This window comes from Dermacentor andersoni, chromosome 7, assembly GCF_023375885.2.
Source record: "Dermacentor andersoni chromosome 7, qqDerAnde1_hic_scaffold, whole genome shotgun sequence".
Taxonomy (NCBI): Eukaryota; Metazoa; Arthropoda; class Arachnida; order Ixodida; family Ixodidae; genus Dermacentor; species Dermacentor andersoni.
This window is the reverse complement of record NC_092820.1, coordinates 125,913,594-125,974,541: the sequence shown is the minus strand read 5'-3', so window position 1 is coordinate 125,974,541 and position 60,948 is coordinate 125,913,594. Positions and strand designations below refer to the sequence as shown.

Here is a 60,948-nt window from a genome sequence, read left to right as displayed (position 1 = left end):
TTTTAAACCTATATGTTTTTGACCGCTATCCGGGCTATCTTTAAATGCTCATCTACCGTCGTTTCGCGTAGTCGTTCGTAGGCGGCCGATGAGACTGGAGCGTAGTGAATAATTAGCCGCCTACTTCCTGCATTGCAAAGTTGCGTCTTGATGACACTTATTAACCCTGCTCACTGCTCTAATGCTCTGTTCATCGCACACATCCAAGAATGGAGAACCATTAAATTAAATATATTCGTCTAAATACTCCATGTGTGCATTCACATCTGCTACTGATATCCCCGGTCCTGATTTCACGAACCCATTAATAATACGACTGATAAAATCAATCAATTCTTTATTCAGATCACGGTCATTACTACCGGTGCCTAGGTAATCTACTCTCAGGCACGTCTTTTCGCCTTCTAATGTGTCGTTAATTCATATAATTTCTTACATTTCCATTGCGTCTTTGGTCACCTCATACCTAATTTGCATGCCTATGTCATCACCTTTCCTTGGCCGAGTAATTCCGCTGCACTATTTTTTTTACAGTGCTGTCCATAACAGACGGCTGCTCGTAGAAGTGTTCCCGTCAAGGCGTGCATGCTAATAGTTTCGTCATTCAGCGATGTTTTAACATCCAGCCATATGACCTGCTTGCGACGAACGAGGATGTTTAAGTAAAAAAAGTTATGGACTCCAAGCTTATTTCTTCAGCAGATTCGTAGCCTTCCCTCTATCTAGATGTTATTGCTGCGAGCGTACTGTTTTGCAGAGCACGTGCCTTATGACTCTTGTGCTGAAGGGAAGTAGTGAGGCGGGAGCGGTACTGGAAGCGACATTTTCTTTTCCTGGTACTTCATTTTAGAATATATTTTATTTTCACGGCCCACGTCACTCGTCCTTGACATTACTTCAATACTTGCATATATTGCGCACTTTACAAGGTATATTTTAGGTCTCTATGCATCCTCGCTGCATGTGACACTTGTCAGTCACTGGATCATCGACTTCCCCACATCATTTCTTGGTGCTCTTTGAAAATTCCACTAGTACAGTATCGCCTATGCGCCACGCGGAGGGTCTGCGTGGATCGGGATGTGTGGTTCAGGATCATTTTTCTTATACGGGCAACGTTCCCGCCAGCGACGCCGGATTTTATGCGACACGGAACTTTTAATGCTATCGCGTTAAACGTTTGAGTGCGATTCTCCTCCTACTCCCATCACGGCAGGAATGGCGCCATGAAGTGCAATGCGCAAAGACTGTGGCCCTATCTCAACCGAACTCGCTCAGGAACACTTCTTTCGCCGACTTCAAGTGGAGGTGGAAACGCTTTCCAGCTTGTTCCTTTTATTAAAGCAAGGCGATACAGCTACCTGCCTAACAAGGCACCTGCCGCAATGTGGCAAGAACGAGGCAAGGAATTCTTCGCATTAAATGGGTGGCAAAAGGAATGGCCGGGGTCTTAATGCTTGTAGAAGATTTCCGTTACTAAAATTACTACAGGAAACTCCGCCACGGCGATCACTCAGCTCCCATTGGAATTATGGGTGTTGCATCAATTTCTCTCGTCTCCGTGGCTGTGGCATCAGAAGTTGTTGTGGCATTTAATATACTCTTTATACTTTTGATTCCATTAGCAAGTTTAACATTCTTCAGGAACTTTGAGGTGTCCGTGCGGCTGTGTTTCAACCTGATCATCTTCCCGCCAACTTGGGTCAACGGGTAGACCACAGTCTAATCGGAGCATCGGGCGACTGTGCTAAGAAAACCGGGTCAGAACCCAACCACCAGTTCAGCAAGGGTAACTGGGCGTGCGCAACTGGATACGTGCCGCTCTTCAGGGACGAGAAGGATCATTTGGAATTTAGACGGTGATGAGCGAAATCCTACCCGCGTCGAATGTATTCAGAAAATCTCGTCCAAATAATATGTTTACACGTGCACCACTCGCGGACGTTCGTGGCGGCTACGACAGATGGCGCGCAGTGCGCTTAGCGGAATGCGCGAGACAGGAGCCCGGGCGCGCACACGTCTCGTGCATGAATAGTGACGGTGGTGGCAATACACAGTGGGTGTCTACACTGCTTCAATGTTAATCGCATTAACGTTGACATTCATAGGCTCCCACATTAGTTCCCGCCGTAATTCCTTCTTATGCAGTAAAGCTTTTCTAAACGCATGAAAAGCAGTACGTTCTTTCTTTGTGCACATGCGTATCGGTGCAATTACAACGGGATGCAACTTCGCAAATGATGAATTCACCATTCCAGAAAGCCGTTTGAAGCAGTTTAGGCAAAACATGCACACTCGACTCTCACTAATTCATCCTTGCGAGACAGCAAAATTTAGTCAGGATATCTTAAGGCCAAAACAATGAACGGTGACAAAATTACTGTATTCAAATATCTTATCGCTCAATGCAATCTATTCTCTGTGTCTTTTTTTTTTTTCTCTGAAAGCGCTGCTCGACGGGCATGTATAAACGAGCGGCAACATGTGTCAATGCTGCTTGAGCGTGTAACTCAAAGCAAAAAAGTAAATTTGTAAATGTTCGTGAAAATGAAAGTAAATTAATGGTAAAGTAAAACAGCTTTCCGCCCGCGAAGCACTAGTGTTTCGTCCACAGGGATGTCCGATTTCGTTCGAATAAACCGAAAATCTGAATTAACCGAGGCTAAATTGCCATGAGTGCAACTGCCACGCACCATTTCCTTGTTGTGCGGGCCACCATACTTGCCGCTTTCGTAGACAATAGCGCCAGAGTTCTCTGCAGCTATTTCGGTAGAAAACTATGCTTTCTGGTGCTCATGGCTACGGCCTGTTAATATAATTGAACGTGCTCGATGTTTGCGAAGACACTGCAACGCATGCACTTTTACTACCATATGGATACGGAAAATTAAATACCAGTGTGACAACTTTGTTATGGTCACATATTTACGCAGTATCAAGAGATTGAAAAACGCGCATTTCGGAAAAATGTCTGCTTGCTTACATATCCGGTTTCTTTTTTTTTTGTATGTGTCTCTTTTCTTACGCAGGAACATCAACGGATCCATTGCATATGACAAGGCTAATGTGGTCAAAGCCCTAGAGGCTCTTTTCCAGAAGGGCCTGGTGCATTTTGGTATGCTAAACGTCTACAACTTACAGGACTACGATGCCCTGAAAAACGGCGACTTCAAATACTTGACTGTGAGTGGCGCTCATCGCTCTTTCTCCTTAGGTGGCACTGCAACACGAAACCAACACTTAAGGAAGCCCGGGAAAGTACCGACAAATGTTTTCTTCTGATCTGAAATTAAGTATTGATAATGTAAAGTGAAATGCCAGTTAACGAGAAAGAAACAGTTGCCCGACAGTGCGGAGCCGAAGCCACCTCATCCGCATCGCGCGTGTTGTGCCTCACCAACATGGCTACAGTGACGGCTGTTTCCACACCCACGTGATCGGATATTTATGTGTACCTACGAGATTTCACCGAGGGGCTGTTTTTCTTCATTTTTTATTCCATTATCGTTTCTCTTGACCTTATTATTCTTATCTTTCACTTAAAATAACTAATAATTTTCCTACGACTATCTTAGCTTCACACGGTTGGAACTCACAAAAATCGGGCCTCTTGTTTCCACCTCCTCCTTACCGTTGTATAGTGACTTTAAGAGTTAGCTTCCACATTTCTGTACCGCTGCAGGATATTTTACCGTTGTTATTATAATTATTACTACTGCTACGCGCCCCTCAAACGTCGGAACATCGCCCATCGCCTGCAAACGCCTCAAGGCGACGTATAATGCTATTCCGCGTTTCGCGTCTGCACTGGTGAAGCCGTCGATGAAGAAACACTTAGGCGCCTGAACGGGATGTGGCCAACGGGATGCCTGTTCAAGCCGTTCAGTGGGGGGCTACGCGACGGCATACTTCATGCTTCCGAGATAACTCCAAAAGGTCAAAGTGGCCTGTAATTTGGACATATTGCTCTAAAACTCTCGTGGACTTCGCACCAAGCAGGCGAAACTTGGCTCTGAAGTGAAATTTCCTCTTTAGAATTTTTTTCAAGACACTACAACGTATTCCGAAGTGACGAGATATACAGGAGATTTAAAAAAAACGTTATGGAATACTGACTGCTGTTGACATTTCATTGAGATGTGATTGCGCAACGACATAGAGCGTGTGCAGCAGTCGGTACGGCTTGAAGTCGGTCTCGCGCGCTGTGAAAAATTGTTAATCGGCACTTGCTATGTACCGTCGAATATTTCTCCTGTGCTGTGTTGAGGAGGCCATCTCTACGATTGAAAGTATTTTATCTTCCCATAGCAATCACAGAGTAATCCTTCTTGGGAAATTTAATACGCCTAAACTGATTGGAACACGCTTTGATATTCTCAGTGCAGTCATTACAGAGAGAACAAATACAGCGTGTTGTTGAACTTTCTGAACTTTTCAGTTTAGCAACATGATCGCCAAACTTAGTGACAACGTCTTAGACGTTTGCCTCTCGAATGCTGAAGTTATGGATGTCTCTCATTCTGAAACTTCCGTTGTTGGTCACAATAAGTTTCCGCCGTGGCTAGAGATAACTGCCTCATTGTCAGTATTGAGCCAGAGCTTCTCCAGTGGCATTAATGAATGCTCTCGCTTTGCTTTCAAGCTTGATGATTATGCTGATTTATATGATTTCTTTTCCACCACCGACCGATCACTGCTCACAGACAAAACCAATGTTGGTTACCAATCAGATCAACTTAGGAACCTTGTTTTGCGCAGTACGCACAAATGCATTCCCTAGTGCAGTCCTAAACGCTCTAAATATTTCCACTCGTTCTCGTATGAATTTAAAACTGCACTAACGTGTAATATATCGCGCGCACCGTAACTCCATGAATCCTGTCCTCAATTAGCGCAGAGAAGACGCCCGCCTTTTTCGAACTCTCTGCAAACACCTCCACAAGCAAGATACACGACTCATCTATTGCAATCTTTGAAAAAAAAACGCCTGTGACAGGCCGGCGGGATTTTGGAAGTACATCCGCAAGCGCTCTAATACATGTGCAATGTGTTTTCACCTGCTCGACTCTAGAGGAGTAGAAGTCCAAGCAGTCGTGGAATGTTTTGCTGCCCATTTCTCGTATTTATGTAAAGCTTCAGGTTTCAGCGCTGGTGTCAGTCTACAGCACACGACGGCTGCTGCCTCTAGTGCTATGCTATTTGATGGATAGCTACTCAGCATATGCTGGAAGCGCTTGAAGCCTTCCTTGTCCCCTGGGCCTGATGACATCCCCTCCGCAAACCAAACTATGTTTGTCCGAGTATTGACATCTATATTTAATAACTCTGCGAATACTTCCACTTTCCCCCATATGTGGAATACTGCTCGTGTTTTCCCTATATTTAGGCCTGGCTATAAAAGCGATGTCTCGAATTGCCAGAATTCTCACTGGCCACTGCACTATCACAAATCTCGCATTTTGTGACACAGATCTCCCCGCCGCTACTTCAAAGGGGCGTATGTTGACAACATTTATTGTGATTTCAGCAAGACTTTTGGTGTAGTCAGCTACTCGCTGCTTGAAGTGAGCTTATGCGCTTTTGCGTTGACTCAACTGTAAATCACATGCGCAGTTATCTTCGTAATAGATCATGTATTGTTAACATCCATGGCCAAACGTCTTTACATACACGTCTCTTTACAAACGTCTCTTTACATAGCAACTAGCGACGACCCTCAAGTATGACTCCTTTTCCTAATTTCTAATACTGACTTTCTTTTCGAAGTTCGCAATTCATCCTTCCTTCTATATACCGATGGTATTAACATTTTAAACGAAATTCATGCGGTTGATAAAGGTTGCATCCTGCAATGAGACCTTTTTCTTGTTTTTCTAAATATTGCAAAAATAACAACCTCACCTTGAATGCTGCTAAGACCAAACTGTCGCACGCAGAAGAGTATGCTTTTCTTTTTCCTCTTCTGTAGCATTGTGTAAAGTGTGTGAAATCAATTATCTCGGTTTACCTTTTGACACACCCTTGCCCTTTTTAGGTGACACTTAACGCGTTGCAATGCGAGGTATGCGCTCTCTTCGCTCTGTTTGCAGACTATCGAGAGAATTCAATTCTCCAACAGCTCTTCTTAAGTTGTACACAACAAGCTGTCGTCCTCAAGTCGAACACGCATCGGAGGTCTGGAATGGTATTTCCTGACCCAACATCGACATTATTGATCGGTTCCAGAAAAAGTTTCTAAGCCTATATTATCCTCGATTTGCTAACACGGATACTAAATATTGTTCTAGCGCTGTTGGGTTATTGTCATTGTGTTTATTTCGATGCCGACGTTATAGCGCTGACCTTCAGTTTCTTTTAAAGCTCCGTCACGGTATATTCACCTGCCCCGAGCTACGCAGCTGTACCATGTTTCGTGTTCCACGCAAGAAAACCAGAGAACACAGACGTTTCCAGCAAGAAAACCGAAGAACATAGACGTTTCGATGTTTCTGCCTGCCATCACATACACTGAACCGTCCATATAACACAGAGTCATTACACGGCTTATTTTCATGGTCATTGGTTTCTAAGCCTATATAATCCTCGAATTTATGAAAAATTTATATTTTTCATAAATCGCTGTAACCGTTCTTTTCCCAGCTTTGCGTCGCTGTGTCATAGTTTCATGTATTGTTCAAATGCCCTTTCCTTCCTTTTTCTTTCGTATTCACCTTGCGCCTTGCTATGCACACTTTGGATTTTCAAGATGTTTCTTTTTATTCATTTATATTTTATTACTTGTACTCCCCTGCCATATTTTGTATATCGTACGCATGCGCCAGCACTTAGACCTCATGGTTGTGGCTGGGCAGAGTAACTAAATGATTAAATAGGATATTATTATTATTATTATTATTATTATTATTATTATTATTATTATTATTATTATTATTATTATTATTATTATTATTATTATTATAAATAAAGGAACTATTCAGATACTTTCCAGTGTTAAGGCATATTGAAGTGGTCCTTTATGGGTACTGTCACAATGCTACTAAGATCGTGCAAGACCCAGCTTCAAAGCTGTATTACAACAACGGTCTGTTGGTCTCTGCTACCGTCGCTCGAGACTCTCACTAAATCTTAATTACCCTCTCACACTGCCTACAAAGTGCTGCGAGAGCGCCTCTGACATGAACGGCCCAAAATGCCATAGATGTAGCCGCACTCAACGTGGTCTTTTACAAAGATAATCCGCTATAGCCCCAACCGCCACGCCTTACTCAATCTTTCCTTTAAATCGGGCGTTGCATCGCGAATTATGGTTTAATTTCCACCGGCCGACCACGTGGTCTTTCCTCCGATGATTCAACCTTATCCATCTCGCTTGTCGTTTCTGTTACATGATCTCGTATTATTTGCGAATTGATAGACACAGTTTTCCTAATTGCTCCGCCTCCAAGAAATTACGGCCAAACGTGTTTGAGAAAACGTGCTCCACGCCAAGATTCTCACAAATTAGCTACGTAGCGCTGTAGTATATAGATCCGATATATAGATAGCTATGTCCAGTAAATATATCCAATAAGTATGCCTGTATATAATAGCTATACATACCACTATATGGCAAATTAGTGTTACCAACCCTTCACCTTGCGTACACTAGGGCTGCATTTTGCCTATGCATGATTAGTCGCGATGCGCACGCGCATTGAGTGCAGGCCAGACTGTGGTCACATGTGTTTCAGTGCTCTTACCGTCGTAAAAATCGGTGCAAGACTGTAGTGCTCTCTGTGTCCTGTGGCTTTCTACCCTTTTGCCTTTCTTCTTTCTTTCCCCACTAAGTACCGGAAACTGCTTTTAATATTGCTACGGTATGGTTCAACCTAACCCAACTTTCCGCATTAATCTCTCAAACGATTGGCGCGTGCTTCGAATTGCATGCGCACGTGCGGGTGAGAGCACGTGCACATTATACACGTGCGCGCGGTGTAGTTTTCATCTGGCTCCAGATGCTGGAACGGAAAGGCCAAATAATTTCCAACATTACTACCGCCTGTCGTGCGCCGTTTCTTTCTTCTGCGTGCGTATCGTCTCCTCACGATTAGTCCCTCGACAAACATCAGGCCTTGCTTTCGCCTGCGTGACGTCAGTGAGTCGGCGTCTCACAGTTTATTCGCATGAAGTGTGCCGCACCATTGCGTCTGGCCGTAGCTCGCGAGCGGTATATTTCACGGGCACTGAATTAAGTTTGTGACCTTGTGATTTGCTTAAATGTAAATATGGCCGTCTGCACGCTCCGTAGGATGTTATTGAAGATATTGTGCGCATCACAGCAATTTTTAGAACGTTTCTATATACGCTTCGCATATATTCTAAGATGCGCGTTAGATCTCCATATCACGTTTTCACTCAGACGTGCTCTGCCAATGCTCTGGGTGCACAAAGAAAAGAGATCAATTTTCACGGAATTTCATGGCCCAGGTTGTAACAGAGTTCCTGATGAAAAAGCAAGGGGACAAGCCAAAGTACTTCTGTGCCTTGGGAGCCGGGATCAACGACGGACCAGCGACTACCACTTACCTCGACTTGGTCAAAAAAGCTGTCACGTGAGTAGAGCGACGGAGCAGCGTCTCATTTACAAAACCTCCTATACACATGTTGCATGCGGTGTCTTCCATTTTAAATACACCTGAGTTAACTGAACGCTTTATCTCTTGATAACTCCGATTTCTCTATCTAAATACATGTAAACGCAGAAATTCCCTCAGTTTACTCCCGCTGAACTGATTTGACAAACTTTTCTTGTGTTTCAGAGATAATTTTACCGGCTGCAATAGGCAAAAATTTTGATTTGGGGCCCAGCCAGTGAGAATTTCTGAAAATGAGCGTATTGAAAACAAAACTCAATAATGAGGCTTAAAAATTCGTAATTACGCACCAAAACTGGACATTGCAGTTCCCTTAGCTAAAACAGTCAAAGCGAGCAAAGCCGACCTGCTTACACGGGCATTGAAAAAGTGCCATATTAGCATAGTATACTTGAAAGCGATGTATAATGCAAAATTCATCAATTTTGTGATGCGGCACTGTCAGCTTACCAAAATTGTGACAGTGTAAATTATTGCTTAATTCTTGAGTTTTTGGTTCTAAGCTTTAAATTAGGTATCTGCGCGTAGTTCTTTTTTCAAAATATTGATAGCCCATATAAGAACTCTCTTTAGTGAAGTCGCTGTGTGTGTGTGAGTGTATATATATATATTTATATATATATGTGTGTGTGTGTGTCCTTTAAAATGGTTTTGAATGCGTATAGATACCTTGCGGACTAATTGTTTCACGCGTTATGAATGCTGTTATAGGATGTACTACGTGTCACGGTTCCACATGTCCATGCCGTCCGCGAATCGTGAAACCTTGTAGGCACATGAGCAGACGCATCAAGCGGAAGTCTCGCTGCTCGCGTGATGGGGTGCTCGAACAGCCAATCAGCTCATCCAATTTCGCTCAAAACGTCAATCAGCGCACGCCTAACGGCTATGCTGTCGCCGAAAGCGATCGTCGCAGAATGCGTCCCTATTTGGGTTGCAAATTTGTTGCAATGGCTATGGATCGAGCGGCCGCGCTCAACGTGCAGGTGAATGATGCACATAGCAATTGCCTTAATGTACATAATGCTACATGACCCTTGTGTCACATTGGCACACTCATTCCGGGGAATTCACGAGGAATATACAAACACAGTGTCGAAGTGTGTTCGGGAACATGCTCAGTGGCGATTGTTTTCAGCTCGCCAAGACAACCGCCTGCTTGCACCTGGTGGCCCAAGCTAGTAGGCAACGTTAGTCACTGCGTGAAAGAGGTTAGTCTGACACCAACGAATAAACCGGAAAGCGTGTGTTGGTTTCCCAAAGAATGCTAGTCGCACCAAAACATGCAGCAGGCTGAAGGCTAAGTCAAGGTACGCGGGTGAGCTCAGGTGAGCCCACAGCGAACGTGAGGGCCAAGACCCGTGATTCGAGCTCGTACATTTTTTTTTCAGGCGGCCTTCGAGAAGAGCAACGGCTCTGCATGGCCTAGAACTTGTTTTGCCGCGGGTGAATACAGGCTTTTTTTTGTTTCAGGGATTTCCCTGGAATAACAATGATGGTCCTGAGGGTACACACTGAGCTGATAAAAACTGTCGAAGAGCGGTACACTGCCGGGCCCAACCCGGACAGCCTGACATTGGTCGAGTACAACACGCTCACGCTGGTGAGTTAAGAAAATCCTGAGTCCAGTTTCTAAAGGGTAAAGCTCGCGTGGGTGGCGTTTGACCTAGTTAGAGGCCAAACGCACCTCGGAACATTGTAGCAATTTTCTAAAGCACTGTATTTGTTTTGCCGCTTCCATTGTTTTTTTTTTCTTACATTTATACTACATGCGTTTCAGTATAGCGTTTTGTGATAATTTTTGAGCGTTCGCCTTTATTATGTTCTGCCTTTTATTACGTAATTACGCTGACGTGCTGATGTGTTGCCGACCAGCAGCAATTAGACTGTCTTATTGTAATTTCTAGCCGGAGGTCCCCGTTTTCATTTTTCTTACTCTAGGACCCTCGTCTGTACACACGCATTTTGTAATTCTTGTTTTGTGATTAAAGTCGAATTCAAAGTCAAAAATCAATCTATCCTACCTTTGATGTTGAGCAGGCGGAGCAGTTACCGCGCTACTGGCGACGGCATGCTTTCGTTCATGCGACCTCAAAGCACTAATCGCGGTAAAACAACCTCGTAAGAGAATGAACTTTTTTTTTTATTCGACTAACCGAAAAGCAGCCGATCATTCGCCAAGATGTCGTGTACGCTTCGCTATGAACGACGGAAGTAGGGGAAGCGCATCGACACAAATTTTCGCTGAGCGGTTGTCAATGCGGCCAAACCAGTGCGCGGGCGGACGTGTAAACGTGCAGGCAGGCAGGCAGGCAGGCAGGCAGGCAGACCGATAAACGTTGTCTGTCACTTTCAGCACCGAGAAATGAGTGATCTCTGCGTAGCCACTTTTTTTTATCACGCGCTCAGAAGGAAATAAATTCGTCAGATTGGACAGTGATGAGCGCATTGCTTCGTAGCAGAGCCATTCTGCCTTTCTATACGGTCGTTCGGGTTAGCCCGGACGCGTGCAGTGCTGTACTGCTGTCGCCCCCGTACGCGGTATATGTCATATTATACAGAGATAAAATAATATTATTTGGGGGATACGGCTGATGTGACCACAGATTGGGCAAACTGTGGAGTGCCATGGAAGTTTCCCATGAAGACGCCCATGGTGCGGTAAACGCTTTTATTTTTGACGCTAGCTCGTGTCGAGAGCCCGTCCTTGAGGGCACTATTTTTTCTCGAAATTTCTTTACTCCTTTGCATTTGAACCCGGTGTGACTAACATTCATATGTACGTCCCTTAGGTTTAACATGCTCAATAAAAGAACACCGACCACGAACTCATAAATAAAGGCATGACAGGAAAAAAAATGAAAGAAAGAATTAGAACTACTAATTGGGCTACTTGGATGTGGTTCGTGGTTGTGAACCAAACAAAGCGCTAACATAAGGGACGAAGAAAGAAGACGACAGGAATGTCGTTTCTCGCAACTGAAAACAGCGCTCGTGTCATTCTTTTCTTTCTTATTGCCTTGTGTTAGCGCTGTGTATTGTTTAATCCTTCCAGCGTGGGGTTCTTTTCAAAGGCGATACACACCCAGGGTCGGGTTTTTGTCTCTGATCTTATAAAACATACACAACGGTTTAATTTTCGTTGTGCAGAAGTGAAAAAAAGAAAAAAGATTACACAGATAATGGCAAATACTCTCCTGGTGTGCTCCTTACACTCGTATCTGACAAAAGGAATGTCAAATCTAACATGGCGGTACAGAAATGCAGAAATGCACCGCTACGTCAGCAACGCTGAAAAGATCAAAACAACCAGTTTATGTACTCTAAGCTTAGCCTGAGATAAACTGTTAATAAATCTTTTTTTTTATTTCCTTCTCGGTGTTCTCTTTTATTCACCCTGCCTGTTCCCTACCAGACGGTATTGCGTGAAACCCATAAGTTCACTTGCGCATATATCTGGAAGGCTTCTAGAGGTGCTGAGTTTTAAGTCCCTTTTGCGGCGAAAATGAATCTTCAAAGAATTTGCTACATTGTGTACATTCTCGCGCAACAGAAAGGAAAAGGCCAAGGGAGAAATTAGCTGAATTAATGCGAGAAAGCGAAATTTCTAAGCTGCCAGGCGGTCATTGTGTAGAGGATGCCTCTCCCGAGCTTTTGGCAAACATCATTAGTATAAAGACTTGGTTAAGCGAGCACTACAGTAATTTGGAACAGTGCCAAGGTACGACGTCGCGGGTCTTCAGGGTGCGACTGTTATCGTAAGTTGAGACAAAACGCAATTTCTTTTCCTTCACGATCGCACGGAAGGAGGGTTGTATATCACATAGCTAACGGTGGTGATTCTAGTGTGGAGAAGCCACCCCCGTTACTAAGGGAAAGCCAAATGAGTTGCCTTGAAGCTGAATAGATGTTTAAAAATATCAAGCGTGTTCGCTTTTAAAGGGACTTTCTTTCCATACTGTTTACATTTCCGCGCTCTATCCGCATATATACTCGTGTATGTTTAGTTATCAATCCATGGTCGTGGCTTATCAATGATTTCAGATAGACCGCCGTCACTCGCTGGTGTTAATGATGTAGTTCCGCCTGCAGGGCTCATGTTCGACCCTTGGTGAATTATATAACCGCTTCAGCAGATCAAAACTTTGATTTGACGGAAAGTGCCGTCTCGTCGTCTCCACTTTTCGTCCTATTCTTGATTTCGCAATGTAAGTTCAAGAAAGAACTGTTCTTTCCACTTCCACTGAAAGCAAAGTTGTAGTTCAGCCTTATATAAAGTTTTATGAGAAATATAGGTAGTGTAGCAGCTTCAACAGAGAAGTGTAATTTTGTGTTATTTTGGCTGATAACGGTAACAATTCGTTTTCTGAACATGTCAACAGCTTTCAAATTCACTTAACCTACATTGAGCGCGTCCCTATAGAAATGCCCTATGTCTAATAGTCCCACGATGGCATACCGTTTCCGCATGTAAGAACCCCATGTTCCCATATATCATTGAGGCATATTGTTCATTCCCCATTTATTATATGGAACAGGAATATATATTCCACGTCGTGGGCAGCGCAACGTGGACGAAGGACAAAAGGAAGTGCACGATATGAGCGTGGACTAGCAACTAGTTTATATTTTCCCAACAATCCATTAAATATGCGGTGAATTAAGCCCCGCGCCCAGCTTGCAGTGTTAATTTGGTATGGCTTCTACACATCTTCGTATGATGCATGTGAGAGTCATATATGATGCGTACCACACTAATTTTTTGTGAGGTCTTTATATGTTCATATCGCAGAAGCCTGATACAATATAAGGGAAAATGTGGTTTCTTTAAATGGCGGTACCCACATGTTCATACGTCATTATTGAATGTGGGCCCATGGGCTTTTTCGATATAGATAACTAAAATATTAGCGAAGTGAATTCACAGATTGAATATTACAAAAGATAGCTGAGGAAAGAAAGGAATTATAATTAGCAAGCAAGGCAGTTACATCCCTCTATGCGGGATACCAAATTTTTCTCCTTGACGACATTCAGCTGGCATAGCTCGTTTATTACAATTGCGCGTTTTGGATAGGGATAGCAGTTCAACGTATGGACAGCGCGGCAGCAAAGTATAGGGAGAAAAGGCTACACGAGACCTTCCTGAAGATCAGATAAGATATTTATCGAAGTGAGCAGACGCTAAATGTGTTGTTTATAGACTGTGCTGATATTCGCTCACGCGAAACAATTCTAGAGTTCGATGGATGCTAAGAGAAGTCAAGCAAACCTCATTTACTTTATTACCCCCCGAGGTAGCGTAGAGTCTTTGGGGTGGCGCAACTAATCTCGAGTGCGCAGAATTAAATCGCGACCGAGGCGGCCATTTTCGATGGGGCAATATGCAAGACCACCCCTGTACCGTGCATTAGGTGCACGTTAAAGAAGTCCAGGTGGTCGAAATTAATGTGGAGTTTTCAGCCTATGGCATGTCTCATAATCATATTGTGGTTTTGGCACGTCAAACCACCCCCTCCCCCCAAATTAAATTTTATATTTATTTTATTACCTTGATAGAGTGCTTCTTTACGTAAGGCTCAGCATTTTCTACGTAAACCAAAAACTACACGCCAAACGTTATATTTTTTTGTTCAGTCACGTGCGCCTGCTTGTCTCTCGCAACACTCCCGACTTATTAAGAGGAAGCTACACGTCGAGGGTGACTTCAATTTCTTATTATGCGAAATGCAGAAATGTCATGATTCAACGATCAGCGCATTAAGCTTAGCAACAGTTGCTGCATTTTGTAGAGAAAGCAGCATACTGCTTGTTGTAGCACACATAATTTCGATTTACGGACTCACAGATTTATAAAAAGTTCTCGAAAATAAGTAAATCTTTTAATTGCATCAGTGAGCTTGCAAATCGCTAACTCTACAAAAAAAGGATATCGCACTTCAGCAAACGGCGTGAGTTTTAACATCTGAAGTAAATTGATTTTATAGATTTCTTTATTGCCTACGTCGTATTGTCCCAATGCTCAGCAGGACTGCTCCAGATGTGCTAGTTAGATTTGGCTTGCATAATTTTCATATTGGTCATTTATGGCAGGGTTAGAGTTGTAAACGTGATTTTCTCAGTGCTCTTTTCTATTGTGCCAGTTCCAACAATTGTCGCACCAAAAATAAGTAAGTGGCCATAATAAAAGCTTTGCCTTTCATATTGTTGCAGGACTTAGTCATTTCTCTTCAATGCAGCAAACATGATCGAAATCGATGCAGTGGAGCCCAGAGTAAAACAATTTCTTCGTTGCCGTGTATATCGATTGGAGCTTGTCAGCCGAAGCCCCCTTTTAACAGGAAGCTATAGCATGGGGTTAAGTACGATGCAGCGTTTTCAAATACGAGTACAATCGACAAATGCTTTTAACAGACAATCGCAGAAAAAATTTGGATCTAGTTTGCGAAACTTGAGAGAGGAAGTTCTCGTGATATTAAGAAGTTAGATTTGTGGCTTTTGATAGTTTAGAAAAATGGGTATCCTTTGAAAACACTGCAGCACTAAATTATAAATCTACAATTCTGCAACCAAACAGAAATAGTACTTATGCAGGCTGCATGTCTGGAACTGCAATTATTGCGGATGTCAAACTCCCAAATTAAGGATATATTTCAGAGCGGTCAATAATACTTCTATTTTGAGCACTTTAGATGCATTATCGAGTGGAGCTGACACAATTGTTATATCCCTTTGTATTGCTGAATAGCAGAGTTATCAGCTTCATACTTGAGTTCTTTTTTTAGATCCTCCAGTGTTCCTGCAATTTAGGCAAAATACAATGACCGCCTAAATAGAAGACCGGCTTCGTGGAATCAATAGATCTCAAATCCTTTGTTTTGGTGCAACAAACCTCCCCATCTTTGGTGAAGTGGATGCTGAAAAACGAATACTTTCTTCACTCCCATGTTTTTAGCACCGCCGGTAGAGCTAAAGTTTCCTCTGAAAAGCTTTCGTTGTGAACCGCAATTTTCACGCTAACTTACATGCACAGCTCTAGAAACGCTTTTTTTTCTCAATTCCTACACAAAACGAACACAATTTCCCATATGTGCCTCCGATGTAGCGACACAAAGAGGGAAAACGTGCATTGCAAAATAAAAGGTAGCCCATATTGTGCCTCAAGTGAGGTGCCGCGATTAGGTTCGTTATATCGCTCTTCGACAACTATAGCAGCAAGCTGTCCTATATTGCTTTCCGGTTAGCAGGGGACCTTGCAGAAATGAAGTCATTTAGGCCCAAATTATTAGACGTTCCTGACCTTTGCAAGGAAGCCCCATTGTACTGAAGTATATCCGAAACAGCGGGCACCGCCTTTCATAGGTGCCGCCATGTTGCCCTCTGCAAGGAGTCCCTACCAGCATTAGCTTGCCACGTAAATCAGCAAAAAGCTTGTGCGTTTATAAGTTACTCAATTTGACGTTAAGTTGTTTGACGAACGACACTTCATTTTGCTGAATAAAGACGTTCACATGCTACTTTCGACGAATAACCTCGAACCCGGACCTGTGGAAACTGTTGCATACATAACGAAAGGGCTACTTTCAAGAGCACGCGTAAGTGATTTTCCGGAGTACACTTGCACCCTCCATGCAACCCTTCGGGGTAAGGAATTCTGGAAGTGTCCTCACATAAAGTTAGGAACGAGCCCAAGGAAAGGAAGCCTTCAGCATTTGGCGCGCATGGTAGCAACACGGTAAAAAATCGTTTCCCACAATGACGTTGTCAAGTTTTTGTAGGAAAGACGTGCAGAAACTTCAAACAGAAACTAGCTTCGCATCTGTAGACATACAATTTTTTTTATTTTTATCTTCCTGTAATGCATCGTAGCGTTACAGTTGTTTCTCGCGCCAAAAAAAAAAAAAGAACCCACATCGCCTAACCAAGGTATTGTTCTTATCCTCCAGAACATGATAGCTAAGGACTTGCGGAGCCGTCTCGAAGAGATGATTTTGGGACGACAATTCTACGCCATGCTGTCGTTTGGAATGTACGCGCGGGCCTTCACCATGTCACCCAACTGGACAATAGAAGAAGAGCGGACGTTAGCGTGGAACACGACGATCATGGATTATCGCCTCGTGAGTAGCGCACAAATAGAGCGACTGGCTTCTCATCCGCCGCCTCATTAAGTTCGAACAAAGTATTTGGTAGAGAAGGATCACGGCACTTTTGAAGCCAAACTCCTTTATTTTTGGGTTCCCCTCTTCGGACTCTCCTGAGCGCACCTGCTGGGTGATGGTGCTGTCTTGCGGGATAGCTAATACTGGAAAAAAAGAAATTGCGTGCCCCAGGATCGGAGCGAACCTTCAGTCTTTCCGGCACAGCATCCCAATTCTCTTAAACCTTAACCCGCGATCGCACGTGTATACATCTATCGTGCGAACGCCAACCAGCAATTTCAGAGGTAATCGCCCTGTGTGTCACATAGCGTGGAATCGGTTAGCGAGAGCGCATGCGTGCGCCCACGCCAGTTTCCCTTAAACATAAGACACGGGTATGAAATTGGCACAATTATAGCACTTGATTAACTGTTGGTGGTTTCAAGGTTCGTTCATTTGAAACCCTGAATCAGCCCTCGAGGGCCAGGTTTGCTCTATTGTAACGCGCAGTTTATTCCGGAACACTTGCTAAATAATGACGTTCGCGTTAGAATGGAGAACAAATCGTAATTGCATTAGCACAATAAATTATGTAAACATTTCCGCATGTAGCTGCAGCTTTAGACGTTGTGAGAGCATTGTGGTTGCTCCGTCAGTTTGATAGGTTCCCTAAAGAGGCCCTGCAGCGCTCCCCCAAAAGCTGGTTGGGCAGCAACGCTTTCAGTATTATGACGTGGGGATTTCGCGCACTTCGTACCACGGACGTGACAACAATGTGCAGCATTATGATCATTGGTAAACATGTAATGAGTGATTTACGTCCGTATTGACACGCGTACATTGCTTATCCTTTTCCCCGTGACCGCTTTTTCGTCTGCTGACAATTGTCAATGTAACTGCTCCGCGCAATACGCGCTTGCATGTATCGGAACATTTCCGACTCTTGTCGTCGTTTCTAACTTCTGTATATGTTGTCAGCTGTGCTTTCTGTTGTCATATTGCGTGAGCGACGCGAACAGTAGTGTTCATTCTGTACGCACGCGAGCTCCATCTATACGCTGGAATCTTCTACCAGTCTTGTATATATAAATAGTCGATGCGCTTGACTTGGCTCGACCCAGTAAAGATGTTGCTTTGTGAATCTTCGAAGGGAGGGTGCCTAGGCCTGTTTCTTTCCCCGTAACTAACAACGTGACAAAATCCGGTGGAAGTGTTTTTAATTTCACGTACCGGACGCCGCCATCAAGCCATGAGCCTAGTCCAAAGGGTGAAGACGACCCCGACGTCCCCGCATTATTTATAGCGGAGGCTGCATAAATTTATGGCGAAGCATGGACTTTTACCCGAGACGACCAGAAAGAGAAAGGCCAAGTCAGTAGCCAGCATCATGATGGAATTAGCATCCTCACAAACCATCATACTTTGGCAACCGAGGGAGCCACCGACCTACCGTGGAGCTCGGCGGATGGCCCCGAAACTTGGGTGAAGGCGTTTCAAAGGGACATAGCTATAACGGCGCGTTTCGAGAACGCGACACAGAAAAAATGCACAGAGGACAGTCGCTGAGCACAGAGTCACAGGGCACATTCGCCCAGAGAACAGTTCGGCGCGTGTCCTCTGTGCGTTCTTGGTGTCCCGTCTTCGAAACGCAACGTTATAACCTTGTTCCATCAAGCCAAAACCAATTGCCAAGGTGCGATCCTGTACGCGTTCCAAAATCGAACGTAGGCGGTCCGTTCCGTTGCGTTCGTCCCATAGCAGACGACACGGAACGATTGACAGCAGCAAGACGTCACAGCTCACGCCACAATTGATGTCATGGCGTTCGTCACGGTTCAAATTGACCAATCGTGTGCGGCTCGGTGGAACGGACCGCCTCCATTCTATTTGGGAACGCGTACAAGATCGCACCAAACTAGCCCATCTCTATTAATCGCTATCAGTTCCAAAGGGCATCAACCTGCATCTGGAAATCTGAAAAACGCTTCGTCACGTGTATTTTTAATTCGAAAAGGGGGCAAAGACATCGTTCGAGAATCGGGTGTCCACTCTAACAACGTGGGACCTCCCTCACGGCTGCAGCGTGAAAACATTCACAAGCATCGCGCGAAGAGGAGGGTTGCAAGTTCTACTGGAACCTCAAGGCCAGCTTCCTTCCTTCCGGAGGAGATGATCCTTTTCTTTCTTCCCGCTGACGTTGATATAAGCGCGGAAATGATGGCTGATTTTCAAATGCCCAGAGGCAGGCAAAACCATTTCATCGGAATGATACGAAACCGGACAAAGAACATTAAAGAGTTTTTTTTTTTTTTCTGAAACCACCAACATCGAAAAGACACTGGGGATTCGCAACAGGGAATACAGTCTAAGTACTCTGATGACAGAGTACGCCGACGCTGAAGCTCTAAGCTCCGAAGGTCTTTGAGAGACCATCATAGCGGTTTTGCGGTAGTAACTGGAAAAAGTCGTTTACTTTCTAGCAGTCTCAAGTGGCGCCACTCGCTAACCATAGGTGGGCAACTGCCCTCATTTTCTTGTTTTGTTTTATCACCCTCATGACGTAAGTATTTTTCTCACCTAACCCTCACGATAAACAACTTCAGAGACCTCCCTCATCCTTGTCATTGCGTATAAAAATTTATACGCCCGCTCAGCTTCCGCACAAAAAGCTTCGCCCGCCCTCCCTCACCTGAATCATAACGCTGAAAAGGCTAGCATCCGTCTCTTACCTCCCGGCTTCCACAACTTCAAATAAACCATTTGCTCGAACTGCGAGCTTAGTTTCCAACACTGATTGTGCAGTATCATTCCTATTGAGAAATCTTGCCGGACTTTTCTTCACTTAGGGGGCTCGACCACAGGTCGACAACATAAACGAAGCTCAATCAGACTCACTCACTAATAGTAATTTTTGCTCAGAGCTTACATCGGACTCAGACTAGCCGAAGTTCTACTCAGCCGTGATCAGTCCGACTTAGATTCAGCAGAAGTATATTCAGCCAGGCTCACCCGGATGCAAATTCACCATATCTGTATTCAGTTGTGCTCATCCGAACTGAGATTCACCGAAATTCTACTCACTCGAGTCCACTTGGTCTCAGACTCACGAAAGTACAACTTAGCCGGGCTCATTTAGGCTCGGGCTCTCCAGAATCACAATCAGCCTATTTATAATCTTGACAACCTCGTCTTTCTCACTGCATGGAAATCGCGTTCACGCGCAAGAGCCGCGTAACAATGCAGAGACATTTCCTTATTACTTTCTTGGCGGCAAATTTGTAGAATTTTTTTAGAAATACGAAATGCCACCTAAGATGAGAACACGTTATCAAAGCCGAATTTTCATGAGTACATGCGAGGCATGTTGGCTCGGAAAATAATGCTTATTTGATGAAGAAATTACGGTCACTGACCAAGCTAAGGTGAGCATAACACAGAGGCGTTTCGGGACCCAACGGGTTCCTTGATCACACTTAAAGCGAGCAACAATCGCAAGCAGTCTTTATGCCAAAATGAGACGTAGGGAACGCGTGTAGTGAGTGGGCAGATTTCCATCAGTGGTGTTGGTACTGTAGCCTGAATATAGAAAGATTTCAACAAAAGTAGTGTCGTTGCATTATTTTCCTGAACTATTATAGCAGGGTCTTCGCAGTCGATGCGATGACTGCGATTGACAGCGTGTTATGCAAGGGCGTTCGATGCCTTTTTTGTTGTTCGAGATGTCTCTTTGGTGCTCCTTTAATCTTCTGGTGAATTTGGTGGTTTCGCCGAAATAACTGCAGCTGCAGTGTGATCATGGCACGTAATAAAGGCTCAGGTAATTCTTGCTTTCTAGCCCAGCGTTTACCTTAACGAGCTGATTTCTCAGCTTCATTGGTGGCATATCTACTATTCTAAGGGCGTATCTAGACAATACGCAGCTAACAGCTTCGCTGACGCCAAGCTGATTTGGAATGCCAGTGCATTTTGTAAAAGGCTTGCCTAGGCACAGGTTGGGATGGAGGACACGAGCGTGCATTCTGTTGATGCACTTTTCGGGGTACCCGTTCGTGTATAATTCGTGACGAATTATTTTCAGTGGCTTCTACATTTCGTCGTCATTTGGGCACATGCGTGTGGCTCGTGTCATGAGAGATGAAGCGACGGATTAGCGAGCTGAGAAATCAGCTTGCTAATGTAAAGTACGGGCTACAAAGCAAGAATTGCCCCACCAATTTTAACTTGCCATGCGCAGACTGCAGGTGCATTTACATCGGTGAAACTGGCAAATTCGCAAGAATAATAAAGGGGCACCAAAGAAACGTCTCATCGACTGGAAAAACGCTGCTCTAATGCCTAAGCAAAAGAATCATGTGATGCGACTTTTGTTGGAATCTTTCTTTATTCAGACGACAGACAACAGTGTCAACAGGTATCATGGAAATCTGCCTACTAACTACACCCGTTCACTACGTCATATTTTGGCATATAAATAACTTCCGGCTTTTGCCCGCTTTTCGTGCGACGGAGGCACCCGTACGGGTGCCGAAACGTGTGTTTTGACTTTGTCGGTGTCCCCAAGTTCTTCGTCAGTATGTTACCTAACAAGACAAACTTCCGTCGAACTCTTCACCACAAATGCAGCTTTTTCCAAGCATCGGGTCAAGTCTTTCATTTATGCCACAGTGGTCGCGCATCGGCAGTGGGCAAAGTAAGAAAAAACTTTAATAGTATTTACTAGACTACGCTGGCATAACTAAATAAGTCTACATTGAAGCACTGAAAAGCTGAAGCGAATACTTTTCCAGCACTTAGTTAACTGCCTGATGCTGGGCATTATCTTTTATAATGCGTGTCTATGAATGGCCTACTAGACGGAACGGTAATGTATCTGGCTAGGTGTCGCCATGTTTTCTAATAAATCGCTAGCGGGGATTTTCATTCTGAATATTTCAGGCTGGTTACGAGGATTTGAAAGCAGAGAACTTGTCGGAACTCAAGAATATATACGAAGCAACTATGCGTTAATCTTTTTCAACTATTTTGCATGTTATAGAGATTGAGCTAAAACACTTAAGCTGAATGTTTTCTGTAAAGAAAGTCATTCGGCTGTCGTCGCCATGCCTGAACTAAAGAATAAAACAGGTTTTGGTCGTACTGTAGACGAGCTCCATCCATGTTACTGACATGCTTTTTTTATCTTGATGTATCCTTTAGTTCGTATGTCAACAAACGCTACCGGTGCCCGAAAATTGTGAAACTCGAAATTTTAGTCCATTTAATTATAGAAACAAAAAGTAAATTTTATGGCGTTTACTTCATTAAAGAAGTGCGCCGAACGGTCGTAATAAGTGGAAAAAGAAATATTCTCGCATTGACACCAAGACGTCACCGTCACTTCTCCCGTTTTCGTTGCCTCTTTCAGTGGCTACAGTTTTCAATACGCTTAGCTACAGCTAACATCGACAGCCATTTATGACTTTAGTCAATTAAAAGTGGGCTTTGACGTACATCTTCGTTAGAGAGACTTCCTGCCAGCGCACTGCAATATTTAGACTTTAAGCACACCACGCATACGATATGAGTGACTTTTCGGTACTTCAACGGTAGGAATCGCCTTATCCTAATTTAACCTCACACAGTCACCACGATATCCCTCGCTGTCAAGTCACAACGTCCGACCTCCCTTACCTCACCCTCATCTTCACCAATTTTCCCATGGTGCAATGAGAAACCTACATCATATAACATGGGAATGTCAACAAACTGACGTAGTCCCAATCATATCACACCCAAGTGCGGAGAAATGGGAGGAACTGCTCTCCAGCGACCGCTGCTAAGACCAGCTAGGTCTAGTGCGGCGTGCACGACGGACAGCAGAGGCCAGCGAAGCCCTGGACTCAAGGCAGCCGACCATAGCGACAGAGGACGGACGAAGCAGCCGGTGAAGACCTCCGGGGAAGGCACAAGGAGGAAGACTGCCCTGAAGAATCGGTTGCAGCAGCAGAAAAACTCAATTACTAGAGCTCAGTAAGGTTTTCACTCACTTACTCACTTACCAACCTTGCCGAAGGCGATGCTCATCTCACAACGTGAGGGTGAGGAAGGCTCTCGTGAGGGAGCGCATGCTCGTTGCTGACGGCGTCCCCAAAAAACCATGCAGTCAATGCCAGTTGCCGAACCACCTCAGCCTGAAGCCATTGGTTACACCGGTAAGCCATGAGCTAGGGCCTGATAACACCGCAGTCCGCCGCCAACACCAGCCCGCCCGTCTGTCGGACAGGGGCGCCCTCGACCATCGTCCATGCACCGCTGATTCCTATACTGCGAGATGTGCCTCATAGGCTTCGCCTTCCACGTGTCACGTCCTCAAGAGGGCGAAGAACCACGGAACATGACGGACTATTTGATAGCGACCTAGTGTAAACCTCGAATACCTACTCGTTTCCCGTAGCCATGTCGCTATTTTTCGCCGCAGCGCCGACCGTAAGCTAGCACAGCCCATGGCTGTCTTGTCAGCCTTTATCCAGAATGCTAAAACCAGTACGTGACAGGGGCGCAGCTCTCCTTCGAGCTGCCCAGGATCGTTGCGTGAGCCATAGCGACAACGCCGCGAGAAAACGCCTCCATCCGGATGACCCTTTGAACCAAAGAAAACGCCACCTAAAGATGATTTCATTGATTGACTGATTGAAAAAAAACATTCATTTCTCATCGGGGAGATGAAGATTCTCGGAATCTTCATGCTTGGTACCCCTAGTTGTGGGCGCCAACGGCTTCTGCTACCTGGCCAGCTCTCCGGACCAGTAAGACCTGACTGTCGACTGCAGGGCTACACAGCCCAGGTTTCACTGCACCATGTTGAGATTCGTTATGTTTACCACTGGCCTTTGCTTTCGGCTATCCAGCAACAGACAATAATCTTCCAATTTGATAACGCTGTTCACAGAACAAACGATACCACCAGATAGGACTTTGAGCTACCATTTCTAGAGTGTCCCTGAAGTTACCGCTCGGTGCAAGGCGCACCTACACGAGTAGGAACATCCTCGACAGTTGTCGGTGATTTCACCTGCTGATGCCGAACCTACTGTAAACTCGATTCCACGAGATAAATTATATTTTTGTGTATTCGAGAACGCATCCGATCACCAGCGATTACGCCGGAATCGTCGAGGAGTCATGTATATATAGTTGACGCGCTTCACCTAGAGGTCAGAGTTGGACGATTGGCGCAAGTGCTCGTCACTGTCGTTTTTTTTTGTTTTTTTTTGTCGCTTTTGTCGTTTGCTGTTGGTTTGGCACAGGGTGTCCCACAACCTCAAGAAGGTGGCGCAAAGGTACAGTTTTAATCTTCTCTTCAGTGCACCGTGTAAATTGGCCAAGTTATGCCCTATGCTGACAAAGGCAAAACCGGCACCACGCGCTAAGAAACATGCAGCGCGGTACACGGCTTCAAAAGTAATGTCGTATGTGAGGTACTCCTAAGTTGCCAACAGGTTTATGTCGATCAAACCGGACGGTGTTATAATGAAAGGGCGCGAGAGCTCAATCGGACCGTAAATAACAATGCGGGGGGCCATCTGGCAGAACACAATAAACGTCACAATTGCCGTCCGTATCTTCGTGACACCAGGTTTCTGGCACGGTCTAGACATAGACTAGAACGGGAGATATTAAAAGCTGTCTACATTGCAAAGGCCGAGGGCACGTGCATTAGCTGCCCTTGAGTGACGCTTAGATAGGGAGGCCGTGATGTCACGATGGGCCATTCTAGGTTGTATCTATTTGAAATGCTGTTTCTTCAAAAAACATTAAGTTGGAAGTAGCGCCTTGTCCGTCGTACATGTTCCTCTTTTAGTCCGCGTCTTCGTAGCGCTCTTTTCTTCAAGTATGAAAAACCAACTCGCCCACATCAAGCTTCTGCTGTCGTTGCACCTGTTGCAATTTATTTTTGTGGGTACGTAGTTCACCCAATAAGGAGCTGGTTTTGTGACCCGCTGTTGTTCCATGGTCTCCTTCTTCCCCAGTCGCTAGAGCGTGACAATGTTGCGAGCGCTGCGAAAAAACTACGGCATTGCATTTTATACAGCAGTTTTAAGCGCCACCTGATTATCACACAGCCATGAGCAAAGTGTTGAAAGCGCGGCAATTACGCATCAGCATGCTGAGAACGTTGCGCGCCAAACGCCGCCTTACTGAAGCTGTTGTAAACATAGAAGTGACGTCATAGCCTCAAAGATGGGACCAGTGTCAGAACTAGATCTGTCCGTTGATCGCCGCCCGATCGCGAACACTGTCAACAAGCTGTGCGAGCCCATGATGTGCCAACTTCCGCTATAATGCCTTGCATTATTCGTGTCACCCTATAATAACACGGGAGCGTCAACTGTGGTAGCTAGGCACGCGAAAATTCGAGTTGAGGGTGGCTCTCATTTTTCTCGTGTTTTAAAATTTCGCTGACAGTTAATTTGATTTGGTGTGCATAAATTGCCGTACGTCCCTAATTTCGTTGTTGTTTGACATGGTGAGAATACGTCTATAGCTCAAATATGCACTTTTTATAAAGCACGGTAGTTTAAATGTAAAAAAATAGTGTTCCATATTGAATTAGGGCCGTGCAAATGGTGTGAAATTGCAAGAGATGAGTTTGCACTCTATGATACATGCCTTTCTAGTAATACTCGACATAATCTTGCGAACGATCTCTTCAATATAGTACCGCAACACAGGACTAACTGTGCAACGTAACGGCTCAATTATTACCAAACTTTTGTGACTACACACCCAGCCTTCGTCGAAATCCTGAAGCAATCTACATCATTCTGAGTTTTGAAAGTGCATTGGAGTCAGTCATATCTCATGGCCTGTTCCCACAATATAGAAAGAAACTCTACCTATTCGAAGCAGGCATTTTGCCAATAATCTAATGTAAGCTGTGTGAAACTGTGCTCCTTTTATTTCTTTTGTAATGCAAATATTTCGTAAATGTTCAAATGTATTATTGCATGAAATATTGTATACATGCATGGGCCATTACCAAATCAGCGGTGTGCGGGTGGCAGGGCCACGGTCAGGCAGATATGATTTCTGTTTAGCCCTGTCATCCAAGACCATGTTGTGCACGAAACGATGCTACTCTAATGTCTTTCCTTGTCTCGCGTCGTCACTTGTGAGAGCGGTTCTGCGCCCGCGTTCTCAGCGGTATCAGAGACAGCCGTGAACGGTGGATGCGTTAAGATTGGTATTCAATCGATGGGCAGGAACCCCTACATTAAACGGGCCGTACCTATTCCAAATGCCAGAAATGGATGTGCATTTTATGGGATTGGCGCCGTGTATTGTGACATAACAGCCCTGGGACAGCGACGATTGGTTATACCGTGCCCCACTGTGGCTCGATTTCAATTATTCTTTCCCCGGACCCAAGAAATGGTTATCTTTTTTATGAGTATTATTAAAACTTGCATGTTGACAGTTTTATCGTTCTTGAGCTCGCGGTCGAGGTTCAGTCCTAGCTGCTGCTGGATTTCCATGCAAGCGAAGAGCAAAGGAAAAGAAATACGAGTAGAATCCAGCAGGCGCTATATGTCACGATGACAGTCTACACAAATTGGACTACAATTGAGGCAATGAGCAAAACGCCGTGTTGACACCACTTAGTCGCGTTTATATATGAGGCATGTACCGTGGCCGGATTTCTCCGTCATGTTTCCCGCTGGACAAGCCACGCCATCTAACGGTGGCGCCGCGAAGTCCTCCCTTTGTGTTGTTTGTATTATAAATATATATATATATATATGTTTAGACAAGATTGTCTCCATATGTAGGACGTGAGTATGCTACTGCGCAGCTCCAGATAAATTTTAGAGGCTGTTCTTTCTTTTTGTCATTCAAGGGAGGCACATACGCAGTAGTTTCAGACCCAGTTCTCTCAGCACCGCAGCCGGTTGCTTTACACCATAGAGTTTCTCACTATAACACTTAGAGGGAAATGTGGTGCCACCGTCTAAGGGAGTTTCTTAAGGGAGCACCATGCCATCATGGGAATGACGGTATATGTGTCTGCGAGGCTCGTGTTGGCTGGTGTTGTAAGAGGCTTTGTCTAAAACGTGGATACGGCTACACAAATAACGGGTTCCTAAAGTAAGATCTTCATAAAATGTTTCCAGCCATGCATATTACATCTTTACTCAGCTACAATGCATGACCAAGCAAAGAAAAGCAAGAACAGATGACAAATTGTTCCAAAGCGAGCGCGAATCTTGTGGTCTGTCCTCGAACTTTAGTGGCCCGCTAATACTTTTTACGTATCATATAATTTTACATGAATAACGAGTTCCCATAGTTAAACAAAAGATGTTTTTGCGTAATAAAAAAGCTAAAACAGCGTTTTACGTGCTGTTTTAGTAGAAAATTATTCATTATGACAGACGGAAGGGTGCTTGCCTGGCTCTCTGAGAACGATGCCAATCCGAATCCACAATGTACCGGCATTCTCATGCAAATAACAGCGCAGCAACGCCAGATTTCCCTCTAGGTAATGTAGTGAGAAACTCTATGCTTTAGACCAAGAACAACCAGTGGCTCAAGTTCACGTGATAAGGTTATGTGCTCACAAGCAATTATACGAGGAACTGGGTGATGTTTGTCAATATTGATAATCCTATTAAAATATTTGTGCACTTACATTTAGAAGCACGTTAAAGGACTGCAAGTCATCAAAATTATTTCCAAGTCCTCCACTACGGCCTCCTTCGTAATCACACCTCTTTTGTGTGATGCGCACTCAAAGTGTCATTCTCTTCTTCTTAGTAATTGTTTGGTTGCACTTATCATCCAGGCGTGTTTGATGGGAGCTCCACGGCGCGACCACGTCGACACCGGCTCAAGCTACTCGGCAGACGTTGCTAACCACTTCCTCGCGATCTTCGACACTACCGAGGATTGCGAAACAAAGGTGAGTCTTGGGTGCGACATCTCGTGAGAAATTTTGGCTTACTAGAATGACGCCTTTTTAAGGCGAAAGCGTTAAATGGATCATACTCCTGATGATCTGGAAAGTGCGTCGTGCGGTACAGAAAGTGATGTGAGCTCGCCTTGCGCAGACAGTTGCTCGTGCAACTGCTCATTCCACTGCTCGCACGTTCGTCGTCGTGGTCTTCCACAGCTGGCTCACAGTCCACGTGAACTTCGAACACATTACCTTTCGCGGTAATGCGAGCTTAATTAGGGCGCCATAAATATTAGTCTTAATTAGGCACTCAAATTCAGGACCTTTGGTGGCAGCCGCACCCTCGACCTTGCTGGGAGTCAAACCCACGACATTTGGTGTTAATTAGGACAAATTAAATTCAGACATAGCTAATTAAGGAAGCGTCAAATAGGGCACTTGAACCCATGACTTTTCGTTGGGGAAAACAAGTAACGAGTAACAACGCATTTGAATGACAATATCAAGTAATTTACTGAATGTCTCTTGATCGACCAGGCTTTCGCCTTTACTCTTTTTGGCGTATGTTACAGTGACTGTGAATATTTTTGTTTGTTACTTTTGTGAACCACTCTGCGTATTGTGTCTTGCTGAACAGCGAAACGAAGGGCAGTACATATAAAAATGACTCCCTTTAACTTCCTTGCCAGAGCCTCAAGAATTCACCGAATTCATCTTCATCCAAATTACTTGCAAGGTATAGGCGTCGACAAAAAGAACGAATTAAACGGCTACCTCGCCTTTCGAATCTTTTGCTGCAACGCCTCTTCGACCAGTGGGTGCACTGAAGTCCGCCTACGTTTCTTTTGGCTGTCAACGTATTCCTGGTTGCGTAGGCTGAATCTTCTTGCCCTGCGCTACGAAAGTCGCAAGCGTGCTTTTCTTCACCCTGTGCTTCTAGCCGATATTTTCTTGCTGAGAACACTTTTCTCGACACGTATAACTTTCGTGATCTCGATGCGACAACGTGGTGGAATTTCCCCGTGGCACCACGACGAACAAAGGAAGCGGACTGTTGAATATGCACTGTTAAAACGTTTGCACCCTTTCGGGCTTATGTTCTCCCACAACAATCGTCATATGCCTTGCTTGTGTTCTTCTTCAAAGAGATGTCGTGGACACCCGAACCAGGACGAATTTTTCTTCAATTGCGAAGCTTTCTTTCTGAGCAACTCGTATGGGTTTCCTATGCAGCTTTGTGCTACGTACGGGTGGATGACAATTTTTCCTTTTCACGAGAAATCATCCACCGTGAACGATTCCGCAGAACTGATTTGCCGTATTTTGTGTTCATTTTCCTGAAAACTCAGCTCTCGCTACTTTTCTGTCGAGAATGACATATCACGTGGATAAGTAGCATGCCATCCGTCACCTGGAAGTACCGACTGTACAGCCTTGAAGGAAGGGAATGCGGGCAAGAAAGATGACGATTACCGTTGTGGGACAAGATAACCCTCAACATGTGAAACAGCTTTAAGAGCTCGTTTTTCTGCATACCTTATATTAGTTACGTGCGATGTTAGATGCGTGTGGATTAGCTGCAGCCTTTAAAATAATTATTTTCCTAGTGCTTGAAAGTGTAATAGAGACATTTTCAGAATGCTTGCCAGTGTCCCGAAATACGTTACGCCAAGTTTACAATTCTTGGAAATAGGGGTCATGTTAAGTTCCTTGTGGGGCGAAACTTAAATTTTGCCTGGCCAAATTGGAAGCGTTGCAAGTAATTGCTGAACCATATTTTTTTCTATCTTTTATGCGTTATACGCTGCTCGTAGTAGGTTTGCCCGGTATCCTCGAAGAAGTAAACAAGGCCCCTTGTTTATATTTGTTTAAAATTAGAAGCAGATTAGGGGCGACGTGTAGGCTACGTTCAGCATATGCGGACTAATACCACCTTTGTAGTAATTCACGTGTGCAAACGATCCGCAGCGATGTTGGTTTGTCTTAAGAATGACGCAGAATTTATCGCTCTGCCCTGGAAGAACTATTAACGCAATCAATACGAAATATAGCAAAATATATACGGGGAGGGAATGGGGGTAAATTACAGCCATTGTTCTGCCAAAATAAAGTTTGTTAATGAATTACTGCTTTCCAAAAAAGATGCTTGGCAATTGCTCAAAAGCTTTAAATGCAGCCAAGGTTTCAAACGGACATAAATAATAAACAGGCAGCATTTGCATGTATGTCATTTAATTACTGGCGATTGAAACTATTATTACTATTTCTGAAAGAAGCAGTTTCGCTGGGAATTGGCTAGTGATCCTGCAAGGTCCCATGACTTTGCTGCGGTTCTCATTTCTTCCCATCGTATGGCAATACCTGCTTTGGCTGGCTTTGTTTAATTTTGTGAATAAATGGTATTAATAAATCGCGAGACTGCACGCTCATGCTAAACCTGTTTCCCTTTTTTTTCAAGAATGAGTGGAAGTATTATTTTCGCGAGCATCACGGTGTCTTCTCAGGGGCTGCCTTCCCTTCACTTCGTCTAGCATATATTTAGGGCAAAGGTGTTCCGCAACAACCCGTGAGATGCCTTCCATGCCGCTTCCGAAAGTTGTTTCTCAAGGGAAGCTTGTATTGGCTCACATGTTTCGGGGGCGTGTCGTCACGCCAAAAACCAAGTTACTTCCAGAGCAGAGTAGCTGCGGGAAAAGGCAGCTTGATGAGTTCACACCTGCGGCGGCGCCAAAGCGTGAGCCATTAGCGAGGATTCCAACTGCATAGCCACGCGTTCACGCCCCGCGCGTAACCAGTCAGAGCCGTTTCGCTTCCGCCTCAGAGGGAAAGGGCAGGAAATTGTTTCACGCGCGCTGCCCCCACCGGCATAGTTTCCGCTCGGTTCATTCTCAGAAAACGGATGGGATGGCCACGCGTTGTGCGTTCCCCCGAGGAACTGGCAGCCTTCGACGAATGGCAGTAAGAACGCACCCGTGAAACGTCTCGTCGTAGGCGCGCCAATCCAGCCGTTAGAGCCACCCAAGCCTAGTTAATCCGACAGCAACGAGAAGTCCCCGAGCTGAAGTAGCGGGAGGCCAAAGCAATCCGGCACCGTTACCTCTGCGCTACTAAACCATTACCAAGGTGAGGTGCACGCAGGAGAAGCTTCGTTTAGCCCCATTTCCTGGTAGGGGAAGGGTTGGTCATCTTTTTTTAGCCATTTACATGGTTAACTATCTTAGAAATATATCTTAAGTGAATTGTACATAGAACAGCAGTGTGTTCTCCGAAAATTAAATCAACTAAGAACTGTTGGTCTTCTATAGGGTAAACAGTCATTGCCGTTCGCAGACAATTTCTTGGCTGGCTGCAAGCCTTCCCTTTGAGGGCCAATTTAAACTGGTACGTTAATAAAAGCAAACGTAGAAAATGAAACCGATTTCTTTTTTGGTTTTTCATATCGAGGATTCAGTAAAGAAATGCACACGAGATTAGGAGATCAAAAACGTCGTCCAGCTGACGTGTGGCCACCGTTTAGCATGCCGATTGAGAGTTGGTCATTGTTTAGCTTGCAGGTTTCATTTTACTCGCCGAGTTTATTATGCCTATTACCGGGGAAAATAAAGCTTCCCAACACTTATTTCCGGCGTGACAATGACAGTGGGAGGGTGGCATACGTTAAAGTGGGGCAAAAAAAATCTACTAAAAAGGATAAATAAAAATATGAGGTGGCGCATCGCTGTAACTAGATAGATGGCGCTTGGCATAGTGAGCAGTCCTGTTAAATTTGCATCTTTTTTTCCTTTTTTTTTTGCGTGCTTTTCAGCTACTGATTAATCGCTCTGACTGTTTCCATTCGTCTCACTTTAACACGTAATTTCACCTTCTTGCAACATTTGCTGTCACTACTGTACATTTATTCGGCGTATATCACTTGGTATATTCAATCACATTCTTGTACAATTCCTCGTGATTGATGTAAGCCATATAACAGAAACAAGAACAGCAACGACTGCGGCGACGATGACGAAGAACACAACAGTCACCACTCGTTGTGTATTCGCGAAGTATACGTTACTCAGAATGTTAAAAGTATCACGGCGTGCTTTTTCAACGGCATGCCTTAACGGCGTAGTTTTGCAGTCCTAGCCTTCCACAGCGGTGAATTTTTTACGGTGACTCGAACCTGCCTTTAATCCCCGCAATTGCATTCTGGAAGCGCAGATAACGGAACGTATGGCCCTGCATCTACCGAAGCAACCAACAGGCATAATGGCGTACCACGTCGAGTTGGACGACTTCAATAACGTGTGCAACGAGGGCGCCTTCGCCCGCATCAAGAAGATCAGGGACAAGATGTATACCACAAAACCACGCCTCAAGCGGGCATGACCTCCGTTTGAATGGCGTGGACTCGCCAGGTGCTCCGTTCCGAAAGAAAGCCCTGCACTCATGGCCGGTGGCTCCATGAAATATGACGCTGGTGACGTTCTCGCGCGTGGCAAAATAAACTGCCCATGTTCGGAACGATTTCTCAATTTGCTTACCTTCTCCGCCACTTCGTAATTCCTGTTAACAACCTCAGCAGAGCTTTATGGGATTAACATTCTTAGGGTACTTGACGCATTTATGGTATTTGACACATGCCAAGTACCCTAAAGGTAGGGCATGGACGAACAACCCGCGAGATATATTAGGGTACTTGACACAGGTCGAACGAGTAAGTCCGCAATTCTCTTATATTCCTCCCTCTTTTCCCTTTCCTCAGTGCAGGGTAGCCAACCGGACTCAGCCCTGGTTAATCTCCCTGCATTTCGTTTATCGTTTTAGAGCGCAGCTCTTGCGTGCTAGTTCCTGCGTTGAGCGTCGGCATCCGTCGGCGGCGTTGTACCTCGTAACCGAGCGAGCGAGCACAGGCGCGAGATGAACGCGAACAGAGAGCGCAGCGGCAAATGAAAGAAGAACGCCCGAGGAGGAAAGTGAAGGAAGAGGCTGCAGGAAAAGCATGATACGGAAAGTGGAGGAGGAGTGGACGGGGAACGGCCTGCGCATGCGCTAGGTTGCCGGCGGCCGAGGCATCTGCCAAGTTCATTTCAGGTGTTACACTGCGTAAGTTACATTTGGGGCTTCATAGAGCTCTGATGGCTCTCTTGCATACCATTTCTATGTGTTTCATTCTACGTGGGGTCTTCGGTAAGTAGTGCACCTAAGCATTCATGTTGATTTACCTTTGTTAGTTCTGTGTGACAAATTTCATAGCTGATAGCATGAATTATTCCTTTGTCTCGTTTTGGATAGAGAGAGATTGATCTGGTCGCAGCATCTTTTTGCTTTAAGTATGTCGGCTGAAAAACAAAATACTTACAGAACTTTTGTGCTGCTCTCACTTTCAACGCCTCTGTATTCTGTACTCCCAGCCCTTACTAAGAAAGAGCCAGAATTTCAACCAGTTTAGCAAAAAAGGATGCAACGGAACGCTGCATCCTTTGTGGTTTCGGTTTCCACGCCGCCGCCGCCGCCGCCGCCGCCAACGCAAAATGGCCGTGCGCCACCGCCGATGACTAAACCGGCGCTACGCCGATGACGCCGCCGCTGGTCAAAACCGACGTGGCGCACATCTGTAGATTAACGTGAAGCAAGCAAGGAACGAGAATCTGGTTGGTGGCGGCACCTGGGGGAGCAAAGCTCAACGAGAAAAACACAGAACTCTTATTGCAGTAACCAAGCACCGTCATGCTGAGTGAGCTAAACTAACTCGATTCGAATTGTTGGATCGTGTAGCAGTGACCATCCCTGATCGAAATTGAGAAATTTTATCCGCTCGGGCGCAATCTTGATTGAAAGTGTCTATGTGGCACCATATAATAAGAAGCCGAGAAACACTGACACCAAGGGCAACATAGGGGAAATTGCTTGTGCTTAATAAACGAAATAAAAAACGATAAACTAATGGAAATGAAAAAGGCTCAAAAACCAATTGCCACAGGTTGGGAACGATCCTACAACCTTCGCATTTCGCTTACGATGCTCTACAAATTGAGCTACCGCTGCGCCGTTTCCCCATTTTTTGGGTGTTTGTTTCCCAGCAGAACCCTAGAAGTGTAAGCCAGCGCGACCACTCACAGACCTTGGTGGCGGATGTGGAACATCCTTTCAGCCGCAGGTGTCACGAGAACGTGATCTTTTTGGGTGAAGGCAGCCGGTCAATAAACCCACACATGCTACCTGAAGGCATCAATGTTGCGGGATTCAGGAGCCTCGTTATGTAATTACCGAGAAGAAAGGGGGTTAGCCTAAGGGCCAGATTTTTATTGTCATACTATAACTAGCCAACAAACACTGACACCAAGGACAACATAGGGGAAATGACTTGTGTTTAATAAACGAAATAAAGAAACGATAAATAAATGAAGATGAAAGTGGATGGAAAATCAGCTTGCCGCAGGTGGGGACCACGTTGCCCTAACGTTGTCTGTGCTTCGTGGTCGGGCATTGCACAAAACGAAAGCTTTTGAGGTTTTGAAGCAGTTGTAAGTGGTCTCTCATTGCTCAGTGTTGAAATCAGAACGGGCACGTACTTGCCGACGCAACTGGCGCAAATACAAGTCGCTTCGTGGCGCTAGTGAGACAAACGAGCCCTTATATATCAGGTCTTTTTACTCGTCAAATTATATTCGTCAGCTTGCTGCACTTTGTAGACGTCCGGAAGAAAGCGTCGGGTTGTAGTCAGGATAATTTTCGATTGCCTTTTTTTTCTTCATTGACAAAATAATTACAGCTTATTCTGGTTGATTCTTTTGGAACCATTCGGAGCCATCTGCAGCTAAAAATGAGATTTAATCATCACGAGATCATAACTTATATGCCGCGAATGTTCGTTTTTAATCATGTACAATGATCGAGTTTCATTATACTCTTCTTAAAAGGCCTGCTTTCGCTTGTGAATTTGTTTGCTTGCATATGCGCTTTGCTTTTGCAAGGCGATTTCGCAAATGTAAAGTCGTACCACACGATACTGCGCCTCTGACGCCAGCAGCCGAAACGGGTATCGTCTGTGAATTAGCGCTCACCAGCACAAAATAATCTTCCTCGGCATAAAATAGTGCTCATTACACACGCCATTGTTATCCTGATCATACCAAATGCTAAGGTTTACACTAAGCAGACGTGAAAGGAGCACAGTCGTGACAAATGTCTTTTAAATGTTGAGCAACTGACCCTGCCAAGACCTCTGGCGTCGCACAGGCTGCGAAACACGCACGTGTAGCACGATTTAGAAAACAAACCCTTCTCGCAAATATGAAGACAGAAGCTGACATACTTCACTCCCCTCACGGCTTCGATCCATTTATTTCGTCGTTCTAGTTCGTAAGGCCTGCCAGGAAAGATGTCCCAATTTATCCTGGCCTGGCCTTCGGGCTGTGAGACTTACGCCGCAGTATCACCGGTTCCGCTTCTTCTTTTTCGCACCTCCGTAATTTCGACGCTTGTCCATGAAGCGCATGCCATTGGACTGTCGCAAGACGTGTCCGATAAAAAAGGGGGATGGCTAATCAAAGCGAAACGGCCACAAACTTGGACTGCACGAAGTGCAGTGCGTGTGATACGCGTCGAGCCTGCCGAGCCGCAGAGCCACCTTCCCACTACTTTCGCATCGCTGCGGCATGTGGCGCCAGAGTAGCCACAAACTCGAATCTACGCAGCCTATACCAGCGATTGGTGATTTGTCAGACTTTTCTTTGGACACGACAAAGAAAAATCAACTCCCTCAATGGAGTTATTGTATTTTGATAACTCACACTCACGCTAACGCTCACGCTCACACTCACGATAACTCACACTCACGCTAATGTGCACTGCAGTCATTGTTTCTTGTTGCCTTTCAAACATGACACGTACCCAAAAGCGGGTTCGGGCCAAGGTTGGCAGTCTAAACAATATGAAAGGACCAAGTGCCCACTAATTTAATCTAAAGTATTATCAATATTAACAAAAGCCAACTATATAATTTGATAGTGAACACATCTATCATTTATGGAACCGTAGGAAAAGAAGGCCAAATAGTGCGTCTTTAGGGGGGGAAACGATATATCCCAAGTCAGACGAGACTTTCTTTCTGGCCCGACCAATACTTGCCCAAATTACGCTTCATCTAAGTATATACCAGATGCTGTGTCTTCCATTTTCTCGATCCTAATAGAATTTTTAATTCGCATCTTACAGGTGGCACAATTCTACTGTTGGATACATATTGTTCGCGGACATGGACAGTTAATACAGAAAGAAATCTAACTAAACATTAACTTAACTTAAAGAGCTTCAATATTTAGCTTCAGCTAAATACTCCTGGCACTTGCTGTGATAGATGAGCTGAAGACGATGAGCTTGCATTTCAACAAATTTTGAACCGACACCAGCCGCGTTTCAACTGTGAACTTGTGAACTTTTGTTTCCGATGAGTAATATCTGCGAGAAACAGGAATTTGAAAATTGTTCGGTGATCGCCAGCTTCTCGTGCCCGGCTGCCACTATGGAATGAAGAAGACGTGAAAGTGAGCGAGCTTCACCTGCGTGTGCTCTCAAACGGTCGCCAAACAACAGCTTGCAGCAGCACCCGGCGCTTTTCACCATTCGCCATGGGTAAGAGTCCACCGCTTTTGCCTTCACGCTTCCCTCAGGACAATTGTTGCTGATACTTAGCGTACAGTCCCCTAGAGGGCAGCGCGTGGAGATAAACATATGTCGAGGCAAACCAGTAACTGGGGACGTAGTGACTTCTGCTTAGATTCCTCCGGCTCTCTCTGAGAGCAAGGAAAAGGTACAATGCCACAAGCATATAAGAGTTTCAGCGGGCCGAACTGAATATATTATTTTTGCAAGCTAAATAATCTCTCGCAATCAAATAACAGTAGCGCAAAAACGGGTCACTCCGAACTATGGATACTAGCGACCAGCGGACCGCTACCTCCTTAGCAGTGCTCGACTAACGGCGGAATGCCCACTCCCGATGTATCATTAGGCAGCAGCATGCCTTAGCGTAGCAGCAATCTGTCACGATATTTTCCGTTGAAGCGAATGCCTTCAGACCGGAAAAAAACGGCATGTTCTGTGCTTATGTGGGAGCCTGTGCTACACGAAGCTTTCTGTGATGCTTGTGTGAATCGTAGAACAAATATAATTCAAAGGTAACGCTTGTGCTGGAAATGTACCAAATGACCCTCCTGGAATACAGATATACGCAAATTGAATGTTGTCGGTGTGTAGCAGCATCGACATCGAAGAAGATGAGGAGAGCGGCAGCTGCCAAGGGAAAGGCCACTGCCCAAAAAGCAAAGCGGGCACGTGGCTCAGATCGCGGGCGGCCGGCCCATGGGGGCCGGGAGATTTATCCACCGAGGAATGCCCGTCAGCTAGGGAGGGGCCTCTTGCTCAGTAAAAACATACTCCTGTTTATTGTGGTTCACCATCATCACTGCTTTGGACCACCACCGGTGTAAAAGCAGATAAGTGCTTATTCAGACGTAACGTCATCAAGCAGACGAAACATATTGACGAAAATTCGCCCCTTCTCCGTACCTGACTGCTCCAATTTTCTGTTGCAGACTTCTTTGTTTCTTACCTCTTTGCTTGTCTGTTCGGGCGCATACGCAGTGGCGCATACGCATCCTGGGTCATTCACCAGAAATGGCCACAAACCCAGTGTCACATGCTGTGCTCCACGTATTCGGTCGACCAAGTTGTCTATTCGGTCACATACTCTGTGTTGCATAGACAGTGGCGCAATCAGTTGTCAACTCGGAAAGATAGAACTTCCAAAGTGCAAGGAAGAGGCAAAACAAAACATTTTGCTTGAAATAATGAACATCATAGTGTTCTTTATATATATACCGTAGTAAACTACCCACTGAGTAAATTTTTGGCCTCAAGTTATGACACACATTCGTCTTTGTAGTAGCGTAAATATATATTGTAATGTGATGGCTTTGACTACTTCATCAGGTGCCGAAATTTATGATATTGCAAAAAACACGTATGGCAGAGAGACATAAGGCTCGACTGGCTGCTGAATGTTTGTTGTGCACATGGCAAATTGCACACCAAGCTTTTCCTTTTCTTGGGGGGTAACATTTTTTAAATATCGTTTGTGGCATACAGCAAAAATTTACTCGCTAAGCTTGGATACTCGAAGGGGTGGGCACTCCTTGCACAATTCAATATGCCTGTACGGCTGGCCTACAAAAATATTGCCTATTAACTTTTAACCTAATTGTTTCAGCGTAACGTTGAAGTGCATGTATAGCAGTTGAGTGCACAAGGCATAAACACTTAGAACGATTTCTGAGGATGACACAAGATTCGAGGTAATCTTTACCAAAATATATGACGAAATACATAGACATTGTTGTTGTTTTTCGTGCTTCAATGCACGAATGCACAATTCATGCAATGATACAACGAAATACAATGTTCTTAAAGTTGTTTCTGGATTCAACGCACGAAAGAGCCTCTTGCCAAAAAATTGTGGAAGAGCAAGTCATTTTGACCACATGATTGACAGCACTTATCTCAGAACTACAGCTCTTCTCAAAATTTGTTCCACAATTGGGTAGGTCTTGAGAACTAAGAGTTCATAAATTGCAATGCGCGCTCTAATGTTTACAGCCAACAGGTTGATTACGAAAATTTCGTTAATTTCACAGCATTTCAATTTGACTCCATGTGCACGTAATGCTCCCTCTTCATATAATCCTCCGCAGTTAGCATATGTTTGCTACATACTAAAGCAATGTCTTTTTGTTATATTCCGCTAGCTCTAAACGTGAGCTTGATAAGCGACACAGAAACTGTGGGCTCAAGAAAAAGTGAAAACAGGAGAAGTAGCTCTCTCTAACCAAGTCAGCAACAATCAAGTTGCCGGCGTACCATTCCTTCCCAAAGTGTCAGAGCATGATTGGTTGTTGCCCCGATTCCTCACGGTTGGTACATTTTATTCGCGTAATTGTTTCGCCTGTTTCGCTGGTTCCTCAATCCCTAATACTACTGAGTTACTTACTTTTGCGGACACTTAACGCAAGTTGTCTAATGTGTCACCTGTTCTCTCTATCTTCTAGAGGAATCAATGATGTCCGAAGCTTACCAGTCGGGTAAGTATCATCAATTATTACTAGCATCACTATAATTAAATCCGGGAAAATTTGTGAATCCATGGCAGGATTCTCAACTTACCGTTCGTACGTACTACTAACCAGTTGCCGGCCGAGTTCGTAGAAAGAGCGTCGCTGTCGCGTTTGGCCGCTGCTTTTCCTTACACATTGTTAAAAACAAGAATTCTGGGCTCTTGCGTGCCAGAATTACGTCATGATTGCGAGGCACGCCGTAATGAGTGACCCTGGATCAATTTCCACCACCTGGGGATTGTTAATGTGCATCCAATGCACGATACACGAGCGTTTTGACGTTATAAAGCCTCATCAATATGCAGCCGCCGCGACCGGGATTTGACCCGGCACTCTCGTGCTTAGCGGAACAGCACCAACGCCACTAAGCAATCGCAATGCATTCCTTACTAACTGTTCAACGGAGGGAGAGCTGGTTTGGTAGTCCGCCATCATCATTCCCTATCGAAGCGCCTATTGGCGACCGCGACCAATCACAGCGGTAAGCACGACACCAACACTGCTATACACTTTTTTTTTTTTTTTTTTGCACGCCCGCAGGCTCACTTGCAACCTCAAGGCACCCAAAGTACTTACGTTTCACGAGCGTGAGGCCCCATAGGCTGTTCTAAAGCTTTCTCGTAAAGCCGTGTTCGTGTCCATTGCTGCAGCAGACAATGGCGCACTGGACACACCTCACCGTCAAAGACAGCAATCTGCCGCTTTAAAAAACCTTGGCTTTAGCGTAATTACGTTGGTTCGTAAACGTATAGGCGCACGGCAAACTGCTATGCTAAGACTATACGCATAGATAGCTTTAGTACAGCGTTCCATATTTGAGTGCCACAGTGTGCATCTCCTTCCCTGCCCTGCGTGGGGGCGAGGAATACAGCGAGGCGTCCTGTTCCACAAGGCAAAAGAGTGCCCAACGTCCAATCCTGTGGCCCCGTCTAGTGTGCAGCAATCAACAGATCTTTAAAGCAACAGAGGCGCCTGTAGTTATGCCCTCAGCGACAAAACAAGCGGCACACCTGAAAAATACAATTGAATGTCACCAATACTTGGCTAACCATGTGACTTGATATTAATTGGACGCGGATCTCACCAATTAGGTTTCAAATTAAGAGCAAATAACACGGCCTACTTCGGATGTATGCAGCACGTCACGGCACGCCGCCGTGTTACGCCAGCGACGCCCGCAACGCTAAAGGGACAGATACAGTCGAGCGTTTCCTGCGTGCCAGGCAGCGGTCGGCGAATTTGCATACGTCATGCCGGTGACCCTGGGACCGGCGAAAATTTGCGCCCTGTATAGTTGGGTGCGTTAAACGCGGCCAGCAGCAGCACAAGAGCGCAAATGAGCTGTGAGCGAGCGTTGTTGCATTTTTTTTCTTTCCCCCGTTTGGCGAGGGCCCACACTCTGCGCAATCTCTTGAGTGCACCCGAACTGCAAGCCAAAGTGCTGCAGCCAGCCAAGACAGCGCGCAGTGCATTGTGGTCTCGTGGCTTCGGCGTGAGATATGACATGCTCTACTCACGCGCTGGCCAAGCCAAAGTTCGCCGAACGCCGCCAAGCACGCTGACTCTGCGGTGACGCTAGACTCCAAAGCGTCAACCCTGGGCCGATGACGTAGCGTAGCTGCGGCGTGCCCCCGCGTTACGCCGAACTGTATCTACGCCTTGAATCTAGAAATTAGCGTACGTGAGTGCGTAATGCGCAAAGAGCTTTTCATGGCACATTTTGCGCATGCGCGTTTTGGACTCACTATGTTAAAGCGTACGCGAGGGCTATGCCTGGCGCTATACTGCAGCTATCTAATGACGGTGCTCGTACGGCCGGAATGCGACCTGCCGCGCAGGGGCGGGCGTGCATGGAGAAAGGAAAAATATAGGAGTGAGCATACCCGAACACGTTTGAAGCCAGCTTGTTCGCCCAATAGGTGATCGCTCATCAAAGTTGGCGGTCGGTTTTAGTGTTCCCACTCTGCAGGCAGAGCCACAGCAGGGCAGCTGAACAAGCGCGCACCAAAGGAAAACTACTGGCATAGTTACTGGGAGCCAAACGCCTCAGCAAATCTCGATTCTTCCTCCGTGACATCCACCCAAAACGTCACGTGTTGGGCGGCCACTCTGGCTTCAGGGAGCGTTGGCTTCACAAGGTCTGCTGCGTGACCTAATGCTCTCTCCTAAGTTTTTCGTTCCTCCATTGTATTATCGGAAGTATAGCTTCAAACGGCTTCGTTGCTTTATAAACTCGTTCTTTTTTTGTACAATATAATCCGTAATAAATAAGTAAATAAACATTACTAAAATTGTTCGCCACTGGGTTCGAACACGGAGCCTCTAAGCAGGGAGGACCGATATTGTAACCATTACACCGCGGACGCATGCATCGACAAGCGACATAAAACACTCTTAGGAATTTAGCGGCGGGCAAACCTGTGCCTTGAGGCGCTTCACGCGCTTCGATTTGGCCATCTCGACAAGATGAACTGTTGGAATTACTAGCGATTGTACGTGTTTGCAGCGTCTTCTGCACTTCGGAAAGTATAGATTGCTCTGAAAGTTACGGCAACGAACGCATATAAAGCGTAATTAACAAAGCCAGAACAGCGCTTGAACGTTTGAATCCACATGCACGAAGGTCACACAAATTCATTTACTTCACATCAATCCCATGGTGGCTTTTCGATTGCAGTGCCAGCGTTAACTTTACTAATTATTCTCGGAAACTCAATGGCTGACTGCAAGGCGTGCACTACACCTTCAGTTACGCTCTCCGCTGCTCGCGTTTAATTTGACGCCGATGGTACATCTTTATCAAAGCGTTGCAAATGTTTCAAAAGATCGGCAACGTCTCACTTGCACTCTGTTGTTGACAGACTGCACTCAATCATAAATCTCCACCGTACACAATTCCACCAACCAGCGTGGGTGAAGGAACCTTATATTGCACAACGGCTCCCAAAGCCACTATGATTATTTTTTAGAGCACAGCTCCTGGACCCCCTGTCCTAGGTTGAACGTTGGCGTAGGCGTCGGCGCAATCACGCGAACGCGCTCGTGCCACTGCTCGCGCGTTCGTCGTCGTCTTCTGTCACGTGACTGGCATGCCGCTCATCATGCCAGCATTCCCATGCTTTCCCTCCCTCTGGGAAGCCGCTGACGGCACTGGCCCACTGCCAGTCGGTGCGATTATTTCGGTCTCATATTCTTTGCCTCAATATATCGCGAACTGAAAACACGAATAAAGCTGCGCTCAAATGTTACATTAGGGAGTATCCTAATCGTTGGAAATATTTTGTTCTCATGCATATCTGTTGCAGCTTCCTTGGGAGTTTTGCCAGTGAACCGTGCTTTCTTCAGCCTGAAGTAGGCAGTAGCAAAGCGCCAATGCTCCTTCGTGTGCGCATCCTGAGGTTGCGATATTCAAGAAGGCGTGTGGTAACAAATAATTGCGAACACCAAGCGTCAATTGAAGAACACAGCTATGCGTCTCTCACAAAATTGGTGCATCTAAGCATGACAACCTTGGGTTTAGTGCGAAAGCGTAATTCTTATATATAGCTTCGAAGAAGCAAAGGAATGTTTCCGGCGTTCCCGTTGCTTCACATATTCACTTCACATTGTTTATTTTTTATTTTAATTTCAGAGATGTCATCTATGAGTGGTGAGTAAATTATTTTTATTGTGGATAAATAGTTGTCCCTTTCTTTTATTGTAGATTTCTTTGTGCTCTACGATTCCCTTCAGACACTCTTCCAAACACAACAAAATTGTAAAACGGTCCCGAACAGTTCTAACCCAATGAAAAAAAAAAATGCAAGGGCGAAAATGCGTAACAAGGATGTTTCGTAACAATTATTCATAAAATCGATACTATGGACATGCAAAAAAAAATTCTGAGGGTTTACGTGCCTGAAACACGATCTGATTATGAGGCGCATGCAATATTGTGGTACTCCAGATTGATTTTCAACACCTGGGTACCGTTAACGTGCACGCAATGCACGGCACATATGCGTTTCTGCATTTCGCATTTGATCCCACGACCTCGTGCTTAAGAGTGCAACGTCATAGCAGCTCAGCAACCGCTGTGGGTTCATGGACATGCCTGAATGTGTAATACGGTACATTACATCCAGGGAAACATCAACTAGATTTGCGGATCACTTTTAATACTTTATACCATCTCCACGGTAGAGGTTCGTGCTGAAAGGTAGAGAAACGCTTTCTAATAACGTTAGCGAATGGTTAACGTCACAGCTAAATGCCTTAGAATTGGGGTTAGGAGTTTCACGTTTTTTTCGGTTTAACGAGTACTTGGTGTACAATTTAGAATTTAAGCAGACAAATATATAGAAGTCAGAAAAGTGTCAGTTCCGGAAGGTAATTCATCGCCACACGCCCTCACTTTGTACAGTGCATAGCTTCATTAAAAAAAACAGTTAAGTGGAAGAGGCGAAGGGGGAATCATATTAAAATGACGGACAACGCGGCGTGTGCACGTAATGGCTTTGGAGACAAGTTAATCTCCGAGCGTACATTCTTTCCAATTTTCCTGGGGATGATGTACCGCGAAGATCGGTAGCAGCCGCAATAGCGTATGTTGGTGATGGACCGCTCTCTTCAAACCGTCGTTCTCCTAACGCTGCCTTCACAGCAGCTGTGACGAAGGTAAACTTACGATGTTAAATGCACATACCCGCACAAATGGCTTTTGTATTACTTCAGCATGAACCTGCGTCAATGAATCTTGATATTGCGTATTTGCGCGTTTTTTTTTCGTTTTGTAATCATTTTACACCTCTTCTGTTAAGGTAGCAAAGTAGCACTTCTCTTCTTGCTGGTCTACCAGCCACTTTCCTTCCTTTAAGATCTCTCCCCCTGAGAGATATTATTTTGATAAAAGAAGCCATCTCTAGATCGGCGCTAATTCATAAGCGCCGAATCAAATTAACTTGTCATCTTCCGTGAGCATGAAGCTGCTCAGCATATTCACTAACCATAAAGAATGCGTTAACAGAATCAAAGTTATAAAGGCATGTGCCTTTTTTTGGTCGCAAATATATGCAGCGCGCTAAAATTCTCTTTCTCTCTCTCAAGGCATGTCCGAGTAAGTCATACCCTGCTACATGGTACTTTTTTACTTCGTTACGTCTAGTCTCGACTGACCAAAAGAGGTGGTGCACCTTAAAAAAAATCACAGTACTTACTAACTAACCTAATGTTTCAGCACGGTGTCAGTTCGGGTGGGTTGTGAGCTCACATTTTACGAACAGTATCAGTTGTTAATCCTTATGTGTTTGTGTGTTGTTCCCGCGTACGCTCTCTTCGTAAAAAGAAGGAACAGAAAATGAAAGCTTACATTTACATTACTGGGTTTTACGTGCCAAAGCTACTTTCCGATTATGAGGCATGCCGTAGTGGAGGACTCCGGAAACTTCGACCAGCTGATCTTCTTTGACGTGCACCTAAATCTAAGTACACGGGTGTTTTCGCATTTCGCCCCCATAGAAATGCGGTCGCCGTGGCCGGGATTCGATTCCGCGACCTCGTGATTAACAGCCCAACACCATAGCCACTAAGCAACCACGGAGGATAATAAAAGTTTACTGCTGCTCACATATGTTACTAACGCGTTATTAATGCCAGCTGATTAGCGTGAGTACACGGTAATACCAGAATATTGTTGCAACGATTACTATAACTGTGATTAGACACCACGGCTCAAATAGAATACGCGTTACTGACTCAGCTGGATTATCAATATCACAAATGCACCAGCGTCTACTTTGTGCTTAATCGCAGCTTCCAGCCCAATATTACGTGGCGTCTATTTTAGAGGCCAATCCAAGTAAAGCAAATCAAAAACCTCATTGCCACGAATATATTGCATTATATTCTGAAAGTCTTAATTACTGATGCATAATAAACAAAGAAGAAATGGATGCTGCATGCGACATATATACGTGTGACGTAACATATGAAAGCTACACATGCACACACACACACACACACACACACACACACACACACACACACACACACACACACACACACACACACACACACACACACACACACACACACGCGCGCGCGCACTCAAACACATATAATATATACATATATACACGGTGGTGCTCTTGAACCAAACTTATACAGACGGAGTTTCTGTCGTAGACGCTGCGATCTAGTGAAAACGGGGCGAGAGAGAGAGAGAAAGAAAGAACGATTATTTGCACCCCCAAAAAGAACCCCGAGGAGTCAAGAGTCTTCCTGTCTCTTCAGCTTGCTTCCCCCTGTTCAGATGGCTGACGCTCCTTGGAGCTCAGCGGTATCCAGCGCCATGCGGATGACTTCTCTTTGACCATCTTCCTTCGAGCTGGTCATTTAAGTCTCCCAGGATTATCTATGCCTATCTGGTTTGTTGTATCTAGGACATGTCCATATTATGTGGATCATGTCCGCCTTTGCCACGCAGTGTTTGCAATTCATGTTCTAAGTGTTACCGTGCCATCTCTTCAGAATGTAGGGGTTGCAGATCACACCGGATTGGAGTTGCCTCCATGTTATCTCTTTATGCTTATTCAGTTTCTTATGGGCCTCTGGCAGTGTTTTCCTTCCCATTCTATAATAAATATAATTTCGCTGTAAGTGTTTATGCTTTCTTCTTTTCGTTGGGGCTCCCTGGCTGGAGAGGCTGCATTGGTGTACCGGTAAAAAAGCTCTCGGGCTAATGCGTGGGCTTTCTCGTTGCCGGGTAAGCGTTCGTGAGCAGAAGTCCATATAAGGTTTACTAATTCTTCTGAAATTGGTCCTTTCTCCAATATGTTGAGTGCCTCTTTGGAGATTCTCCCTGCCGTATAATTCCTGGTGGCTGCTTTGGAATCTCAATCTATGATTTAGAGCACTTTTTAAGTCAAAGTTAGTGCTATGGCCACCTCTTCTGCAACCTCTACTCTGTTTTTCGTGGTACTGCAGCTCTTTTAGTCCTCACCGTTAGCTTGTGTCGTCATTGAGACGAAACCTGGTCTGCTTTCATATTCTGCTGCATCCGCGTAGAACACCCCCTTGCTTTTTATCAAGCGATTTTTGTAATGCTTTAACCCTGTCCTTCCTCGTATCCTGGTGGTGACTGGGATGCATTTCTTCAGGAGTGGTGGTATGCGTATCCTGTCTCTCATTTGTGACGGAAAGGCTCCCGTGTTCCTTACTTTGTTGTGGGTTTTGTACCCTAGTTTCTTTACAATTCTCAGACCGCCTTTGCTTCTCTTTAGTCTGTTGCTGGGAGATTAGTGTGGCTTCGATCAAGTATTCTAGGGTGTTTGAAATGCCCATGTTGAGTTTCCACTGCGTAGATGTGCATGATGGCAGGTTACGGCTGTTTTAACTCCTTTCCCAATGAGGATTTCAATTTTGTTTTTCTCGGTCCTTATCAGCTTAAGGTACGGTGTTGCGTATGTGATCTTGCTGATCGCGAAGGACTGCACTATCCTTAATAGGTTAGCCTCCCTCATGCCTGCTTTCTTGTTGGCGATTCTTCTGAGGAGTCGACATGTTTCGCTTACGCTTATTTCAAGCTTTCTAATGGCTTTCGTATTTCTTTCATTGTCCAGGATGAGCAGGCCTAGCACTCGTATAACTTTTACGTTTGGAATCGCGTCCCCGTTGACCGTGAGTTTTATCCCGTGGTTAGGGATTTTCTTTCGCATTTTCTGTGGACTGATGAAGAAAGCCTCCCACTTTCTAGCTGAACATTTAAGTCGGGCTTTTTCTAAGTGCTTTTCAATTCTATTGATCGCTTTTTGCAGCGTTTCTTCTATGTGGGCCTCACTACCTCTATTTATCCATAGGGTGATATCGTCCGCATAGATCGTATGTTCTAGACCCTGTAAGTCCTTAAGTTTTTGCGGGAGTCCTATCATTACCATGTTGAAGAGAGTGAGTGAGAGCACAGAGCCCTCCGATGTCCCTTTGTTGCTGAACTCTATCCCTTCTTCAGCGTTACCCCCTAGACTGAGTGTTAGCGTTCAGTCAGTCAGGAAGTCTTTTATATACTCGCAGGTACGTCTCCCTACCTTGCTGGTGAAGCAGCGCACTAACACGGACACAGTGCGTGAAGTGCATGAAGCTGATACCTTAGCTGCAGTTAGGGCAAAGATAAAAAAAGAGTGGTTGCAGCGATAAATGGGATAAGTAGTACTCATATGACGACTGCTGTATATATTATAGAAGTAATCACTGAAACTATTTGCTATGCTAGAAGAATCAGTATGGGTTTCATTGTTGTAGTTTATTTTCTCAGTAGTATTACCGAACTTAGGTAAGTTCGCGAATGCATTAAGAAGTTGCCATTGTTTTTTGGAATTGTTCTTGTGTTTTGGAAATTCATTTTCGTAATACTGTCGTTTAGACTTGTTTAGCACGCTATTCAGAATGTTACACTAATTTTTATAGCGTGCCTCTAAGCGTACATTAAAGGATTTCTTTTTAGTCTTTTTGTATGGGTTTTCTTTTTTTGTCATACTAGTCAGTAAACCTCTCGTTACCCTAGGGTCACGGGAAATTTAAAATGTTTCTTGCATCTGGCGGCAGTGGTGTTAGCGCGAATGGCTTGTAAAAAGATGGAAAAAAGTTTTCAACTGCTCGATCGGGATCGTGCGGGGAGCTAATTACAGACCAGTCAGTATTTGTTATAGTGTTAACAAAACTATCTCGGTCAAACTTGCACAAAAAGTAGCGAGGCTCGGACTGAGGTGTTTCGCCCTCGACAGAGGTATTGATGTCCTTCTTGCTGTCTGGTTACCCCACAACCTGTACACCTCGGTTCGTCGTCGTCACACACGTCTGATCTGTGCCCGAGTCCTTCACACTTGTAGCATACTTCGTACCTCTTCTTTTATAGGAAGCACCGTCGAATAGCTCCCATCAAGAAAACTTTGCGTGGAACTTCCTCTTTGTCAAAAGTTAGGAGGAAAGTTCTGGTTTTGCCCATTCTTCTTTCTTCTAGGGTTGTTTGGTTGTCTTAATCCTCGTTTAGGTTGATTAGGACTTCTTTGTCGTAGTACATTTCCTCTTTGCCGTGAATAACTCCACGCCCACAGCTTTCCGGTGCGTTCAGGCACATGACGACCCCGTAATCCTTGTCTCCGATTCTCATCTTATCTACCTTGCTTATTTTTTTTAGCAATTTCCATCCATAATGTGTGGTAGATGATAGTACCTTGTTTGGTGTTTATCACGAAGCGGTCTCCCTTGGCTTCTTGTAGGCTGATGCCCACGTCCTCTAGCACTTCTCTCTCGCAGCCGATAAGCCTCGGTCCTACTGGGTTAACACAGACACTGTTGCTGTACGCAGCAGCAGGACTCAGCTAGTTCGGTATCCCGGCCCCTGCTAACACCAACGCAGAAAGTGCCCGTATCAGTGAATGTGCTCCAGACGCTCGTTGGTGTTGCAGTTTCACGCCAGGGCGCATGTTCGGTGACATGCCAGCGCGTAACTTTCTTCTTCGTGTAGAACACGTGTGAGAGACTGAAAACGTAGGGTTATGTGATGCCTCGTCCGGCCCTCTCGCTCTTCCTTCCAGGCTTCAGCAGATTCCACGTAGGCCAAACGTGTGTAAAGTTGCAAAGAACATGTCTTCAAAAACATCGGGCTTTCATAGAAGGATATTCACTTAATTAAGGCATGCGTAGTAGCTCAGCGTCTACTACCAGACCACCCGAATTTTTTTCCTACCTTGCGACTCTCAGGTGTATATACCTTGAAAAGACTGGACCTGCAACATGCCAGATGGAAAAATGTTTCATATCGTGTCTGTTATGACGCGTGTTTACAGATTGAAAGCGAAGTTGTTTGTGGTATGTTGGTCGGAATTTTGCGTGTTGTCGTAGGTGCCAACAAAAACAAAACCGCTAGTGCCATCTATGTCTGAGCACGTGATCCTCAACAGAGAAAAGGAAGACAAGGTCAAGACTGCGATAGATTTTGGTGTTTTAACTGGCAAAATGACGATCTGATTATGAGGTACGCCGTAGTGAGAGACTCCAGAAATTTGGTCCACCGCGGGTAATTTAACGTGCACCTAATCTAAATACACAAGTGCTTTCGCATTTCGCCCCGGTCGAAATGCGGCCGCCATAGCGGGGATTTGATCCCGCAACCTCGTGCTCAGCAGCCCAACACCATAGCCACTAAGCAACAACGGCGGGTCAAGGTCGAGAGTAAAGGGGGAGAACGAGAAGAGAGGGCGCGCAGCCTTATAACACAAAACCTTTAGCGATTGCCCTGTTCTCTATGAAATCATGCAGTGAAACGACTGACTGTACATCATCACAGCCTCCTTTTCCAAGTTTGTGGTCTGGCCAGTATCTGACCAGTAAAGTGCGCTATTGCCAGAATCAGCCTACTCAAGCAGGTCCGTCGACTCTGATGCAGCAAGCTCTTCTGGAATTTGGACTGTTCTGCCACACCAATCCAAAGAGTCCAACCACAGTGAATCTCACACGCATTGACCTAACGTTGTCCAAGAATTTTTATAAAATGGTTGATACCGGACATGTCAGCATGTACTAAAGTAGTGACAAAGCAGTAATCAGTGTTATTGAATAAGAGTACTCAATTTATTTATTTATTTATTTATTTATTTATTTATTTATTTATTTATTTATTTATTATACCATGAGGGTCAACAGACATTACAGAGGGGAGTGGTATAAAATACAGAAATACAACAAAATTTTACCTACAAGAAGCAGCACAATGCTTCTAATTATACAATAATAGCTATAAAAAATTGTGGGGTTTTACGTGCCAAAACCACTTTCTGATTATGAGGCACGCCGTAGTGGGGGACTCCGGAAATTTCGACCACCAGGGGTTCTTTAACGTGAACCTAAATCTAAGTACACGGGTGTTTTCGCATTTCGCCCCCATCGAAATGCGGCCGCCGTGGCCGGGATTCGATCCCGCGAACTCGTGCTCAGCAGCCTAACACCATAGCCACAATAATAGCTATAAACAGGCAGAATACAACAAAATGTTAAAGAGCATTGGTTAATGAAGTCACAAATTTTTCATGATCTCAAATTGTTACTACCAATTTGGCAAGACAGTTCCAATCCTTCAATGTGCGTAGTATGTAGGACTGTAGGAATGATTCTGTTTTACACAACGGAATGCCTACTTTATGAGAATGATCCAGACGGTGCGAAACGTAATGGGGAGGAAGTATTAGTAAATCGCGCAGGTAGCGATGATAATACAGCTTGTGAAAAAGGCTTAAGCGAAGCATCGCACGTTGAGAAGTAAGCGTAAGTAGTTTAAGGCTAGCTTTCATTACCGTGATGCTCGCGATTCGCTTGTAATTAGGGAGTATAAAACGGACCGAATTATTTTGCACCATTTCAAGCGAATGTACCAAATTATTATAATGCGGATCCCAAACCGAAGCGGCATATTCTAACTTAGGGCGAATGAGTGTTTTATATAGCATTAGTTTGAGAGACGAAGGCGATTTTGCAAAGTTACGACGAAGATATCCGAGCGTGTGATTAGCGTTGCAAGCAATATGAGAGATGTGAGTATGCCATGTTAGATTGCTACCATGGCACCATGATTCCATGGTAGCATGCTACCATGGAGCCATGCTACCATGCAACCATGATACCATGCTACCATGGTATCTCTGAGGTACTTATATGAAGACACGCTGTCGAGTAATGCATTATTTAAGTGATAAATGGGTAAACTAGTAATCTCTCTAGACACTCGCATTAATTTGGATGTGTTAAAGTTTAGTTCCATAATTCATATATTACACCACTCAAAGACTGCGTTAATGCCAGCTTGAAGAAGAGCCGTGTCGTTTGGATCTGGTATTTATCGGAAAATTACGTAATCATCGGCAAACAAATGAACGGATGAGGAAACGCAAGATGGTAAATCGGTAATATAAACGAGGAAAAGAAGTGGACCGAGGACTGAGCCCTGCGGCACACCAGAATTTACTGCGCATGCTTAGAAGTCACGCCGTTAGCTAAAACCAACTGAGAACGGTTACCAAGAAAACTTTCAATCCGGATTAAAATGCAGGGATCGAGCTTAAGTAGTCGTAATTTATAAATGAGCAGTTTGTGACACACTCTGTCAAAGGCTTTAGAAAAGTCAAGAAAAATGCTGTCAGCCAAGCACCTATTATCAAGAATGGTGTTTAGCTTGTGTACAAAAAGTGTTTGTTGAGTTTCACACGAGTATGATTGCGAAATTCATGCTGTGATGGTGCGAAAAATGAATGCGACTCCAAGAAAGTAGCTAGGTGAGAAGCCAAGATATCCTCTAGTATCTTACAAGGTACACTTGTGAGCGAAATCTGCCTGTAATTTAGAGGGGAATGTTTATTGCCTGATTTATGGATTGGAATTACCTTCCCGACTTTCCACTCGGATGGAAGAAACCCGTCGTGCAATGATTGCTGGAAAATGTTAGTTAAGATCATTGATGTGTAGCACACTGTGCTTTGAAGATATTTCACATTAATTTGATCACTACCCGACCCAGAGGATGGTTTTAGTGACCTAATGCTTCTTGCGACGCCGTCATAGCTGATAATGAGAGGGAACATAACATCATGGCCATATGGTCGTAGGTTTGGCGGAGTGTAATGGCTGGGTAATGAAAAACATTTTGCGAAAACTTTATTTAGTACTCCGGGACACTGGTTGGCCCGTATAGCGTCACCATTAAGGTCAGTGAGCGCTATTATATTATTGTCTTTAAGATTAACCATGCGCCAAAATTGTTTAGGGTTAGTTTTAAGCATAGAAGGTAATGTGCAGCTTAGGAAGTTATCTTTGGCGTCTTTTAGGGCCTGCGCTTAGTTTAGCTTATTTAAATAGGCATTTTTTTTTATTAGACCAGCGTTTTAGCGGACCAGTATACAATGGCCTTCTTTTTAATCAGAGGGGATCGTCTAAACAGAGATGTGCCTATCTGTTAATTCAGACACTTTATTAACCAAGATAATAAGATAACGAGATACACATTCTGATCCAAAGTTTGCGAATATGATTTTGCGGTACTGTTTGCCATGGTGCTCAACAGCGTCACTGAACAACCATCTCAACAGGGATGGGTGTAAATCAATTTTCTTTTGTCTCTTTCTCGCAGAGCTGGCGGCGGCGAGGAACAAGGAGATTCGAAGACGATGCCCTTAATAATTGTAGGCGTGCTTCTGCTGCTTCTGATCGTAGTGATCTATTTCGTTGCATTTTCAGGCGCTTCAGCAGGTGAGTGTAACCGCTTCGTTCCCCCGATCCAACATTGGTCGTTAGTCCTTGCAAACCGAGTGATATCATTTGCAAACGCATGGTTTAGCCAGCTACAAAAACCACCAATTAAGCTGCAATAAGAAATTATGCAGATACAACGCACATGTTGGAATCTATGTGAAGTGAAGCCTGATTGGTGATCGCAATATTGCGCTATATATAAACTGGCTTGGTCCCCTTTCAAGGTGTTTTCAGGATTCAGCGGAACATTATAATCGGGTTTACGTCAGGTAAAAAGAAACAGAGTGATTTGGTGAACAAAATGTCATTCATGACTAGGGGTGTCTCTCTGCATTATTACACGGGTGGCTCTTCTTGTTCGGAACATGATATATGCAGAACACAGAAGTTATTCGCCTAACAAAAAATGCACCAAGTAGATTTCCAAACAAAAGTGCTATGATTTGAAAGATCGCAAATTGTTGAGTGGAATAAGTGGAAAAAGCGATTGGACAGCGCAAAAACTACTAATAATGCAATAAAAAAATTTTGCCCATGTAAGCGAGCGGTGTCGCTTTGGCCGAGGACGATTGTTTACATTGTGTACGATTGTGTACATCCGACCCAGGACGACTGTGTATGCAAGGAAGAAACTTTCTTGCAGCCGTGCATTCATGATTCGGTATTAAAATGATTAAAAGGCAAACTCGAATGATTCTACCTATCACGTGTTTCGCCACTTCGTGCATGGAGCTGGACATTATTCAATGCAAATCTATGCGCATTTCTCGTTATAACGCCAGTTGCCCCATCTACGCGCTCATTGCCTGGCCCCTTCAATGCGTTGCATGGAACCAGTGTATCGGCGTTCATATAACCAACGATCTTTCTTTAAAGCAGCATGTACAATACATAGTATCGAAAGCTAAGCGCTCCTTAGGATACTTGAAGAGAAATGTTTCACTTACAGCTGTTTCATAAAAACGACTGTTGTACAGATCTTACGTCCGCCCCGTAATTGGAACATGCCTCATCCATCTGGGATCCTCGTCAGGTTACCTTATTTGACGAAACCTAATCAGTAGAAAATCGCTCTATTCGTTTCATCCTAGCTAACTACCGTCACTTTGCCAGTGGTACATTATTGAATAGTACCCTTCATGTCCCATAATTATCTCTTACTATTTTCATAAAATCTACTACCACACCGCACCCCTTCGCTCCCTTTGGATCCACCCAGCGCCCTATTATTCAGCTCGTCGTGATCACATACATGAAGTTAACGTACTCTGTGATAATACCGTAGCGTGCTCATAATAATTCATTCCTAGGACTTTGCTCGACTGGAATAATCTACCTGCATCATTCGTAAGCATCAGTGACCCCACTTGCTTTAAGAACGCACTATAATCAACAAAAGATAACGTATTGTAGCAAACGGAATAGTTATATACTGATTCGGGGTCATTGCCTGTTTGGTAAAGTGCGCTCTTTCTGTGTTGACTGACTCAGTATTACGTGATATTTTTCCTCTTGTTATTGAAATGTCAACTTTTTGCGATACCTTTTTTTTGTTCCCGATAGTGTGAATTCTTAGAAGTAGTCCTATATTTTATTTTTACTCTTGCACTGCGATCTCGCCCCTCGCCTCTGCAATATACTACTATGTGGCTTTAGTTTCCTCCAAATAAATAAATACGCAGATAGAATTTACATACTAATTGTAGCCTCCTGGCATACAAAATTACTTTAATTACATGTTCTTGTTTTCCTCACTGAAACCATGATTTTATTACGAGACACGCAGTATTACAGAAATACGGAATATTTTCGACAACATGGGGTTGTAAAACTGTACTTAAATATAAGGGCACGAGCAATTCTGCATTTCGCCCACATCGGAAACCGGCTGTCGCGGGCGGGTTCGAACCCGCCAGCTCGATCGAGATCACCAGCGCCAAGCCACAGCCACCGAGCTACTGCGGTGCATGTTATTTCTTTCGAGCTGTTCCTATGAGGAACCAGCCATGTGTACACACGGCGTTCCTTATATCCGAAAACTCTGCTTAACCGGGTTCGCGATAACAGAAATGTACTGGCATTATCTGGCCCGGTCAGCAGCTGTACCGTTTTGAAGAAATTAAGTCTAATTGGCTGGCTCATGTGATATATGTCTACCTACACTTACGCAAGTGGTGAAGCTGCACATAAATGATAATTAACGATAGTTGACAACCGAATGCAACTTATTTCAATGACTCTATTCTGAATGGTTGCTTCATTGAAATTAACCACAGTGTGCTTATTCAGTCCGAAGTTAGTATGGCATGCTCTTGGCGTACTACACGAGTAGACAGATAGAAGTCGTTTTATTTTTACCATTTTTATTTTACTTTATCAATCTTGACATCTCACCACGTATTTCACTGTAAGCTGATGCACGGATGATATGTGCGGCATGCGTATGTCTGCGTGCGTTGGTGCTTGTGTGTGTGTGTGCGCGCAGGTGGGTGTATGCCCGAGTTTGTGTGCGTGTTTGTGTGTGTCTGAACAGTCGTGAGCGTGGGTCTTTGTGTGTGTGCACGTGTGTGTTCGTCTGCGTGTTTCCGTGTCTGTGTGTGCGCGCACACGAGCACTAGGCTGCGCGTTTGATTCCCGGCCACATTTCGACGAATCGCCACGCGAGAATGCTCGTGCACTCAAAGTCAAAGAACCCCTGGCGGTGAAAATTATCTAAAGTCGTCCATCACGACGTCTCACAGACTCTTTGCGACATCAAAAAACCGTGGAAATAATTCTATTCCTGTCTGTCGCTTGTTATGATTTCAGTGGAGCCGACCGGCGGGGAGGCCGAAGGCGGCAGTGGCAGCGACTCCGGTGTCTACCTTGGCGGTGGTGTTGGTCCTTCGTCGTATCGAGCACCGACTCCGACGACAAAAGTGGCATCAACAGGTCAGAGCCTGCCTTATGAGGCTCTTAAACTTTACAATGAACGGACACTGAATGCGGGAATTGAGGCTCTATACGTTAACGCAAACGTCAGATAAGTTCCTCTAGGCAGAAACGACCATTAAAGAAGACGCATAAAGCTCAGACCCTGTTATAGCATGCGACGGCGGCGAGCGACGAAATGGGCCGTCGGGCGACCAGATAGCTCTTTGCCGTCGCGTACTCGCTCGGTTTCTCGCGCACAAGATGCTCGAGCGACAAGCCAGTGGGACGTCGGCGGACCTAGTGCGGGCTTCGTTCACGTCGTCACTCCCCCATGCGTTGCGGTGCAGCACGTCCTCGCCTCGTTCGAGGTAGCTCGGTGTGTTTTGGGTGCCCGTCGCCTCCGGAAATCGAGGTGAAATAGGAACACTGTTGCTGCTACCATGGCGTCTATGCGCGTTTGAAAATCGAATAGGCTATTTTAATGAAATTGCGTTTACACTATCAGTACTTCAACGGACCTACAATGAACTCGAATGGGGCTCATTTTTATATGTGCAACGAAAGGCTTACCGAAAAAATTGCCCAATGCTGCAGGGATAACATTGGGGAAAGTATTTTATAAGAAAATTTTCGATGGGTGGTCGTAATCGAATTTATGCTTTCCTATTCTGGGTTGTATTATGGATATTGGCGAATACCGGAATGTTGTGAAATTCCCCACCTTGACAGCTTTGATTGCCCAAGAAGGATGCTGCGACGTCTCTGGTTAGCTCAAAATGCCTCCTCTGCGTCACTTGTTCTCCTTTATACTTCTGAAGTCACACACTACCCTTCTCCTCTTCCAAGCCAAGACGTAACTGACGGACGCCGCCGGGTTTTCGTTCGCGTGAGCGTTCTAAATCGAACGCATTATGATTACTCTAGACTAACAAACATGAGTTTATATACACAACATAGGTGCTCCAACATAAGCAGGACACATGGAAAAGTAACAGCGCTTGTTCTCATCTCTTGTTTCCTTGTACCGTGACCTCTTTCACCCTGTTATCCTTTTTTGGGAATCAGTTACTTTCGATAGCGATGGGCATAAGGAAAACGTCATCACATGTGGGCCCTGTCATGGTTCTTCAAGAAAGGCATTTTTTTTTAGCGGCACGAGGATCAAGTGACACTCTTGTTTCTTGAGTAGCATTTCCGGTTCACCTCTTTAGGCAACCGGGGACGAAATTTAGGATAAATAAGAAAAAAAAAGAAGAAATAGTATAGTACAAAATTTATAGGTTTCATCTTAGATATGATATCAGAGCATAAGTTTACTACAAGCTTTCACTGAAGTGTCTCGAATAATTGGTATTTATTAGAAATCACCGATGACCGCACACCAAAGCAAGGAATCCTGGAATTCAGAGACCCGCCACGTCAGCCCGACTTGGGCGAAATCCCTGGAAACCCGGAAGCAGAAAGCGAAAGTAATGGCATCACTAATGACGTCACACACAAGAAGGTGGCATCTTACTTAACCGATTAATTATTGGAAGACAGTTGCCTGCCACAGACTGAACATCTGCCTAGCAGAGCCGATGTGGCCTCAGTCCCTCGTTTCTGGCATCTCCTCTCCCGGCGTGTGCCTGCTCGTTCACTCGATGACTTGCAACAGCGGCGCGCGCGCGCTTGTTACATGCTCTGACGTCAGCACCAGAAAGGTGCGTAAGTTGCGCGTCATGAGCCGCTGACTAGGTGGCCACGCCCTGCCAGGTAGAACGCGCTGCGCTGCCTCCTCACCAGCAAATCGTGGCGGCAAAAACGTTCGTTCGCTTAACCCAAAGAACACCAACTCGGAGGTGCAAGTGCCACTAAGAGACACCCAAGTCAGAGATTAGAATCGCCTACCACTTTCTCTTTTTCTTTCGCCCAATCGTCATTTGGCAAAACGGGAAAAAGCAAATGTGGTACGCAAATTACGTACACCACTTCTGAAATGAGGAATTAAATTCACACTAAAATTTTTTGTGCCCTTCTTTGTATTGAAACGGTGCTTGGGTTGCCCCACGGCAACACACCCACCATAAAGGAGTAAGATCGAATGCTTGATTGGAACAAACGAAATCACCTTTCTTGGTGACTTTTCCTGGCAAATAACCATGATAATATAGCTTCGACAGACGACACAACAACTGCATCGAATAAACTGTAACTATACAAGCACCCATGCAAGATGTCTTGGTGCGCACAAGTTGGTCCAAATTATCACACAGCTTTCAGATACGGCTTCTCTCATCAAAATATTACTTGGAGCTCGTAACACATTGAGGGTGAGGGTGTTAGTAATATAAGAAGCTGACACCATTATAGGGCTCAAAAAATTTCGCGGCGTCCTTTTCTTCTTTTCTTAGCGATATCCTCGTTTACTCCACCTTTTCTCAAAAGAACAAATACCTTGCTTCCTCAGAAATGGCTTAGTGTGAAGGGTTTCAACCACTCCGTTTCGCCGCATGGTAATGTACTAGGAATTGGCAGCATGGTTAACCGAACAGGCAACAGGCCAAGGATTGCGGTCATTCTAACATCAAGCTCGTCCCTAAGAAGTACGGTTCCATTACTCCGGGAACTTCAAATACTGCCTGTAAACGGTTAGTTCAGATACAAACTTGGAAAGCTGCGACCTTTGATGATAGTAAGTTCTGAAAGACGGCATTATTACGTATTAGGTAGGGGTTCCTCAATAACAAACTTTTTACATCAAGTCTAATACGAATCTCGAATACGAATACCAATGCGAAAATTTTATCTTTATATATCAAATAGAATATCAAATATAAGTCATTTCTAAAAAGAACATGAAATGGAGAGCTCATTGGAGATAGTTTTTGGCAACGAAAGGTCCACTTACATTATTTGATACATGTGATGATTTAACAGCTTTATGTCACGTTGATTGACGACCTTGTATATGTGAAATAATGAAAAGTACGTCTTCTCAACATCATCACGATGAGCAGCCTATATTATGTCCACTGCAGCACGAAAGGGGCTCCCTGCGATCTCCAATTACCCTTGTCCTAGGGCAACCGATTGCTACTAGCGCCCGCGAATTTCCTAATTTAATCGCTCCACCTAGTCTTCTGCCGTCCACGGTTGCGCTTCCCTTCTCTTGGTACCCATTCTGTAACCCTAACGGTCCAACTGTTATCTAACCTGCGCATTACATGACCTGCCCGGTTCCATTTTTTTTCTATTAATGTAAATTAGAATATCGGCTACACGCGCCTGCTCTCTGATCCAAACCGCTCTCTTTCTGTCTCTTAACGTTATGCCTAGCATGCTTCGTTCCATCGCTCTTTGCGCGGTTCTTAACTTGTTCTCAAGCTTCTTTGTCTGTCTCCAAGTCTCTGCCCCACATTTCAGCACCGCTAAAATGGACTGATTGTACGCCTTCCTTTTTAATGAAATGCCAAATCTAGTGCACAATAAAAGTGAAAAACAAAAGAGGAACAGGCTGTCCGAGAGCATGTTGTAGGGTCCTATGCTCGTTGAAAAAACAAGACAATACTCCAGTGCCACATATATATATATATATATATATATATATATATATATATATATATATTTAAATTCAAACATGGGGAGCTTGGCACTGCAATAAATAAATAGCTTAATCTAAATGGAGACACCGAATTCATAGGCTGCGTAAGGTGAGACAGGCTTACTCAAGTGCTTGCAACAAATATCGAGAAGTGACCTCTTCCACACGTGCTTGTTCAGGACCTACACCGTCTGACCAACAGCTGCAGCTCTCCCGCTGCAGAATCATTCAGACGAGTCTCCATTTGCCTAGCAGGAAGGACTGCTGCTCTTGAATATAGTATCCGAACGAAACAAGCATTCAACAACCTCGAACACAGAATTCTCGAACCGAATAGCAATGACAATTCGATTCACATCCAAAATTTCGATTATTCGCAGATACCTTGCATTATGCGATTGTAACCATTGTGACATGATAAACAAAAACTTTCATCTTATTTACTAATGCTCTACAAGTTTTTGTTGATGATTATGCCTTTACATATTATCGTTCTACCTTTGGGTCTGTCGTTAGTCATACTAGGTTTACCAGCCTTTACTGCGTAATAATGATCTTTATTCAAACATTGTTATACACTACGTACTGTTGCGCCGCATTCTTGAAATAAGGTTTTGCATTAACAGTTGACCGTCTTTCTACAACCTCAGGCTGCGGAATCTGCTTCTACACACAAGCCAGACTTGTACACAGTACACGTTGCAAAAAAAGTCACATATCACAATTACACCTACTGCTCTGAAAAATCTAATTAAGAATTAATTATTAATAATTAAGAACGATAATACTGGGGTAAATACTAAAAAGTAATTGATTGCTTTAACGTTACTTTCCTGCCAATTTTATTAACATTGCACAAATACAATAAATAGAACGAACTGGCACTGCTCTTTTAATGAGTCCTCTGCAGCGCTTCACACGTTGCTTATCTTCAACAAGAACTTCTTTTTAAAATTGTATTCGGTAATTCTATCTATCTTCTTTTTTATGCTGGGACATCTGCAGCAACAGCGAAACATCGCCCAATGAGCGATCTCGTGAGAAGAGCTGTGTTGTATCGCATGAATACATTGCGTAAAAGATTGCGGTTACTTAACGCCGCGATGCTCGGAATTACACTTGACGTTACCAGGTGAGCAAAATAATCGCTAAACTACAAAATTATTAGAAACATATTTGGTTACACATAATTAATGACATGTAATTATTTACGTAAAAGGCTGATACACATTCATGTGGTTCCAAGAATGCTATCACTAAACGCTTGATTGGCTCATTGATTGATTGATTGCACTGACAGCCATAACAGGAAGGCTCAAAAACGCGACAGGGTTAAAGCTTTCATGACGCAGCTATATTTTGTCACAGGCACGGCACCAGGTCCTGGTGTCACGAGCCCAACACCGCCAAAACCAGCCCCAACGAAACCATCCACACCAAGGCCATCCACACCAAGGCCATCCCCAACAAGGCCATCCCCAACAAGGCCATCCCCAACAAGGCCATCCCCACCAAGGCCCTCCCCAACAAGTCCATCCACACCAAGGCCCTCCCCAACAAGGCCCTCCCCAACAAGGCCATCCACACCAAGGCCATCCCCAACAAGGCCATCCCCACCAAGGCCCTCCCCAACAAGGCCATCCCCACCAAGGCCATCCCCACCAAGGCCATCCCCACCGAAACCAGCTACGCCTCCTCCTTCAGGTCGCACACCACCTCCGTGTAAGCGCGGTAGTACAAATGCACAATAATAATAATAATAATAATAATAATAATAGTAATAATAATATTTTCATTAATATTATTACTATTATTATTATTATTATTATTATTATTATTATTATTATTATTAGAAATATGAAATCTTAACTTTCCTTACCTGAATATTCGCGGTCTGAGGAAAATGCCAATGAATTTCGTTGCAATATCTCAATCCGCTTCTAAGTAATTCTTCATTTATATGTTTATGGTACTCTTAAGGCCCGAAGGCATTACAGAGGATAGTGGGAAAACGGGAAGCTTAACAATGAAGTACGGAAAATAAACAATGTAGCGAGTTAGTAATTCCTAATTATACAGTACTATGTGATATCTTGCCTAATGTTTGTGAGTACGACAGACAATGAACACAAAATAGCATCTTGATAATTTCTGTTAGTACAATGTTAACCAGTCTCGTCCTTAGTCGCTTGTAAGTGCGGCAAGTAAATGAAGTAACATGTAAATAATTCCTAATTATACAATGTTAGCTAACGCCTTACGAAACAGTTTGTTGTCGACAATAGATACAATTTCACAAGAAAGGTGGTTCCAATGC

The 60,948-nt window shown here is 44.6% G+C and overlaps 1 protein-coding gene across 1 annotated transcript; it reads left to right on the top strand.

Annotated features, from left to right (window-relative positions):
- The first annotated feature begins 1,959 nt into the window (after positions 1 to 1,959).
- On the top strand, positions 1,960 to 32,204 carry LOC129385380 (uncharacterized). Its single transcript, XM_055072017.1, has 6 exons — positions 1,960 to 3,183; positions 8,467 to 8,591; positions 10,107 to 10,236; positions 16,580 to 16,753; positions 27,597 to 27,713; positions 31,911 to 32,204. Exons 1-6 carry the CDS (start codon positions 2,914 to 2,916, stop codon positions 32,076 to 32,078), a joined length of 984 nt encoding a protein of 327 aa, XP_054927992.1. The 5' UTR covers positions 1,960 to 2,913; the 3' UTR covers positions 32,079 to 32,204.
- Positions 32,205 to 60,948: the final 28,744 nt, after the last annotated feature.

Coding starts and splice junctions, on each gene's coding strand:
- LOC129385380 (XM_055072017.1), top strand. CDS start 2,914: ATGGTCACATATTTACGCAGTATCAAGAGATTGAAAAACGCGCATTTC. Junction 3,184..8,466: donor GCGACTTCAAATACTTGACT/GTGAGTGGCGCT, acceptor TTCATGGCCCAG/GTTGTAACAGAGTTCCTGAT. Junction 16,754..27,596: donor CGATCATGGATTATCGCCTC/GTGAGTAGCGCA, acceptor CTTATCATCCAG/GCGTGTTTGATGGGAGCTCC.